Genomic DNA, 65021 nt, shown 5'->3' with positions numbered 1-65021 from the left:
ACACACACACACACACACACACACAGAGAGAGAGAGAGAGAGAGAGAGAGAGAGAGAGAGAGAGAGAGAGAGAGCACCATTGCAACGGGCAACACACACTGTTTTTAAGAACCAGCAAACACTATGGTAATGTTGAAGAGAGATAAACCCTTCTGGCTGAGAAGAAATGAGTTGTCCCCCTCCACACTTACCCCAGTGCCTGTTGGTGTCTTGAGGGTGTGAGGTGAGAAACCCTGTGTTTTAGGGGCCCCGGAGCTCATGTGCTGTGTCAGGTCATTTAGAGAAGGCCACTTAAGACTTTCCTGAGAAAGCTTTCCGAGCTTCTGGAATCTCTGGAAGTGCACACCACTTCCTGTATAATGTCCACCTAGTGGGGTGACGGCAAAAAGATAGACTGCACATTTCATAGTCTGAAGGATCAGCTTTCAAATCCCAGGCTTCCATATTTGGAAAACCAAGCTTCCCTTGGTCTTCATATTTGTCTGCAAGAGGAAGAGAATATTTTCAACATTGCAACAGAACTATGAGAATTAGAGTTTTATAAGGGGAAAAAAGGTATTCCCATTCCTTGATTTTCTACCAACTGCAATAGGACATAGGTTGGGCACCATTATTTTTTAAATAGAAATTGCCTGTGACTCAGAATTTTCACTCCTAATTAAATTCCTCCCCCAGCCCCAAACAGGTGTTCAAAAACACCACTGAAGAAGAATGTTCACAGTAGCACTGTTTGTAGTAACCAAAAGAGGAGACAATCCAGATACCCAACAAGTTGAAGAATATATAACAAAATATGATCTAATCTTATAATGGAATACTACTCAGCTGTGACAAAGAGTTCAGGAAATATGGACATAACCATGACATGAATGAAATGAAAACTGCTTAGTGAATATTGAAGGCCCAAAAGATCCCATGTGTCTGGAATAATTGGACCCACAGAAGAGGAGGCTGGTGAGAGGTGGTGGTGGAGGAGTGGCTGGGAGGGGAGAGGAACTGAGACCTTCAGCTTCATGGAGGAGTGTGTTTCCAGGGGGTCATGGAACTGTGCTGAAGTAGAGGTCAGTGAGCACAAGTGTACAGATACACTGAACTGTACATGGGTGAAATGGTGATTTTCACCATATTTCACATACTTGACAACAAAAATACACAAGGAATTAGAGTCAAGAAGATTCTATGATGCAATGCGAGCAGAACTCTTCCTCTGCTTGGGCACAGAGCAGTAAGGAGAAGTGTTTCCTCATACCAGTTCTGAGCAGCAACCTGCACTCCCAAGGCCGGGAACACACAGCCTGTGTATGCCCTTGACTACCTGTAGGGTCTCCACAGTATTAGACAAAGACCCTTTCTTTCTCTATGGGCAGGGGCACAGTGAATGCATAAACATGGGCAGGAAGGCAGGCCGCTTGAAAGCTTCCAAAAGGCTCTTTCTGACAAGTGAAAAATGTTGGTGACTTGAAGTCACAGGGCCAGGCTTTTAACAACCCTGCGCGTATTTATTTAACCCAGTAAATACGTTTATTAGCAAGGCCGCCTTTGTAGAGCAGGTAATGCATTTCCCATATGGTTCTGCTTTTTAGACCCGGCCACGACGGCTCACACCTAGCTCCCCTTCCGCCTCTGAGGTTAAGACCTTGGTGTGTTACCACTTCACTGCCTTGGCCCCTGTGTGTGTATAATTACAGTCTTTCCCAGAGAGGAGGAAATCCCCGGGCCTTGGCCTTAACTAGCCCCGGCATTGCACTACCAAAGGGCACGTCTCGGAGGGGGGAAGAGAGAGCTAATAAAGCCTTCATGTTATTAACTTTTTCCTTCTGAAAAGAATCCTGAAAAATACCATCGCTCCACATTAAAGGCTGTGTGTGAGAGCCGCCACCGCCTAATGAGTCGCTTGGACCCTGGGCCACATGCAAGAGCTTTGGAGGCCCCTTTTAACTAACCTTGATGTTGTGCCAGCCCTGGGGGAGTGTGGGCAAGGCCTGAGGGAGGTTACAACCACCCCCCACTCGGAGTTAAGGTTTGCACCTGACAGAGGGGAACTGGCCCAGGTTGGTAGGGCACCTCCCAGGATGATATAGAGGTAGATAGATAGTCACAGAACTCATGCAGAGACATATGCCAAGCACCAAGTGTCTTCTTGGTATATGAGGAGCCAGAGTAGGGGCCTGGGATTCCCACAGCTGAAGCTTCAAAGTGAACTGAGGTGTAGCCTCCCTCAGCCTGAAGCAGGCTGATTCAGACTTTGCCCCCCACTGAATATGAGATCACCTGGGGTGTAGCTTTCCGACTTAGATGGCTATATTGTTATGTCAACTACCCCTGCTCTTCTCTGCTACCTGCTGAGAGACCCTTGAGACATTCCAGAGACACATCCTATCCTGCACGTTGCCGGTGCCTTGGCTCCAGGCACCAAGAATTGATTGGCAGGGGATGGGCCTCCCCCCTTTATAAGCACAGACTCTCAGTAAACTTTGGGGCCTTGATCAGAGAAAAATTTGTCTTGGCCTCATTCGTTTCTCACCGTCTAGTCTCTTTCAGCCCCAGCCTGCCTTTCAGGAGTACCCGGTTCATGTAAGTCGCCGGCGGCTTACAGTTACACTGAGGTATAAGCAAAGATACAGTAAATAGAGCCTCCCGTGCTCGATTCAACTCCCGAGCATCCTGCCCATAGGCCAATGGAAGCATTTCTCTAGCTATGATGTGTTGATGTTTTAGGAAAGGCTGTAATTTCTTCCACTGGCATTCTGGAAGTCCTGTGGTTATGATAATATGTTGTGGTGCAGTAGACAGACACCTGCCAGCCCATAAGAGATGACACCTAGGTTTTGTACCAAAGAAAGGTCTTGAGGGTGTCCTTGTCTTAGGTTGGGTGGCCCTCTGTGCTCATGCGCCCTGGGAATTAGCAAGAGGACCCTCGGGGATAAGCAGGGCTCAGAAAGCAACTTCCTTTGACCCCTCTCTTCAACCCTGCTCAGAAAGGGACCAAGGGCCAAGTTCCAAGTTTAGAGGAGGAAGTATTCTTTACAGAACCTAAATCTGGTTTCCTGGTACAGTGATGTGATCCTTCCTCCTCTGTCTTCTGTTAGATGATTATACAGGAAGCATGTGGGAACCCACAGAGATCTCATCAGCCCGGTTCTCTGTAAACTCATATCTCCCCTCATCTGTGCAGGCAAAACTTCAGGGTCTTTTTGCCCTCCCAACCTTTCATAGCAAACCCATGCCTTCTCCAGAGGTCCCTATTGTAGAACTCTGTTTATAGTTGTGCATACTGGGCACCAACAATTCCTGGGTGAAGGTGAGAGCGTTTGAATAGACTGGGAAGTGAATGAATCCGCAACTCATTGGAAAGCCGAAGTATATACAGTCCAATGAGTATAGGCACGAGAAGAGCAAGCCTCAGGGAGGATGGGATGACTGTTATTCAGTTCACCTTTGCTGTATCTGAAGCACATTGGCATGCTTTGTCTTATTTGCCTCTCACTGTGGGGAGGGGCAAGCACTGTGAACCACAAGTGGGTAAAATGAGACTCCTACAGAATCTGCCAATGCCAGGCATGGCGGAGGCAGAGCTAAGCTGGGGTTGTCATGAACTTGTTGGTTAATAGCTTTGTCCCTAGACTCCAGACACTTGTCCCAAAGGTAAGAGATTCAAGCTCTGCTCTTCCGGCTCTGACCTATCAAATGCATCTATGCAGTACTGCTTGGGGCTGCTCTTGGCATTCCTCAGCAGATAAGCTGACTCTGCTAGCTGGCTGTTTGTAGTCAAGATACTTAACTGCATTCATTCATTCATTCATTCATTCAGCAAATACTGATTGGGTGGCTGAATGCTGCAATGAGCAAGACACACAAAGGATCCCTTACAATGTTGTGTGCTCCCAAAAACATGTGGCTTAGTACAGTGGATGGACTTCTGCCTGTCCATTCTCTGGGGGCTTTGGGGAGAAAGCCATGCTGTGTTCTTCCCAGAGAGCAGCAGAGGAAGCCAAATCCATCCCTGAGCAGTTTCAGCCCCTGGAGAATGCAAGATAGGCATGGGAAACTTTCCTGTGTGCCCCTCAGCTTGCATTTCCTGGGTCAGGGCTGGTTGGCTGTTGTCACGCTTGGGCTGGTGATAATGGACGCCACAGCAAAGTGCTTCTAGCAGCAGGTGCTTGTCTAGGTGAATGATTTTCCTGGTGACATTGTTGTTTCCCGGACCAGGCACCCACTGTGTGTTGTTTATTTACAGCGTAGCTAAAGGAAGTGCCACTTGCTTCACTCAGACACGGGGTGGGGAGGATTGAGAAGTCACAGTAATTATTTGGTTAAAATGTCCATATCAACCTCTGAATAGTGCTGGCCATATGGTAGGCAGAAGGAAAAAAATTGTACCTAATTTTATGTTTGTTACTTTTGGGGGTGGAGGGCTCAGATTCCAAGCCTGTTAGGAACATGTCTTTGCCTGCAAAAGACCCACAGGTCTGCCAAGGCCCGTCATAGTTTCCAGGAGGTACTTTACTGGTTAAGAGAGAGGATATAAAAGCTTGGTGGTCATGGTCTGAACTTACTCCCACTCCCGAAAAAACCTCCAATCTTCATTAGGCTGGACCAGCCGCTGCCTCCTTCTGGAAGCCTTTTCAGACATTTTAAGGGGAGAAATAGGCCAGTGGTGAAGGCTTCCAGGCTTCAGGTCTCTGAGGCAGCAGCTGTGCGTGTATTTGTCTATCAACGACTGCACGCTGGGACCCTTGAAGTTGGAGAGAAGAGATGAATTTGTGGGTATAGCAGACTAGAAAGGGCACACAATATATTCTTAGAAAGAAAACAAACAAACAAACTGCCAAAGACAGGTGCTAAGAAAGACTCTTTCCCCCCAGGAAGTTTGCTGTTGCCAAGATCTGACCACTTCCGGAGTAAGAGAAGACCACTCTTTGGAATCATTAAGGGTCTTCGGGTCAGCTTTCAGATGATCTCGGGTGAGGGTGTGTAGCCTTGTGTCATGTCTCACAAGACAACCTAGAGACCCCACAGCATGCTAAATGCTGAGGTGGAGGTGGGTGTTTGGCTTTTGGATACTGGAGAGGAGACCCACTCAGGATTTGGGGTGTGCTAGGCAAGGGCTCTGCCACTGAATATCTGCCCAGATAGCCACCTGCTGGGAAACAGTGTGTCCTGGCTGGCATATGTGAGCTGCTTTGAAAGCTAGTGTGAATTCCTTGTAGGAAAAGATGGAGAAGGCCACCCTGTGCATAAGGAATAGACTACACAAACACAAACTTGGCAGTTAGGAACCTAAGAGGACTGAGGGATGATAAGAAGACATGGATGGAGAACTGGGAGGAAAGAGATAAGTAGGAGGGGCCCCACAGGAGCGGCTCTGCTGTTGGGGATCTTATCTGGTACAGGACATATAATAACATGTGTGCTTCCAAAACCCAAGGGCCACTTCCATTGTCAATCTGATGTGGTAAGTAGGGCAGTCTCTTCTGTTGACCACAAAGATGGGAACATTAGTGAGTGGTGGGCAGATGCAATCGTCTCCACACGTGACAGAAGCTGACACAGCTGGCTGAGTGAGGCTTGCTCTGCACTGCTTCTCCTGTGCGGTCTGCAGCCAGCCAGCCAGCCACAGAGGCTCTTCAGCGGCCCTCCTCCTCCATAGAAACTGTCTGTCTTTATTCGAGCCGGCAAGTCTAGGGTATTCGTGTGTGTGTGTGTGTGTGTGTGTGTGTGTGTGTGCGCGTGTGTGCTGGAAAGCCCTGCTTTTGTCCAGCACAGGCTGCTCACAGCTTTCAGCAGAGGATTACTTAGAAAAACAAGTTAATGACTGTCCTTGGGTTAGCTTGGCTTGCTGAGAGAAGCAGGCCTGCTCAGGGTTCATTTTACTAGACTCTAATCAGGGTGGGAGCAAATTCCAATCCAGAAGGAGAGGGGGGGGGGAACAGAGAGAGAGAGAGAGAGAGAGAGAGAGAGAGAGAGAGAGAGAGAGAGAGAGAGAGAGAGTGTTTTTATTCTGTCCAAGCAGCATTAGAAGCATCATGTGGACGCTTAAGAAGTTAGAGGCAGTGAGGAGGTCTTCTGAGCAGTGCTGGGCTGCAGACCTACCTAGGCACAGGAGGACTGTGCTGTCTGCTATGTTGTGTGTGTGTGTGTGGGGGGGTGTCAGATGATCTGCCCTACCCTTTAGGACACAGTTGGGAGTAAAAATGAAAACATGGAAAGGGAGATGGGGGTAGTATGGGGGAGGGGAAAGGGGCAAAGGAGACAGAACAAAGGTGCCCACTCTCCTCAGTCAGCACCCAGAGCATCAGCATCCCTTGAGCTTGAAGGTGTCTATGCTTATTTATCTATTCACTCAGTAAACACTGATGTCTTAAATCCACGAGAGTCCACAGGGGGCATCAAATGGAACAAAGCCTCTAGGCAAAACGTGAGCTCTCAAGGATATCAGCTGCTATGACATATATCCATATATATAATAGATAACCATATATATGTAAAGAAATATATCCTTAGGTTAGAAAAGCCTCAGGATCTGGAGGAGACTGAGTCAGCTGGTATTCTAAGGACTCTGAAGTAACACAGCTAGATTGGGAGGGACAGAGGGGGAGAGGTGGAAAGATGTCTACAGGGAAGGTAAAGGGACTGGGCTGCCTATGCCATTATTTATGTACTCTGTGTGTGTGTGTGTGTGTGTGTGTGGTCTTTGTGTATATGTGTGTATATGGGCATGGGTGCCTGTGGAATCAGTAGAAGCCACAGAACAACCACAAACATCCTCAGATACACTGTCTGCTTTTTTCATCAATTTCAAAGGAAATTGTGATTATTTATTTGTGTGTGTATATGCATACAGGTATGTGGGGAAGTCAGGGGACAACTACTTATAGGAGTTGGCCCTCTTTCTACCATGTAGGGACTGGGAATTGAACTCATGTCATCAGGCTTGGAGGCAAGCACCTTTGCCCACTGTACCACCTCAACGCTCCCCCACCACACCTCTTTTTGAGACAGTCTCTTATTGGCCATTGAGTAGTATAGACTGGATGAGCAGCAAGCTTCAGGGATTCACTTGTCTCTGCTTCCCAGGTGACTGCAGGGACAAACCACCACACCTATCATTTAATGCGGGCACTGGGGGATCAAACTGGAGACTTGAACTCAGGTCCCCATGTTTTCAAGGCAAACAGTTTATTGAATGAACTCTCTCTCCAGTCCCATTTGTATACTTTTGACAGGCCAGTTGTAGAACTAGCTTAGAGTGTGGTATCATTAACATAAATCGCACTATAGATATTTAACAGAAAATAAGTTTGGATGGAGCAAGGACCCATGATACCACGGTCCAGTCACTGCAACAGAGACATTCAAAACATGCTGAACTTCACTCATGGTCCTTCAAACCTTTTGGGTTGTTCTTATGTTATAAGAACACTTACCACAAATGCACCACAGAAACAAATTTTAGAAGTTGACACGCTAATGGACACCTGTAATCCCAAGACTCAAAAACCCAAGGCAGGAGGATTTTGAGTTTAAGGACATAGCAAATCCAGGCCAGCCTCAGCTACAGAGTGACCCTGTCTCAAAAAGCCAAAAGCAAAACTCTCCATCACTTTCGGTGTTCAATCCTGTATTGTTAAATATAAATGCATGTTATACAGTGGATCTACACATGTTATTTAGGCAGCATGTTTGGAAGGTCAGACCATTAATCACTTCCTTTTTCTCTGACCCTCTGTCCAGGAAAGCCACCATCACACCATTTGTACGTAAGCATGCTACTTTTTTTTTTTTTTTTTTTTTTTTTTTTTTTTTTGCCCAAGCTAGCCTCAAACTGGATACTTGGCCAAGGATGACTTTGAACTTCTGATCCGCCTGCCTCTACTTCCCAGGTTCTGGAATAACAGGTGTATGTTTCCATGCCTAATTTATTGCAGTGTTGTGGATCAAACCCAGGGCTTTGACTATGCTGGGCAAGCCCTCTATCTACATTTCCAGCTTGTACAAATGTTTCAGATCCCTCCCAGATGTGGCAATCCACAGTTTGCCCTTCGCTGGATGGCTTATCTCAGTTAATATAATATCTTCCTGGTTCAACCATGTCTTTGAGTTTTTCAGGATTTCCTCTATTTTTATGGCTGAAGAATCTCCATACACACACACACACACACACACACACACACTACATTTTCTCTAATCATTCACTCAGTAATGAAAATTTAGGTTGTTTCCACATTTGTGCTATTATAAACAGTATCTCAATGAACATAGGAGTGCATATATCTCTTTGGGATTCTGATTTCAATTATTTTGGATAGAGACCAAGAGGTGGGATTAATTTGTAAGTAGCATCTACACTGTTCCCCACAGCTGCTATGCCATTTGCATTCCTAGCAAGTGTGCACAAGAATTTCAGTACCACCACATCTCCAACACGTGTTTGTTTGGTTTTTTAATCTATTAAAATAATAGCCAACCTAATAAGTGTGAGTTGATCTCTCATTGGGGGTTGGATATTTACTTCCCTGGCACCCAGGGATACTAAGCCTCTTTTCGAGTACCTGTTGGCTATTCCTATGTCTTCTTTGGAAATGTTAGACAGCTTGTCTTTTGTAAGTAAGAACTCAAGTGACAGAGTGGGTACCGAAGCCCAACCCAGCTGGTCCTTGCCCTAGCTCTCATCTTCATAAGGAAGGGCCATGGAGCCAGGAGAGGAGCTGAGTGAGCCAGGACCTCTCAGGAGCAGTCGGAAGTGTGGCCTGGAAGGCCCTGCGGGGGAGTTTGCCAAGGGACAGAGCAGGAAGTGGGGATTTCCAGTTTCCACTGGAAAGGAAGAGTTTAACTCAAGGATGGACTGGGGCAGTCCCCTGAGTCCTAAACTTCCTCCCTAACCCCGCAGGAACCCCTGGCTCTGCAACCGGAAGTTCCTGAGGGAGGAAAGTCAGGAATTGTCTGCCAAGAGTTGTGGACAGGAAGTGAAAAGACACAGGTACGGTTAACAATCATGTAAACATATGATGTTATGCTGTCCTTGGTCAGTCTTGAGTCTCTCTCTCTCTCTCCCTCTCTCCCTCTCTCCCTCTCTCCTGGAACTTGGTGTGTAGACCAGGCTGCCCTGGAACACATAGAGATCCACCTGCTTCTGCTTCCTCAGTTCTGGGATGATGTGAGCCATCACCCCAGGCCTCAACCTTCAGTTCTGAAAGAGTCACTAACTGGGAGGCACTTAGCACTGATTGAATTCTGGGGTCCTACAAGACCCCCATGCCATCTGGTCTTGATGCTTGAATTATACCAGCTCTTTCTCTTGCTGCTTGTGTGAGATTTGGCTGCTTAGCAACCCTAAGCCTCAGTTGCTTCCTTCATTCCAAAGCAACCTGGCATGGATTATGACACAGTTTCCTAGATTCTTGCCTTAGTCAATATTTTTTTGCTAAGTCAGTATTCTGTGTAAGCTCTGCTAGAGCTACAGAGTCTGAGGAGTTCATGAGATGATAGATAACAGGCCTTTAACCAGTCACATTTCCCAGAGCCTTAGACATGACTGAGCCTGCTGCAGGCTACAGACTCCTGCGATGCAGCTGCAAGTCAGAGAAGGCTCTGGAAGAAATTGTTAGCACTACTACCAGGTGTTCTCTGATTTTGGTCTCTGGGTCAGCAGAACAAGTCAAAAAGACAAGGGTTCAAGTTCTCTGTTTCCTGGGAGAGGCCTGGGGTGACTCCCAGCCTTCCCTGAGTCTCAGGGTCATTATTACAGTATGGACGTAATAATGACCACCCCGTGGAAAGTGAGGGAGATCTTGTATATATAAAGTCGGTGCAACAGAGCTGGAGTGTAAGTACTACTCAACATCAATCCCCATACCAAAGTGACAGCTAAAAGCAGGGAAAACCATACACACATCTAAGAAAATTCCTTTAGGGAAAGAGAGAGAGAGAGAGAGAGAGAGAGAGAGAGAAGAGAGAAGAGACAGGAGCATTGGAGAGGAAGAAAGGAATTAGTGCTGTCAGCGGCAGGTCAGTTTGTCTTAAAACCTTTCAAATTGTGGAAAGGGCTGAGAAATGTGTTTCCTGGGGCGGGGAGGGAGTGGGCTGAGGGGGTTGCGCACCTCTGGGATTGCCTGTGCAGGCAACTGCTCAGTGTGTGGAGCATTCCAGAGGTGTGGGCCTAATGCCAGGGAAGCCTCAAAGAGAGGTGAGCCTGTGGCCACCAAGCAGGCAGGGTGAGGCCAGAAAAGGACAGATGGGAAGTACACAGGCCCAGATATAGGCTGCAGAGTGGGTGAGCCCTGGGCCATTCTGCTAAGTGAGAGAAGCCAGGTTCCCAGAACACAGAGTGAGGGATCCCCTTGATAGGAAATTTCAGAAAAGGAGAATTCAGGACAAGAAGTAGATGAGTGCTTGTCCGGGGGTGGGGATAGAGAGGCCTTCTAGTAAATATTCAGGCCCTTTGGGGCTGACAAGGTGGGAAGTTTCACTACAGGGAGGGCTGTGTGTGTTTCCAGCTGTAGCAAAACTCACTGGATGCAGCAAATGATGTGTGAATCATGTCTCGACAGATACAACTTCATGCATTTGCCAGAGTGGTTTGTGTGACTTTACAGATATGCTAAAACCTACTGAACATAATTGACACATGAATCATATTCTAATAAGATATTTTACACACACACACACACACACACACACAGAGCAAGAGACCCTTTGTGCAAGAGCAGCTTGCAAGAAGCAGCTCCAAGAAATTCCCCTGGTGCAATATACTTATTGCAAAATGGAGACAGGCCCAGAAGGCAGTGTGACCTGCTTTCTTTCTTTTTGCTGCCACTTGGGGCCAGGGAAATGTGGTGTGAGTTGCTGAGATTCATGCTTATAGGCACTGTGTGTAAATCCTGTACCAGACAAACTCCACTAACACAAACACCTGTACTAAGTCATCCTTGATTGATCTCAGCCGCAAGGACCCAGCTTCATTACTTTCAGTACACACACACACACAAAGAAACAATAACAACAAAATATTCAGCATAGTATGCAAAACCAATGGCAAATACCTCGTGTAAAACAATATGTTGGAGACAGACCTGTAGGTTATCGTGAAGTTGGAAACTAAGGCACGCTATGTTAGCTAAGTGGCAACTTTCCTGAGTTCAAATGTTAGATGTCTTCATTGATTAACATTAAATTAATGTGCAGAACTTTTTGTTTGCTCATTTGGTTTTTGAAATAGATTTTGACTTAGCACAGGCTGCTCAACTCACAACATAGCTGAGGTTGGTCTAGAACCCCTAATCCTCCTACTTCTATCTTCTAAACAATTAGGATTACAAGATGTAAACCACTGCATCTTGTGGTGCTTAGAATTGTTGTGTAAGCATTCTTTCTCTCCTTTTCTCTTTGTCTCTTTCTCTGTGGCTCTGTCTGTGTCTGTCTGTGTCTGCGCACATGCATGCATGTTTGTGTGTCTGTGTATGTCTGTGTGTGTATCTGTGTTTATGTCTCCTTTTGTACACACATATATATGTGCAGCTGCAAGAGGCCAGTCTGTCAGTGTTGAATGCCTTCCTCTATTGCACTTCACCTGGATTTTGAGACCCAGTTTCTCACTGAATGGAATGGGAAATATAGATGGCCAGAGAGCTCTGATCATCCACCTGTCTGTCTCTGTGCCACTACACCTGCCTTTTCCCTAGGTGCTGAGGATTAAAACTCAGGTTCTTCTGCTTGTGTGCTAAATAAGCCTTTAACTACTTCAGCTCTCTCCTCACGCCTGTGCTCATAATTGGAAGAGAACTAAATTTACCTATCACTGAGTCTTTATAATGATCAGAGCCACTATTCTCACTCTGTGCTCTAAAGATGAGAGAAGTTAATGGCCTGGAGGTCATGGGGCCAGCAGTGGGTGGGGCCCAACTGGAGCCCTGGTCTGCACAAGTTCCAAGCCTACCCTTCATCCCAAAGCTGCCCAGGCCAGGATACTATTTGCTCGTGGTCTGATTTTGTTCAGAAATGGCTGAGTCCCAGGCATCCGAGTTTACTGAAATGTTCTGAGAGTTATTGGGAGAAATGAAGCTTTGAACTTGCCTAATATAACACGGGCTGGTTCTCAGGATCATAAACATGTTTCTGAACCTAATTAAAGAGCCCTATGAAAAGAACAGGGGCCCGACTGAGACATGACGGTCGGTCTAAAAACTCCCCGTGAGCCAGGACGGGAGCTTTGCTGTTCCCAGACAAGGGAGGACTGGCCCTCTCTGGGGGCAGGGAGTTAAGAGCTTTCCAGAGAAGAAAAAGCTCTTTTACAGTCCTGGCTGGGGACCTGGGCCGAACTGGGGAGGGAATGTAGGAGGCGTAATTGGGGCTTGTAAAACATTTCCAGACAAAATCACTTAATGTGTTTGGAGAATAAAAAGCAACAGTCCACATAATCCTTCCATTTGGACAGTTTGCTAGAAAGTCATGAGAGCTGGATGGAGGATGTAGAAAGATGGCCAGCTAGGGTGCACAGTGGTGGATGCTCCGGGCACTCTCTACTCTGGGCACAGGATTGTGGAGAAGCAGAATATTGGCTTTGAATCTCTGTGCTATCCCTTGCTCAGTGTGTGACCTTGGACAAGTGATTTATCCTGCTCAACCTGTTTCCTCATATGGCAAATGAGGATAAAATTGTATTCATAGTGGGCTGGGGAGATGGCTCAGACAATAAAGAGCTTGTCTTGGGAGCTTGAGGGCCTAAATTCAACACCCCAAACCCATCTTTAATATAAGAATTGAGTGGTGGTGTATAGTTGTAATCCTAGCACTGTGAGCCCAAACAGAAGGATCAAGAGACTTGCTGGTCAGTCAGCCTAGCCTAGCTGGTGACTTCCAGGTCTGTGAGAGATCATGTCTCAAAAGTAAAGAGAGGCAGTGTCTAGGGTTGTCTTCTTGTCTTCACATGCACGTGCACAAAAGTGCAGGTGCACCCACACACATGAGCATACACACTCACACAGTTGTACCTAGTTCGTGGCTATGTTGGGAGAGTTAAGCACTCTGTCTTGGACTGGGGAAAGGAATGCTCATGGAGATGTTTGCTCCTTTAATTCAGCTCTGTGGACATGAGCTGGTCCCAGGAAGAGCACTGTTGCATTGCCTTTGGACTAGGTCACCCTGGGAAGCATTCCAGAGTTCTCAGAAAGTCTTTATGGATTCTTTCTCTATTTTACTCTATTTTTCCTGGCTTCCTTCCTTCTAGAGTAGTTACCCCAGTCCATCCAACAGCCCCCTTACAATGCACTTTTGGACCTTATTCCTGTCTTCTTCCCCACATCCTGGTAATGTTCCGCTTCTTTTAAGAGAACATTCAAGCTTCTGGGTCCTCTAGACCCTGCTTATATTTCTGAGCGGCATCTAACCCTGTGCTTGTCGTTCAAGGCAAAGGCTTCCCCTTTCTTTTCCTTCTGAAAAAAAGGTGAGTATTTGTACTTCCCGACTCCCTACTGCTAAGCCAGACAAGTAGCAGCTGTGGTCAAGGGGTCAAGGACCGAGATGAACACGTTTCCCCCTCTGAGCAACTGGGGTATGGTCTCCATCTGATCTTCACTAACTTCTACAGTGAGTATATTCAGTGCTACAGGCCATATGGTCTTGGCTATAGTTTCTAAACTCTGCATTCGGCATGTGAAAGTAATCAAAGATAATGTGCAATTCAATGCACACAGCTGTATTGCAATAAAGTTTTATTTAAAGATTACATTGAGCTCACAGGCTATAGTTTATAGACCACTATTCTGGACCAAGCTTGCCAATGATACTTAATGTAGTGCTGGAAATATTCTCTAATATCCATGCTATCCAGCATGGTAGCCACTAGTCACAGTATCTAGAGAATAACCCCTACATAGATAGTACATATTATATTGGATACAAAGTTCTTAATAGTGGCTGAGCCATTAGCCAGAATCCTGGAGTGAAGAAAATATGAAAAGTCACACTGGACTTTTAGCCTAATTCTTGATGTTCTAAGCAACTGGGATGTTGAGAATGTTTGTATTGCATCTTCTCCTAGCCTTTCCTGACTCACCTTAAAACATACACATCACACTTATTTCATTTGCTCTCATTCAAGCATTCATGAAATCCAGGTTTCTAGCCCTTGGCCCACACTACCTACTGTTCCCAGAATGCCCTCTGTTCTCCCAAATGCTGCCTTGGTGTTTAAAGTTCACCTCACATTTGACGATTTCTTTGATTTTTTTTTTCCACCAACTCTCCGTATCATCTTCACACACTGACCTCCACCTTCCTCAGGGTACTACTATCGTGGTATTATCATTTATGTCTTGTCTTTTCTACTAGATCATGCGTTCTTGGGGGAGACTCCTTCTACCACCCTTTCTTTCATGTCTTTGTAGGAATTTCAGTAAATGCACAATAAACTGAGAGCATGAGGCCTAGGTACAAGTGCTATGTTGGGCCTTAGCTGCTCAAGACGGAGAACAATTTACCTTCTTGCTCTGGTCTATGTTTCTCCAGGGGAAAAGCGCTCCCAGTTCAGCCTCTGTACTCACCGAGTGCTGCAGAATGGTCACTCAGACACTCCTCCAGCAGCAGCTGCTGAGGGCTGTATGGACCCCGCCCACCAGGCAGACTTTACCTCCATGTTGGGAGGTTGAGGATGACCTCTGAGATCCTTACTAATCCTGAAGTTTTCTTCAATTCTGCTCCCTTCCCCTGTTGGAGACCGCTAGTCATATAAATTGAGAGAAGGCAGAACTTTTCCCTATCAGTTATGAAAAGAAAGGCTTGGCTTTATAAGCAGTCTGACGCATAGAAGTTTCTGACTCATTTAAGGTAAGTTTGTGAATTTCAGATAGTTCTTGAAAAGGGGGACAATGGGCCCAAATTTCAGTAACCCAAAGGCTGGACTTTACTAAGTATCTTCTCATCAAAGGCATCCTTCTTAATTTCAATTTCTAGTCTAACAAAAAGACCAAAAGTAGCACTGCTGTGGATTTTTCCTGAGCTGCTGTGTTATAATCTTCTGTGGGCACTGAGCTGCAGAGTCCAAAAGGGTCCCTGTCTTCCCACCTTGCTGCCTTTTTCATCCCTTGCCATTCCCTTCTACTCCAGTCTGAGCATCTTGTCTCCCATGAACAGCAATGAGAAACTGCACCCATGGGGGGACTTAGATAACACCTTGCTTGGATAAGTAAAGAGTCCAACAGTATAAATAGCAAATTGAAATTCTTTCATTGCGAGGGTTCAGACTGTGAAATTCCTTATTGGATAGCTGACCTGAAATATCTGTAACTATCATGCAAACAAATCTACTAACAATGGAAAGAATTCCTACACAAACTACAAATACGTAGTCATATTAAACATGGGCAAAGTAAGGTAAAGCATATACATGTGTACATTATAGGTTGGCATACTTGAAAAGTATTGTGATTAAATATATTTTGTATCTTATATGAAGGTATATGCTTTTACAACAAGATAAAAATTATGTCCATCAGAAATTTGTGAAAGTGGTTTTGAAAATACAAAAGGCTAGAAAGGATTGAAGTGGGGTCCAATAGGAAGACTGATTAGTGAGTTACAGTGTACTGTAGCCATCAAAAACTGTTAAGATTATCGTCTTTAGACAAAAAGTATTCATGATTGAGGTTCATGATTGATGATAGAATTCAAATTGCATAAGTTGTACTACATCCAGTAATTGAATTTATAAAAGTATTGTACCTATATGAATCAAGACCAGAAATACAAAGGTCAAAAGATAATCACACATTAGAATAAAGCAGAAAACATCATTCATATGTGTGTGTATCTGTATATGTGTATGTTTGTATATGTTTTTATATGTATTATTTCCTGCGATTACTGATCGATGAACCAAAAATGTTTTATTGTTTCCACCATATTCATTGACTTAAATTATTTTGACATAAAATATGCTCTGTATTATTAGGGCTTAATAAAGACAAATGAAAGATAAAAATATAGAGAGCCAAATAGAACAAACAAATATTTATCTGCTACCTATCAGATCTGAGTATTTTAATATAGGCTTGGTTCATATACTAAAAATTATGGCATTATAGATACAGCTAAAGCCCCTAGGGTTAAAAAATAGGGATCTATTTGTTTAATAATTTAATATTTTACTATAGCATCTTTTTATATTAATAACTTTCACAAAGAGAAAGGAAATACGTTTTAAATAAGTTTGGTGTCTCTGCTTAGATCATGGATCAGAAAGTAGATGCTGTGTCTCTCAGTATAGACATTTGGTGAATATCTTAAGTTACCTGACCTTTGATTTTCTTGTATATTAAATAAGGTGGAAGAGATTCAATGCATCTTAGAAGGTAACCACATAAATCAATGGTGTCTTAGAGGCCAGTGGAAGAATTTCAAAGAAAAATAGGGGTCAGCCAAGTTTTGTTATAAGTATGATAAAAGAGCTTAACAGTAAACCAGAGTCACAGCCTGGGAGAGAGAGAGAGACAGAGAGAGAGAGAGAGAGAGAGAGAGAGAGAGAGAGTTCCCCATGTCAGTTGCTTTATTGCTGTTTCATTTCAAAACACCCAATGAAAGGAGCAGGGTTCATTTGGCTCACAGCTCTAGGGAAAGTTCATCATAGTTGGAAAGCCTCAACAGCAGGACCTGGGGCAGCTCCTCCTAGTGTATATTTGTGAGAAAGCAGAGAGGTGGATGCTGGGACCCAACCCACCTTCTTTATATTTGGCCTTGGACTTTATCCCATGGAATGGTGCAAACTACATTTCGAGTAGGTCTTCTCACCTCAAACTAGTCTATGACCTTCCTACGGGTGTGCGCCAGAGGCTTGTCTCTTAGGTGTTTCTAGATCCTGTAGCGTTGACAATCAATATTTGCCATCACATTCTCTCATCTCAGAGCACAAGGGATGGAGACGTGTACTACTGAGAGCTAGAGTCTTGACTTACCTGTGCTGGTATTTCCAAGCTTGCCTACCTGTGTGTGTCTGACACCAGTAGTCTTTTCCCAGGTCTTCTGATCTCTATACTTGCTTCACAAATTCTCACGACTCAGCACATGAGCCAGCAGAGACCCCCAAACCCTTCATTGGTTGTCTGTACTTCCTGCCTTCCCAAACCAGACAGATGGCTCTCTGATTTTTTTTCCTGGAGGAAGCTCCATCAATGACTGTCCAGTCACTGGGAAGGAGATGCGAGGAGGGACCCAAATCTGATAGGCATGGTCTCCAGATTGCTCACAGGAGTAGCCATGCTTCTCCATCAGCAGAAAGGGGAAAGGCCCTAAGTGAGTTATCTGAAACTAACCCTCAGATGCCTCACAAGAACATGTTTAGAGAAGGGAAGAAGAAAAGCATGAAGTTTCTTTCAGAAAATATCAGTGGTGTCCTTAGGGTCAGGGCAATATGCCCTCTTAGTCCACTGACAAGTTCCCCCTCTACCTTCCTGAGGCTGAGGCCCTAGGTGTGATCTCCATCACTCTTCTCTGGGAATAGGTCAGGCTCCAACATTCAGAAAACCCACAAAATGAGGTAGAGACCTTCCTGTTACAGAGAATAGCCAGAATGTTCCCTTGGGTAAAGTTCTGAGGGTCAATTAATGAGTTCTGAAATGGGAGAGATTACTGTGTTGTCAAGGACTGGTGGCTCTTTCCTGGAACAGTTATCATTTGCTGTATAAATGGCCACCCCAACCTCAGTGACAGAAAGCAACATAATTACTGGGTTTGCTTCAGTGTTTCTAAGCTGTCTGGTGCTCCTGGAGGAAGTTGATTTGCTAGAGCAACTTTACTAGGATAAACCCCTAGAATCCTTAGAAGACCTTTGTCTGCCCATGAAGTTCTAGGAAATATCATCTTAGGTATCTCTGGGGACTTATAGTACCATCCTAGTTAAGGCTGGAATCACAATTTTCTACCTGGGAGGACTTAGAAATAAAAAGCATGTTAATTTTTTAACCTAACAAAATCTGGCCTTTTGACCTTGTCTTTCCTCTCACATTTTATTGTAGTTAGAAAAAAAAAATCTGATGGCTCTTTTAGTGTACTGCTTGGAACTTTCTCAGTTGGCTTGAGACCATCAAGTACCTTCTTCTGCTCTGTTATTGCAGACTACAGGGCTGCCAAACTTTCAGCCACCATAACACAAAGGGCCCTTTTACATGAAGACTCCTATAACATATTCATGATTTCCCTGAATGCCTCATTGATAGTCTTCTCAAGTCCCTTAAGATTTTCACTAATATTCTCTGGGAGGCTTTTAAGGCTGACTAGCCCCGAAGCCAATGACATATGTTTTAGAATTTTATTATGATAGCACTTGACTTCTAGGTACAAATACGTATTTCCATGTAACAACCTTAAAATTTAGTGGCTTAATGCAACAACCAGGGCTGGGGAAATGGTTCAGTTGATAAAGTGCTTGCCACTCAAGCATAAGGATCTGAGTTTGGATCTCAGAAGCTATGCTAGAAAGCCAGGCATGATGGCTAAAATCTTACACCAGAGCTGGCAGGCATAGGCGGGTCATGGGCTAGAATGTAGGATCTTGTCTCAAAAAATAAGGTGGCTGAGACCTAAGGAATAACACATGAGGGTGTCCTGTGGCTTTTACATACATATATACATACACACATATGTATCATCACATACATGTGTACTCACATAAACACACACATACACAGAGTAGGGACAGCCCTTTGTTATTCTCATCTGTCTGTGTTTTAGATAGAACTCAGATAGTTCAACTCATCATCTCTGGGGCTACCCTGAAGCTGGAGCTCCCACGTCAAGAAGGTTCATCCCCATGCTGAATTTGGTTGCTTCCACTACCCTATGAACCTTTCCATGTAGTAGTATGCTGGACTTGTACGGTGCATGAAGGTTGCCAATAGAGAAAAAGCAGCCTAAGAGAAAACAGAGCTCATTAGCAAGGGTTACTGCAATAAGCAGACAAGCACATCCCCTGTTCACCGAGCCAGCGCTCAGTCTACCCTACACACTCACTGGGAGGATGTGAGGATGGCCATGCTTGCTCTATGTGAGGATGAATGCCTCAGCTCCCCTTGCCCCCCTTTGTACTCCCACCTCCCATTCATCACTTTGTCCTGTTTCCCTCCTACTCAATTCCTTTGCTTGGAGCTGTGTGTCACCCACTAGTTCCAGCTTTCCTCATGACTCATTGTTCCTTCCACAAGGCAGAAAAATGCAGGTGCTTCATAGCAGACTAATAGCTTATAGCTGGGCTGCCTGGCCTTCACTCCAAGATCCCCCTACATACTAGGTGTGTGTGGTTCCAAATGATTTACTTTGGTCTTTCCACTAACCTAGTCTTTTCACTTACAAAATAGTTTATCGTCATAATAATATCTACTACAGAGTGAATTTTGATGCCCTCCAAAATGCATATGTCCAAAGCTAATCCCCAAGATGATGGTGTAAGGAGATGGGGTCTTTGTGAACTCAGCAGATATCAAGGGCTCTGACCCTTGGGATAGAATTATTGAAGGTTAAAGACTCCGCTTCTGTCAAGGGAAGACACACGGAATGTACTATTGAGACGAGTCATTTTTTGAAAGTTTCAGGCCTGCCTGGATTATAGAATGATACCCTGTCTCAAATACAAAACAACAAAAACAAAACAGAAAAAAGAAATATAGAAATGTAGTTGGGTAAAATTCTAAGGTGGTCTGCCAAATAAATCCCTATTCCCACGGTCTACAGAAACTTGGACAAGGAGCTGAACCAGTTTGAATCTTGTGCTTAAGTTAAAAAGCACAGCTGAAGGGAGAACACCTTGGTAGGACCAAGAATCTTGTGAGTCCTTTAAATTAGGGGATAAAGATCAGAGAAGAAAAGGGCAGAGATCTGACGTGTGACAGAGGATAAGCAGAGAGCAATGAGACATTGGTGATACGGGTGATGTGGATGGTGGAAGCTGTGTAGATACAATTGTTTTAAGGAGCCGAGGAGAGTTGTTAGCCAGCATTAATAAAGAAATGAAGATCTTGGCCTTATGCCCACAAAGACCAGAGTTGTGAGCTGAAAGTGAATTCCTAGCTGCAGGTGACCATGCAAGGTGAATCAGGTGAAAAAGCCCAGGTTGTGCTGTGCCTGGCTTCCTATCTAAAGACCACACCCTCCTCCCTCCACACACATGAGGAAAAGTGGGGGTGGGAGTGGGGAGATCGTAAGGGAAGGCAGTTGAGCATATCCCACCCAGAGGCAGAGTAGAGCACGCATGCTCACCTGTTCACTCTGGTGCTTACACCCAGCTCTGTCTCTCCATTTTTATACAGATTCCCCACTTGATCCCACAAGTCCCATTTTCATGTCTGAATGCAAAAGGCACTTACTTTATCTCTCAGTACTCCACACACCCCCTGCCCTCCATAGTCCTTAACAGTCCCAAGACTTCAGAATCCAAAGTGTCCTCTGAGGCTCGTGACACACTCTTAGCTCTGAGACCCTATGAACTGAAAACAAACACGTTGCATACTTCAGATATTGAATGGCCCCAAACAAACAGTCTCATTCCGTGAGAGAGGAACCAGAGAGGACCAAGGAAAGATCAGTCCAGAGCAACACCAATTCCCAGCAGGGTAAACATCAGATCCTGCGGCTTCTTGTCTAACATATAGGGCTTGTGATGGAATAACCTGAGAACCAGTGGCTTTGAACAATTCCATCCTTCAGACCCGGTCACACACACCAGACTGTTCCCTTGAACCCTTTCCTCCTCTTTCTCTCTCTGTGTCTTTTCACATTTCCCCTTTTAAGGATAGTCATTGAATAAAGGGGCCACCTGGATGGATAATGTAGGACATTCACAGACTAGAAACCTTATCAATCTCTTCGAACACCCTTTTTCAAGTAAGCTTACAACCACAGGATCCAGGTATTTGGATGTGAAAATATCTTTTTTCCTGTTCTGGACACCCAGCCTTCTGCTTTGTGTATGGTAAGCCCTAGCCCCCATGTTTTTGACACTGTACTACCTTGGTCTCAGGCTGACTTGGAACTTGAGACCTTCCTTCCCTAGCTTCCTTAGTGATGGAAATATAACTAAAAAGAGATTACCCCCACCCCCTTAACACTTTTTTCTGGTGAAGAGGAAACTGCAGGATGAATAGGCCAATGTAGGTTTTTCAAATTTATGTCCAATAGATTTCTGACTATCATATCCGTTCTGCCTGGTCACCTCACAGCACTTAGCATAACATTTGGTAGAAACTAGTGCTGAATAAACACTCGTTAATTAATTGAAATTCTAAATTAGTCAAGACTAAACTTGTGCTATGCTCAGAAAAAGATTGAACACTGAAGGAAAAATGATCACTTCTGTGAGTTCTTTCAGTCTGTCTAAAGAGGCATGAGTTGATGAATGTTTCCGTTCTTGATTAAAATGATTAAGGGTCCTTATGAAACTGTAGCCTTGGAAGCTTTCCAAAGAGAGGCTTCCTCAAAAGGATTAGAAAGGAAGAAACAGAAGAGGCAACTTTCCCTTGCCTAGTGTAGTTGCAAGCAAACTCACTGAGTTAAAGTCCATCTCTGTAACTTGCCAGTCAAATGGCCCTAGAAAGTCATGTCAGCTTTTTGGTGGTGAATACAATCATATGTTTATCTTGTTTTATTTTCAAAGACAAAGAGATGACAGTAACAATAGTGCCACATGAGTGGAAAAGGCTCTTCCAATTGTTTTGTAGATATTAAATTATTCATACCTCAAAACTATGAGGGAGGTATTATTGTTGACCCCATTTCCTAGAGCTGAGACCAAGTATCATTGTATAGTATTAAGGTTTGAACTCAAGATCTGTGGCTCCAGACATACCTTCTTAGCCTCTGCACTCTATTAATTATATTGCTTAGGACTTCCCTAGGGTAATAAGACACAGTAAGTGATAGAGAATAGGGACTTACAAAGAGGAATTAGGTTTGCTGCAACTGCTGACACTAAATGTTGTCCATGTAGACTGTGTAAGGCATTGGATTTGACTTTAGCAAAGCCAGGAAGAAAAGACATGGAGCAAGAACAAGATCATGCTAGAACAAGTAAGGAATACAATGGGACCAGCCTGATCCTCACAGCCTCCTTCCTTATGATGAGAGTTACCTGCAGTATCACTTCACTCTGGAACCACATCTGTATCCAGCCTAGGTTGAAGAAAGCGAAGAAAGAAATGAAGATACCACTGTAGCATCCAGGGAAGGGACTCCTGGGAAATGCAGTCAAGCTCAGCTGGGTGGCCACAGTGTAGTCTTTCCATGACCTGAAGTAGGCAGAAGAATCATGAGACTATTAGTTATATGTTGGGTCTTGATAAAGGTTGGGTCTTCACTTTCCTTCTGTGCTTATTGGATGAGTGGTAGATGAGTGTGCACATCTGGAAATGTGATATCAATAAGTTTTGGAAGATCAGCTCAGCAGGAAATCTAGGCTCCTCATAATTTCTCCCCATTTCCCCCTCCCCTCAACATCCCCCCTCCCAATACTTCAAGTATGTAGAGGATACTTTGAGACAAGCCTTGTAGAAACACATCCTCCTTCACCCCCATAGGATTGCCATTACCTTGCCCCCTTCTAGCCAGAAATCAAAAGATACCTCCGCTGGGTAAGGGCTGCCACAGACCAGTAAAACTGGGGATTAGATGGTCAGGAGGTTAATCCTTGCCTGTTCCTCCTCTCGGAGGGCAGTAGAAAATGATGATTGGAGCTTGCATGATCTGCTGATTAGCATTTCCATGCAATTAGGACCTGACAACATCCTGGTTGCTCCTATCTGATTAAAAAAAAATGTTGGAGATTAGTCTTCAAAGGGCTGAGTTACATCCTGGGGAATCAACTATAGTGCAAAGGGGCAGCTGAGAGATGGAGGGACTTAATGCAGTGGAATGGGAAGAGTGGCTATGGCGGTGTGCTGGTTGTTGTCAGCCTGATACAAACCTAGCTCTAATTGAGAAGAGGGAAGGTCAGCTGAGAAAATGCCTCCATACTACTGGCCTGTAAATAAGTGGATGGGACTTTTTTTGACTGACGGTTGATGTACAGCCCAGTATGAGTGATACTGCCCCTGGGTAGGTGGTCCTGGCTTGTATAATACACAACCCATGTGGAGCAAGCTGGTAGGCATTGTTCTTTTTTTTTTTTTTTTATATTTTTATTACATATTTTCCTCAATTACATTTCCAATACTATCCCAAAAGTCCCCCATAGCGCCCCCCACTTCCCTACCCACCCATTCCCATTCTTTTGGCCCTGGCATTCCCCTATATTGGGGCATATAAAGTTTGCAAGTCCAATGGGCCTCTCTTTCCATTGATGGCTGACTAGGCCATCTTTCGATACATATGCAGCTAGAGACAAGAGCTCCGGGGTTCTAGTTAGTACATCATGTTGTTCCAACAATAGGGTTGCAGATCCCTTTAGCTCCTTGGGTACTTACTCTAGCTTCTCCATTGGGAGCCCTGTGATACATCCAATAGCTGACTGTGAACATCCACTCCTGTGTTTGCTAGGCCCCAGCATCGTCTCACAAGAGACAGCTATATTTGGGTCCTTTCAGCAAAATCTTGCTAGTGTATGCAATGGTGTCAGCGTTTAGAAGTTGATTATGGGATGGATCCCTGGATACGGCAGTCTCTAAATGGTCCATCCTTTCATCACCGCTACGAACTTTGTCTCTGTAACTCCTTCCCTGGGTGTTTTGTTCCCAATTCTGAGAAGGTGCACAGTGTCCACACTTTGGTCTTCATTCTTCTTGAGTTTCATGCGTTTAGCAAATTGTATCTTAAATCTTGGGTATCCTAAGTTTTGGGCTAATATCCACTTATCAGTGAATACATATTGTGTGAGTTCTTTTGTGATTGTGTTACTTCACTCAAGATGATGCCCTCCAGGTCCATCCATTTGGCTAGGAATTTCATAAATTCATTCTTTTTAATAGCTGAGTAGTACTCCATTGTGTAAATGTACCATAATTTCTGTATCCATTCCTCTGTTGAGGGACATCTGGGTTCTTTCCAGCTTCTGGCTATTATAAATAGGGCTGCTATGAACATAGTGGAACATGTGTCCTTTTTACCGGTTGGGACATCTTCTGGATATATGCCCAGGAGAGGTATTGCTGGATCCTCCGGTAGTACTATGTCCAATTTTCTGAGGAACCGCCAGACTGATTTCCAGAGTGGTTGTACAAGCTTGCAATCCCACCAACAATGGAGGAGTGTTCCTCTTTCTCCACATCCTCACCAGCAACTGCTGTCACCTGAATTTTTGATCTTAGCCATTCTGACTGGTGTGAGGTGGAATCTCAGGGTTGTTTTGATTTGCATTTCCCTGATGATTAAGGATGTTGAACATTTTTTCAGGTGTTTCTCTGCCATTCGGTATTCCTCAGGCGAGAATTCTTTGTTCAGTTCTGAGCCCCATTTTTTAATGGGGTTATTTGACTTTCTGGAGTCCACCTTCTTGAGTTCTTTATATATATTGGATATTAGTCCCTTATCTGATTTAGGATAGGTGAAGATCCTTTCCCAATCTGTTGGTGGTTTTTTTGTCTTATTGATGGTGTCTTTAGCCTTGCAGAAGCTTTGTAGTTGGCATTGTTCTTAAATGGCTTCTGCTTCCGTTCCTGTCTCCAAGTTTGAGTTCTTGGCTTGACTTACTTCAGTAATAGAGTAATAGAGTGGGACTTCAGAGTTGTAAGCTAACCCTGGGAATTGTAAACCCTTTCCTCCCCAAGTTGCTTTTGGCCATGATGCGTTATCACTGCAATAGAGACCCTAACTCAGACAGGTAAGGATGAAGGACCTTGAAACTGAGAGCCAGGTAGTTGTGAGTTTGAGACTGAGTAAAGTGGAGAGGAGCAGCAAGCATCCTGTGTGAGAGGCCCAGAACTCAGGCTGCCTTAGGAAGAATGGGTATAGTGTGAAGGTGGATCAGGTCAGCAAAGAAATACATGCACATAAGAACATCCTCGGGCTGGTGAGATGGCTCAGTGGATAAGAGCACCCGACTGCTCTTCCGAAGGTCCGAAGTTCAAATCCCAGCAACCACATGGTGGCTCACAACCACCCGTAATGAGATCTGATGCCCTCTTCTGGTGCGGCTGAAGACAGCTACAGTGTACTTACAATAAATAAATAAATCTTAAAAATAAATAAATAAATAAATAAATAAATAAAGAACATCCTCACTCCTGCAGAATAAGAAAGGGGACAGAATCCCATGTAAGTGAGTATGGTTTCTTATATATTGCACCACTTACATACTTCAAGCACACTGGAAACACCCCTCAGGTGTCTTTCTCTATCATTCTGTTCCATGTAGGCTCATGCATTTGGATACTCAGAGGTGGCACTATGCAAAGTGTGGTCTTGCTGGAGCAAACACATAACTGGGGTTGGGATTTGATTTTACATCCTCACCTCATGTCCAGTGTACTCTCTTCCTCAGGGTTGTGGTTGAAGATGTGGTCTCTCAGCTTCCTAATCCTGTTGCCCTCCCAGCCTGCTGCCATGCTTCCCCACCATGTTAGACTCTAACCCTCTGGAACTGTAAACCCAAATAAACGCTTCCATTTACAACAGTGGTTCTCAACCTGGGGGTCTCGCCCCCGCCCCCCAGTATCCTGCATATCAGATGTTTACATTAAGATTCATAATGGTAACAAAATTATAATTAAAAAGTAGCAATGAAAATAACTTCATGGTTGGGGTTATCACAACACGAGGAACTGTTATTAAAGGGTCACAGCATTCGGAGGGTTGAGACTACATAAATTACCTCAATCATGGTATTTTATCACAGCCAAGGAAAGTAGCTAACAGTCATCTCAGAAGTGCTAAAGTTGTTTCAGAGCAGTTGGGTGACTCTAAACCTCTGTTCTAGCAGAAGCTGAGATTTTTTAACCCCGGCCTGTCCAGTCGCAAAGCCCTTACTCTCTTTCACCTAAAAGGACTGTAGAATGGCTGGAATTTTAAACTTTGGAGCCTTTGAATGTTGTTTTTAGCTTTGAACATCTATGAGATTTTGGAGAATTTGGTATTAAACAAAATGTTTTCAAATGTTTAACTGAGTTTCTTAGGATCTTTGAGAGACTGGGATGTTTCTTTAGAAATGAAGCAATGCTTGGGGGCTGACTCATTATAGCTTTTCCTCTTGGAGGTTTTCAATCTCAGATTCAAAGCAAAATGTTAACAATAAACCGGCTTTCTAGAAATCAATCTCGGTTGCCCTTTTTGTTGCTTTTAATTGAGCCACTTTGCAATTACTCTGTGTTTTTGGCACTGCCCTCTTATTTCCCTCACAGGATGATTCTGATCCTTCTTTTGAGGGGGAGAAAAGGTTTTCAACAGGTGCTTTTAGCCAAAATCACAATGAGCCAAGAAGGAAACAGCTCATGATTAGCAGAGCTCCCTGAAGCAAATATGAGGGTGGATGGCTGGGGGGGGGGGGAATTTGTCCTTTTGTGGAGACCCACCTCAGGGTGCCAGGAGAAAATGCCAGAAATGCTTCCCCAGGGGTCTCAGTAGTACCTGGCTTTTCTATTTGTGATCTCTATTTCTTCTGTATTGCTTCCTCACTTATGCAATTTAACATTCAAGTATGAGTAAGTTATATGTTTTCTTGTCTTTGACAAAAAGTATACCCATTGAAATGTAGTTTTTGCATTTAGACATATGGACCTTGGTGTGTTGTGGTCTTGAGTCCTTAGGTGACATCCATTCATCCCACAAATGCTTATTTAATATAATTTGCCCCAAGTCCATTTGCTGGTGCTCAAGATCCAGCAACGATTAACTCTCATCTGCTCTCAGGTCCACTTGAGCACACATTTGGATCAGAGGTCTCCTTCCTCACTCTTGCCACACAGATCTCCAGAACTTTAGAGCTCATGGAGGGGTCTTGATGGAGGCCTTCTCTCAGCCAACTGATGCTCTATTTGAACTTCCAACCAGGCACACAGGAGGTATATCCCGATTGTGATGAAAAGCAACTGGAGGTTCAAAGTAGCAGAAGTCTTTGCCCAAGGTCACAGAGCCACCAGGTGGTAACACTTTTCAACTGGGCCAGGTTTTCTTGAAGCCCTTTCTGTGTCTCATCTTCTAGAGTCTCTGCTCAGGGTGGCAGATATGGACCTGCTCAAATTTCCTAGCTTTCTTTCCTTGTCAAGTAGCCAGTTTGGGGATCAGAAATGCCCCCTCTACTCCCCACCTCTCACCTCCCGTCACCTCCACTCCACTCCCTCCCCACTCCTACCCCGCTCACCCCAATCCTCACCCCTAAGCTTCCCTCATTCCCCATCTCCCATCTCCTTTCACCCTCTATCTGCTACTCCTTCCCCATCTCCACCCACTTCCACCCTCACCCTCACCCCAGAAAAGAAGATGATACCTAATAGTATGTGCTTGGGTGAAGTTAGTAGAACAAGGACTCTCCTATCTCTGCCTCCTGCCTAGCTCCTGTCCCACCCACTCCAGGGGGACCATGGTTCCCAAGCAGCTCTAATGAGAGGTGACATGGGAGAAACAGAATCTGTTAGCAAAACACCCAGCATGTCACCAAGAGCTGGTCCTTCTTAGCAGAAAGAGCTCTGTTTGCTTGCTTTTGAGATAAGATCCCACTGTAGTCCAGGCTGGCCCGGATCATACTGAGTGACTCAGATTGGCCTGGAGCTCATGGCAATCATCCAGCCTCAGAACTCCAAGTGTTAGGACACAATTGCCACCCAAGCTGGCTGTAAAAATGACCGTAAAGTCACTTCACCTGGTCCTGGCAGAAGGCTGACTTTTTGGTTTTCTTGTCCTACTCAGCATGGAAAGCATTTGATGCTCTGAGGGTATGACCACACAAGTCCACCACAGACAGCATGGCTGGGAGACAGAGACAAGACAGGACTAGGAATGTGGGAGAGGGCTTAGAAGGGGACTCATCAGTGGTGAACAGATCAGTCAAATAGGACCTGGGAGGAGGAATCAGGAAAGGTTGGAGTTTGGGGAGCACCGTTAGTTGTGCTCTCTTTCTGGTATGACAACCGCCTCTTCCATCCCTAGCCTACATCCTCTGGGTGTGTGCTGCCCTGAGCTGACAGAGAAAGTACTCTGACACAGCCTCTGACAAAGAAGCCTTGACTGTTGGCAGGCAAGATTTTCTGAAGCAGCTTCCATAGCAACCAGAGGCAATGCTGAGAAGCAGCTGAAAGGCCCTGGTTGCTTAGCAAAGGATGACTGCTTGGGAGGTGCCACCTGCCCTGAGGGGGATAAGGAGGCTGAGAATGTTACCCATTGTTCGCTTCTCATGAATGAAGAGGGGACCTTAAGGTCCTAGGCCTGCAGCCTGCCTCTTTTCCTTTTTGCATATCCCTGATTCTGTCTCACTCAGGGTGGCCACTTCATTGAACATTCTTTCTAGATCCAGCTCGCCCTGGTCTTGCTTGAGCAGTGATCTCCTTTCCTTGTCTTGGACCAAGGTCAGAGCAACCCATAGGCTCAATCTCCATGAGGAGAAGGGACCCTTCCAAGGAGCTCAATGCTGTTTGTGTGTCAGGGCCTGCAAGGGTCCTTGGTATTGGGTCTAAGGAAAGATGGAGGAGCACACAGTCTTCAGGGTGATCACACATCCTTTTCAGAGAGATTCCACACATTGGGAGTGGGAGAGCATTGCTTCAAGGGATCCATGGGCACCCCGAGTTAGGCCCAGGACAGGACTCTAGTTCCTAGGGACTAGGATGTTCTTTGTGATCTATAGACTATGTCTTTTTTGAGCTGTCTCTTTACTTGATGGCTGGAATCTGGAAAGGACATTATTGTGATGGTGTAGACAAGTGTGCCTGCCAGATGTTGATAAACCCAGGAGGTGGCAGTCAGAGAGCCCAGCCAATGACCCACCAAGAAGTATTCAGAGGCAGTGGCTCCAGTAGTTTCTCCTCCATCCCTTATCCTGCATACCTGGTTCTTAATGAGACATGTAGGGGATAACCTTGGGTGGGATGCCGAGGTCGCTTTGGTTGTGCGTTTTCTAAACTGCCTACCCTGGCTTCTCCCTCTCCATTTCATTCTTTCCTACATAACCTATTTAAATCCAGTGCTGGGAAGGTACAAGGATGGAGAGAGATGCTGGAAAAGTTACCTCACTTATGAGAGATTAGAACTATGTGTGACCCCTCCTGCATCCCTGGTAGCTCGAATAAGGAAAAACTTGGGAAATGCTGAGGAGTAGGAAGGTGAGGGAACAGAACACACAGGTGGAGGTGGGCAGAGGTGCAGTAGTCAGAGCTGGGTGTCAATGGGAACAACAGCTAGAACACCTAACATTCAAGTACTTCCCTGGGCCCAGAGGGAAGGGACACGGAATGCTGGCTTCATAGAAAGGAGGATTCGATGCTTGCAATACTCTATTTATTAAATCAGAGGAAACTCCAAGCCATGAGTAATTGCCAGGCCACAAGCAGGTTCTAGAAAACCACAGCTACCATTGGACATTCTTGTGTAGGGTACTTCTGAGCTGGGCTGGTATCTGCCTCTCCAGTCCACATGGCCCATTCTTCACTAGCATCCAGGTCCTGCTGAGGGTACAGGCAAAGTGTTTCTCCCTCAGGGCATCTTGCAGAGTTGGACAGCATTGAAGTACCTCAGGCTCCTCACAGGCAGGCTGCAGGACATCCTCCACCACTGCACACACTACTTTCATTTGCTCTTTAAAAAAAAAAAAAAGAAAGAAAAGAAAGAAAACCACTGGGAGTGAATTTAGTGGTTGTGAAATTTAAAGAGGCAAGTGCAGAGCTGGGAGGCATTTCCTTAAGCACAAAGTAATGAAGTGTCCCGCCGGCCCTAGTGGCAGAGGAAAAACCCTTCTCCAGTCCCCACGGCGAGACCCTCCCTAAGGAGCCCCTTACAGAGAGGCTGAAGGAGGCCTTTCACACAGATACTACCCATCAGTGAGGAGTACACAGCTCAGTCTGTTCATCTGTAATACAGTCTTCAGGCATCCCCTGCACATTAGCTCTTCATGTTCTTGTAGATCCAGAGAATCCACCCTAGGCAAAGGCCAGGCCTGATGCTCATAATGTGTCAATGAGTAAAAGGCATTTGTGTCTTTTGGGTGAACATCATTTTGCGGTTCTGGGAAGTACATGCAAATTGGTAGCAGTTCTGCAAATGCAGCACAAGTAGCATTGCCTGGGAAGGGGCAGGTGGCTTCTAAGAAGTTGGTAGCCTTGAAGAATATGGAGACACAGGGGCCAGGTACACATGGGAAGAGCAAAGAGGTCTTTGTTGAATGCAGAGGGTATTGTAGAAGGTAGAATGCTAAAGAGGAGACCTTTCCCTGTGAGACATGGAATTCTATCACAGACAGCCCTTAGGCCATGCTTAGAACTCTGGACTTTGCCTTTTAGAAGACAAGGGTATTGACAGATGCTCATTTTTTTTTTTTTTTTTTTGTTAGCTAGAAGAGAATCTCTCAGTGCCAAATGTATGCATTTCAGCTCCCCTTGTTGGTTACATCCTTGGGAGCCTAATATTGGAGGGTTCTTCACCAAGAGTTGGACTTTCTTGAGGCGTTGCTGTTCTTGAACATCACCCGAACTTCCTGGTACCTTTAGATGACCACTCGAGAGCAGTTCCAAGGCTCAGGACTCCATGGGGAAGCAGCTCCCGGCTCACAGCCCTTTCCCTGCAGGGTGTTGCCAGAACATCTGCTCAGGCCGGAGAGCAAGACCTCTCATTTCCACTTGTCATTCTTCTCTCTGTTGCTTCTCTTTAAAATAATAATTGTTGTTTTTCAAGGGAGACGTTATGGCCCGTGGAGCTGCGGAAATGTTGGCAGGCCTGAGTCATTAGGGCTGAGCCCTCATGCCCCCATGTCCCTGGAGACCTTAGCCCATCAGCCACAGGTGGTGACAGCCCCAGGCCTGATGTTCCAACCTCTTGGCCTGCAGAATCCTTTGTGTGTGTGTGTGTGTGTGTGTGTGTGTGTGTGTGTGTGTGTGTTTTAGACCTTCCTTTTTTTAGGGAAGAGGACCAACATCTGTCCCATATCACGTGTGTGAGATCCTCCAGACAACAGGGCCCACAGAGTTCAAGCCAGAGGTGGATAAGGAAAGAACTCGTCCTCCCTCTTTACTCTACCCAGCCACTCCTATCTGCAGTGGCCTCACCAATGAGCCATGGTAGATACTGTGCCTACTGTGTGTAACCACAGATGCCTGTAGCCTGAGGTTGGAAAAGTCTATTTGCTTTAAAATATACAAAGAGAATGTTTTTTTTCCATTAAAAGTATTGAACTAGAGGTCTGCAAAACGTCAAAAAGTCAATTAGAACTCAGCTAGTGCAGATCAGATAAATTAGTAATTTTTAAAGGTTGTTGATTTGCACAACTTCCTCTTCTCACCACTTTCCTGCCTTCTGTCTCTCCATCCTCCCTGCTTTCCCACTTATCCTTCCTCCCTCACTGCCTTTTTAGTGTGTGTGTGTGTGGGGGGGGGGGGGGGTTCTTGCAAATTGCATAGCTAGCTGCACACACATGTGTATGGAAGTCACAGATCAATATTGAAGTCACAGATCAATATTGAATTTCTTCCTAAGATGCTCTTCACCTTATATTTTGCGACAGGATCTCTCACTGAATGTGGAACTCACTGACTCAGTTATACTGAACTGGCCAGTGAGATGCAAGCATCTGTCTTTCTGCCTCCCCTGTGAGAATTACCAACGTGGGATGCTGCCCATGCCTGGGGATCCAAACTTGGGTCCTCATACTTACACCACAAGCACTTTACTGATTGAGTCATCTTCCCAAACTATCTCTCTTTCTCTCTTGTTTGTTTGTTTGTTTGTTTTTCCTCATTGAAATCAGGGTCTCACTATATAGTTTGGTCTGACTGATTCTCCTGCCTTAGCTTCCCAAAGACAGAGGTTACATGTGTGTTACCACAGTAGCTCCAGATGGTTCCTTATGAAATAAACTAGTTTCTCATGACAGAGGTAAAGTTCAAAAGTATTCGTAGCCATGCCTAAGGAACACTTGGTATGTGTGAGAGAGCTGGGTCCTACTGGATGGCTCAGAATGCATACAGACCTCATAAAGCTGCAGTTATCTCCACCATCAGCACCCATATTCAGATCTGCCAACAGATCATCATCACACCACCATTGCCACCCTTCCTAGCTGCACTCGTCTTCTTCTGGGACTTCCAACATTATTGTACCTCCTGCCAGCACTAGTACCATTACTAGTCCTACTGTTGCCATGGAAACAATAGCATCACCCTAACACTGTTATATATTCACAGGTTACTATTACTTCCTCATTAGCAAATATCTTCTCTACCGAGGAACTTATCTGACCCTGATCATACCTGGTGAAGTATCATACCACTGGGTGATTTGAACCATCTGAGATCTGTCATTTAGCATTTATGGACCAGGGAAGTGTGTAGGTGGTTTGTAAAGCTCAGCCACATCTGGCTGAGAATCCAGTTCCATTCTAGTACAGGGAATGGGGGTAATGGAGAGAAGCTCTTGGCTCCTTGTTGAGCTCTACTCTCTCTATAGCCAGACACCTCTGCAGTCTAGAGCTCTAGAAAGATCAAAGGCCCAGTACTCTTGTAGACAGGGTCAGAGAATAGAGAACTTGACCATATACAATTATGGACTTCTGTGGGAGGTATCCTTAATATGATTCAATGTCACTGTGTCTTATCCTCCCAGCTCACTTCAACAAAGCCCTCAGCCACATATTAAGTTTCTGTTTAAGGCAGCAAAGGGTGTTCAGACACAGAAAGAAGCTCCTAAAATCACTCAGTGGATCCACTGGAGATGGCATTAAAGCCTAAGTGTTTACTTTGCTAAGCTGGGTCTTGGGCAATGGTTATAATCCATCACGCTCCACACAGGGTCACATTCGATCTAGTCCTAGGAGGCCATGTACAGAAGGGCAAGTTTGCCTCCCTGGGGCCCTAGAAAAGGTCATCAGAACCAGCCTCCTTCATTCTGTTTTCCTGGCTAGCAATTATTTTAACTAAATAAGTGGCCATGGGATGAAACTCTGGCAAATAAGTATAAGACCTTGGCCAAGGCTTCTGGAAAAGGCTTTCGGAAAGGATTTTTCACCCCTAAGAGGGGACATGAGGAAGGGGCAGACTTCTTTCTTGTCTCTTGAAATTGTTGCATTATGCTGAGATCTTTGGATCCATTGCAGCCATCTTGTGACCATGAGGAAGAAAGATCTAGAAATAAAAGTATCTTGTTAAGAACAGAAAGAAGGGACCCAGGTCCTTAATGGTCCAGTCTTTAAACTGCGTGACTTGCTAATCCTGTCCTCCTTCTGGCTTATTAGTGAGATAAGTTTAGTTATGTGCTAAAAATAACTTTTAGTTTTGTGGGGTTATTTTTGAATTGTTTAGGCCATCTTTAGCTGAGTCTTTTACTCAACGCTGAGAACAATCAAAGTGATTCAATAATAGAGATTCCGTTTATTCTGGGTCTTTGTCGAGGTTATTCCCATCAACAACAACAAAATGAATTATTTCCTTAACCAGCTGGTGAACTTGTCCCTAAAAATCAGCATAATTGTTGCTTCCTATTGGATCCTTTCCCTGAATGTTACTGTGTAAAAAGTGATCATCTCTCTCAGTACAGGTTCACAGCCCCTGGCTTGCATTTGTGTGGACTGTGTTACTGGAACTTTTTTGGAGTGTCTCACTTGTGGTACCACATATTACCAGGGAAACTGGATTCTTTCTTTGGATCTTAGTCTCATTGATAAAAGATTTTAAAAACAGACCCAGAGGGATGCACAAAAACAACTTGAAAAGAAAAATGCTAGGCCAGGCAAACTGTAAATAACAGTGGCTTACCCAGAGATGGCAGGGTTAATATAGCTACAAGGGCTGTGGCTACATAAAAGATTCCACCCAGGGTCAAGTTTCTGGGAAAGTATATGATCTCATTAAAGGGACTATTATTCCTTCCATCCTTTAGTATGGGTGAGGTGTGGTCTTTTGCTAAGCAGTTGACTGGTCTAACTGTATTTACTCCTTATGTCCTGGTATCTTTGAATATTAGGTCTTCACCCAAGACCAGAGGTAGAACATTGATTCTATTCTTTAACCAAGGGGAAGTGACTTTGCTTCAATAGGCTTCATTAAGGCTCAGATCCCTCCACATTTACATATGGCAATTTAAATCCTATGAAAAGGTGAAGATAGTGTTTACATTTCTAAGGTCACCAGGGAAATGCGATGTAGGGTCCAAAGACCCAAAAATGGAAAACTACAGCAAAACATTGTTCTAGATGGTTCAGGACAATGTCTCCCCTCCTATCTCTTTCTGTAGCTGTTAGCATGGATACCTGTATCGGACTGAATTGAATCAAGTGGCTCAAGGGATAGGAAGCTCGATGATTATAAAGCAAGAAACAGCACTAAGACCTAAGGTGATCAAGTCGCTAACAGTTACTCCTTTTTAATGGCCTATGTTCAATTAAACAGTTACTTAGCCATTAGTTGCTTGTGTTCAAGGTATTTTATCGCAGTAATAGAAACTCCAATTAAGATATCCTCCAGAAAACCAATTTTAACAATAAGATCATGTTTTCTCCTCTATACAACAGTTATCTCTTACTTTTCCTGAAGGTACAATATACCTGAAAGGGGACACCATAGATATTCCCAAGAAGACAACACATGGAAGCCCAGCTCTCCACTGGCTCTCATAGCACTTGGTCCAGTATGTTTGTCTTGATTAGAGTTTTATTGCTGTGAAGAGACACCATGATCCTGACAACTCTTTTAAAGGACATTTAATTGGGGGTAGCTCTCAGTTTCAGAGGTTTAGTCCATTTCGTCATGGCTGGAAGCCTGGCAGCTATGGCTGACACGGTACTGGAGAAAAACCTGAGAGTTCTACATCTTGATTGGCAGGCAGCAGGAGGAGACTGTGTGTCACACTGGGCATAACATGAGCATAGAAGACTTCAAAGACTACTTCCACAGTGACACACATTCTCCAACAAGGCCACACCTACTCCAACAAGGCCACACTTCCTAATAGTGATACTTCCTATGACCAATCATTCAAACACCTGAGTCTATGGGGGTCAAACCTATTCAAACCACCACAATACTTAAATATCTCACAATACAGAAATGATTATATTTTTCCAACTGCTCCAAATCACCTTATCACCTTGAGACCCTGGGAGGCCAAGAGTGGAAAAATGTATAACTTACTACGTGTCTTTGTAGGACTCATATTGTCCATCAGAATGGCTGTGCTCAGGTCTGTCTGCTTTGTGGAACCATGTAGTATCATTCTGACACTTGGGCCTCTGCCATCCCCTTGCAGAATCTGAGGGGCAATCAGCTTCCCTTATCCTAGGTTCAACCAATTCTCAGATATAGAAAGTGATTCAAGGAGCTGCCTGGGATAGGTCACACCTGCAGCCCCAGAACTTGGGATATTGAGGCAGGAGGACAGATGTGAGTTTAGTTTGAAGCCAGGCTGGGCTACATAGTAAGCTGGAGAATGGGGTGGGCTACACAGTGAAACCATGTCTTAAAAAAAAAGGAAGCGAAGGGAAAGTGACAGGGAGGTTCCACACACAAAACAAGCAACTAAAGCCCACAGTGACCCTTCCTTCCATCATGCTTTCTCTATGGCCCACAACCCCGCTGCCTTTCTTACCCACCCTGTCTCCAGCCAGGACCAGACAACTAGGGTTAGCTACTATGTCCCCAAAGCCACTGACTTCATCCACACAAGTTAAACTTAAACCTGCTGCCTGCCCTGCCCAGTTCTTTCAGAAGCCTGAGCAAATCCTTTCCTGTGTTTTCTCTTCTTCACTTGGCTTCTTGGCCATCCTCCTGTCTCTCCATAGCACCCATGACAGGGCTTGGAATCTCCTCTTGGAAATTTTGAGTTTCAAGGGATATTTCAAAGGTGATCATGTCCTAGAGCAGTGGTTCCCAACCTTCCTGATGCTGTGACCCTTAAATACATTTCCTCATGTGGTGGTGGTCCCCACCCATAAACTTATTTCCATTGCTACTTCATAACTGTAATTCTGCTACTGTTATGAATCCTAATGTAAATATCTGTGTTTTCTCATTGTTTTAGGTAACCACTGTGAAAGGGTTATTTGGCACCTCCCCCCTTGGGAGGGACCCGCAGGTTGAGAAATGCTGTCCTAGAGTGTTGTGCCCCACCACATCTGAATAAAAATAAAATGTGCCATCACCTAGGGCTTGTAAAGCTGCAAGGCCAGGGTGAGGCAAGAGCTGTGAGAAATGACTTTTCTCTCCAAGCTTGAAACATCTCTGTCACCTAGCTTGTTGGGAACCATAAGCAAGGAAAAAGAACAGCTTTCAATCTTTGTAGCAACCCAGCCCAGCAATGTGGCAGACTAAACCAAGGGTCCCAGACCAAAGAGCCACATCATTGTGGGATGCTGGTTGTAAATTTGGTCCTGTCAGAGGCTGGATAGCCTAGATACACTGTGGAGGGCAGTAGAGAATCCCAAGGCCTTGAGAATGGTAACGGTCATGCATACCTACTTTGTAAGTCTAGTCTTCCCTCTAGGAACCAGAGGCTGTGCCTGGGACTCACTTCCTTGGGAGGTTTTAATTAATTAATTAATTAATTAATTTGGTTTTTTGAGACGGGGTTTCTCTGTGTAGTCCTGGCTGCCCTGGAACTAACTCTGTAGACCAGGCTGGCCTCGAACTCAGAAATTCGCCTGAGTCTGCCTAACCAAGTGCTAGAATTAAAGACGTGCTCCACCACGCCTGGCTTGTGAGGTTTAATTTATAAAGGCCTTTAAGTCCTATTTAAAAAAAAAAGGAGAATGTTTGGTACATTCATTCCCATCTCTGGAGGAGCTGATAGCAGCTGTCCTTTCCAAAGTCTACAATGAATTCTCTGTGCATAGATGCCTGGGAGTTGATGCTGCATTGAGACTCTGAGAAGTTCTGCTCTAGTGATTGGAGAGATGGATGGGGCAGTGAAGAAGGCTGGCAGCAAGGGTGGGTCATATTTGTAGGGGTGGTGGAGATACAGGAATGTGGTCTTGCTCCTGCTGTTTTCTCTCCTGTTCCCGGGACAGAGCCATCCTAGTGCCTGGAAAACAAGGTGGAGCTGGAACTGGAGGAACTTAAGCAACAGACTTTTAAACAAAAACCTGAAGCTGACTCATCTTCCCCTGGGGTCCTGTTGTCATCATCAGCCCTGTAGTGATTAGACCTGAATTCTGCTGGCCCTCTAGAATCCCTAGTTCAACTGAAAAGTATGCAGTGCCTCTGTAAATGGCTTTCCTGGCTTTCCAACGTTCCTGTCTTAGAGTATCTATTGCTGTGATAGCATTCCATGACCATAAGCAACTGGGGAGGGAAGAAGGGTTTAGCATGCACTCCATAATTCAGGGAAGTCACAGCAAGAACCTGAAGGTAGGCACTGATGTAGAAGACTGCTGCCTATTGGCTTGCTCCTCATAGCTTGCTCAACCTGCTTTCTTATACTCCCCAGGGATCACCTGCCCAGGAGTGGCACCACTTAGTCCACAGTGAGGTAGACTCTCCCACATCAATTATTAATGAAGACAATACCCTACAGGTATACCTATGGACTAATCATATGAAGGCATTTTCTCAACTAAGATTCCTTCTTCCAAAGGTATCTAGGTTTATGTCAAGTGAAAAAAGCCAACCAGTCCAGTCCTTCTCCAGTTGCCAGTCTTGGGTGGTTCTGGGTCCCTGACTTGTTCCTGGAAAGCCCAGACTCAGTAGGTCCCAGAAATCAGTCTGGTCATGTCTGCTCCCCGGAGATTTAGCTGAGGTCCCCCTCCTGGAGTCAGTAGCAGGGACAAGCTCCAGGCTCTGCCCCATTTGGGAGAGCATCCTTGGAGGGGAAGAAACAAACTGCAATGAAAACAAAACACTTCCAAAGGGGAGTTTCCTGACAGAACTTCCTGGCAGCTCCCAAGACAGTGACCATGGAAACACCAGGCTGTGGAGGTCAAATGACAGTCATCACGTCCTCTTTCTGGAGAGGGATGACAACTGCTGTTATTAGGAGAGATAACTTGAAATGGGCAAGTGTACGCTGATCCCAGTAACTGATGTTCCTGCCTCTCCTGCCAAGAGGAGGCAATAACTGCCTGGCAACTCATCTTGGCCAAAGGGTGCATTTTTTTTTTTTTGAGTTGGAAAAATGATGGATTTGATATAGGTTGTAAGCAGAAGTCTGAGGTCATCTTACATGCTCCCTTCCTTGTCAAACACCATTGATGACCAAGCTCTGTGATTCTACCTTCTTTACAATCCTCCATTAGGCCTTTTTATCATTGACCCAGACCATACCCTCTCCATTACTGCCTTAGTTTTGCCCACACATCTTAATTAACTTCACTACCTTGCTTCTTTTTTCTGTGTCCTCCACACAGACATGAGGGAAATGTGGCAATGCCTTGAAAATGACTGAGATCTTTACCTTCTAGCTAAATCAGGCCAGTACCTCCATATCTCAGGTTCCCCTTTCCCATCATGCTTTATGTCTCAAACTGGACAGCTCTCTTCATATAATGTGTCCCACAATAGGCTTTCCCTGTAACCACTTACTGGATTTCTTTACCAACAGTACTTTATAAAGAACATAAACAAGACTGCATAGACAACAGAAATATATTGACCCAGTGCCAGAGAATACAAGTCCAAGGTCAAGATTTAAGAAAGGATATGGACACTTTTGGCCACGGCACTCATCTTCCAGTAACTCAACAAAATGACAAACCCAAAGGGAAAGAGGAGAGGCACCGGCTATATGTTCTTGAGGCCTTTTAGGAAACATGGCGTTGTTCCTTTGGCCACATACATGCGAATCTACAAGAAGGGTGATATTGTAGACATTAAGGGAATGGGCATTGTTCAAAAAGAGATGCCCCATAAGTGTTACCACGGCAAAACCAGAGGAGTCTACAATGTCACCCAGCATGCCATAGACATCATTGTAAACAAGCAAGTTAAGGGTAAAATTCTGGCCAAAAGGATCAATGTGAGGATTGAGCACATCAAAGAGCAGGGACAGCTTCCTGAAGTGGGTGAAGGAGAACGATCAGAAGAAAAAGGAAGCCAAAGAGAAGGGCACCTGGCTGCAGCTGAAGCACCAGCCTGTGCCACCCAGAGAAGCATACCTTGTGAGGACTAAGCGAAAAGAGCCAGAGTTGCTGGAGCCCATTGCATGTGAATTCATGGCCTAATGTACAAAAGAGAATTAAAGGACCAGGACTTCAAAGTGTTTTCCTTAGGAAAAAGAAAAAAGAAAAAGAAGGGACATGTTCTTCTTGAAGACTTTAGGGTCAAACTGTCCCATGTCATTATCTTAGCTTCTGGTGGATGTTGACAGATTTTGGTTCCTTGTCTGTAGGAGAATGCCTGTGGACACTGCCTATATCTCCTCTTGTATATGTGGTGTATGTGTATGTATATGTGTATGTATGTACATGCACACACACACACACACAAAACACACACACATGTTCAAGTTTTGATTAAAAACACCAGTTCTATTTGATTTGGACCCATTTTAATGACCTCTTTTTATCTGGATTCTATCACCAAATTAGTTCATATTGTGTTCTTGAAGTGGGGAGAGGGGATATAATTAACACCCATAACACTTTCTAGTAAAGATTCCTTGGGACAGCTTGAAGGACAGTGGATGAAGGCTCACATTGCCAAGCCTGATGACATACATATAACCCTCTAGTCTCACATGGCAGAAGAATAGAACTGACTCTGCAAACTGTCCTGACTTCCACGTGTGCACTGTGGCATGAATGTACCAATCTTCCCTTGAGTTTTAAAATATAGAAAAACCTAGTATGGTTATTTGACCTCTCTACTGTCCCCCTGATGTCCTAGGAAGATAAGACTACCTCCTCTTTTGCTCATTCTGGATCAGTATAAAAGACCACAGAGGACCTGATGCTGGGCTTTCAGCTTATGCCATATTTGTTTGTCTTAATAGGCTATGAGTTCCTTTAGAACAGAAAAGACAATTTGTCTGCATCCCCAGATCCAGAACAATGTCAAATAAACAGTAGGGACTTAGCATTTGTTGCCGGAGCTGTGAAGTGCTGAATGCATGGGCTCTTAGTAACTAAGTGTGTTGACTAATGGTTCTCTCACCTGATTCCCTCTAGGGTCCCAATTTGTTTCCAGAGTGGCTGACTGCTCTTCTATCCCCCACCATTCCCAATTTGGGCTGAGACATCTGTGTGAATACAAGACTCAGAGTGTGATTCCCCAGAGTGAATGGATATGCTTAGTGTTTGCTTGCAGGATAAATGCATGACAATATAAACAACTTTTATACACATCCACAGGCATACAGACTAACAACGCTGGCTTCTACAGTTGTAGAGACCCAGTTCTACAGCCTGCTGCCTTTCAACCAGAGAAGCAGGAAACCCAGTGATATGATCCAGTCTGAAGTCTGAGTCTGAAGACATAGGAACTGGTGGAAAGAGATATAGGAACACTGGTAGTAGACCTGAAGTCCAAAGGCCCAGAAGATCTGACATCTGAAGACAAGAGAAGATGGGTGTCCCACCTCAAAAATCTTTTTCCTGTTTTATTTGTCTACTCGGGTCCTTGGTGGATTGGACGGTGTTCACCCACATTAGCTGGGGCAGACCACCTTTATTCTATCTGACAAAACAAATGCTAGACTCATCTGCGTTCCTAGATGTAAATGTTTCTCCAGTTACCAGTCTTCCTTAGCCCAGTTACATTGCCCCATTAGGCATTGTAAAGCTGTTAATAGATAAAATGTTTATAAGCAGGGATGCAGTGGCTTGAATAGGTACAGCCCCATAGATTTATGTGTTTGAATGCTTGGCCCTAGGGAGTGGCACTGTTAGAGGTGTGACCTTATTAGAGGAAGTGTATCACTCTATAGTACAGGCTCTGAGGTCTTAAACGCTCAAGCTATGCCCAGTGTGAAACACATTCAGTCTCATCCTGGTTGCCTTCTCATTAAGAAGTAGAACTCTGGCTCCTCCTGCACCATGTCTGCCTCCGTGCTGCCATGGTTTCTACGATGATGATAATGGACTAAACCTCTGCAACTGTAGGGCAGCCCCAATTAAATGATTTTCTTTATAAAAGTTGCCTTGGTCACGGTGTCTGTTCACAGCAATGGAAACCCTAGCTAAGACAATGGGCTCTATTAAAAATAGTTAATAATTGGCTAATCAGAGCTATCTAATCCAACAGAACAAGCCAAAATAATTTCTAGCAATTAATGAGGAATGTGACAATGTTGTTTTCTTTATTTCGATATTAAGATACAGAATTGAATATAGAGTGTGTCAGACAGAACTTCAGAATGGCCTCGCATGAACTTTAACCTGCTGTTACTGCTCTGATTACACCATGACACTATGTGGTGTGGTCTGAAAGTGAACTGACCTCCACATGGCGTCGTATTCTTGGACCCCAGCTGGGGATAAAAGTTGAGAAGGGTGAGTTATGTAACCTTTAGGAAGTGGGGCTTGGCTGGAGGAAGTCAGTTACTGGGAAAGTGGGCTTCAAGGGTGGGTAGCCTGGCCCTACTTCCTGTCCACTCTCTGCCTCCTGATTCAGTATGACCAGCAACCTGAGGTTCCTGCTGCCATGCCTTCCCTGCCATAATACTTTGTCTTAAACTGTGAGTCAAAAAAAAATAACTGCTTCCTTTCTCATGTTGTTTCTTGTCATGTATTTGCTCATGAGAAAAGTACCTAACACGTAAGAGAGATTGTCTACGTGGGCCTAAATAATCACCCAAACCAATTAGAATCTAAATATTCACTCTAGCTGGTAATAGAGTCAGGGGCTTCAGAGCAGAAGGAGAACTTGATCCAACTGTGCTGGATTGAAGGGGATGAACTCTAAGGCAGAGAAGCTTCTATGACATAAGAGACATTGGATGGATACAGAGACCCTGGCTGTACAGCTTACAGAAACAGAACAGCTCTGAGACAACAGCCCAAGCTACCTGGAAGGACATTTCCCTGACTTCTAGACTGTAAAATCTAGGCAGACAACCTAGGTGGGCCTTCCTGGATTCAGAAGTCTGAGATAATAAATGGAGATTGTTTAAGTCACCCAATACTTGAAAAATTATTCTGCAATACTAGAAATACAAAGGATGATGAGTATTAAAAATTAACTTGAAATCAAGAAGAAAATGCCAACATATTAATAGTGGCTGCCTTTGGTGATGCATTCTGTATGGGTTTTACAGTTTGTGTTCTCTCATCCTACAATGAGGGGAAAAAAAGTGTCTTGGCTTTCTTTCTTATTAAGATCTAGATATTTTCAAGACTGGGGCTGCTCAATCTTTTTGACTTGGACAGTAGATATTTAGGGCCCAAATTCAGCTTTCCAAGCCAACATGGAGTACTATGCCCAGGTTGTAGGATTGGAAGTAGCGATTCCATGTGACTGAGTAACTTGATCAGAAATTCCCACATCTAGTCTTCAGGAGCCTCCCAACCACACTCGTGCCAGTTTGCTCTCTGCCAAATCTTGTGCCTCTCCTTTTTGATCACACAAACTTCTTTTCCAGGCTCCTGAAGGCTTTTTCCTTGAAGCCTTGTCGGATCCCATCTAAATGACCTTCCAGGAATCTTCCCCATGATTTTTTTTTTCTATTCCTTGCCACACGTGGTAGATGGGAGAAGCCACCAAATGTTTCTCTTTATTTTCAGATTCTGGTCCATAGCATTACTAATGTCATTATGTCCAACAGGGAGCTGGGACAAATTAGCTGTGTCCTCCATATGCCCAAATATTGGGTATCTTTAGAGTCATGGAAGAGCCAGCTGTGCGGAGCAAGGCCTGGACGCCCTGAGAGACCCTGTGCATCCTTGCAGAGGCTCAGCACCTCTCCCTGACTCACCATAACTCTATGCCTGTGTTTATAACAGATTTCAAACAATTCTCATGCTGTCGACAACTGCCTGCAAAAAGGCAGCTGTCCAGCCCCTCCTTCCTGAACTGACATCCCTGTTTAGAGAGGGACATCCGGGTTTTTCTTTTTTTTTCCCTCTCCCCTTTAAAGTGTGATTTGAAAACACCATAGAGCTCCCCCAGCTCAGGGCCAAAGCAGGCCTTTTATCATCAGAGGTCCTGCAAGAACCATTTGGAGAGTCTACTTCCTGTCCAAAGAGGAAGTGGCTAGGTCTTGACCTCAGACATACTCTCATTTCCAATCATTTTCCAGCCTGGAATGCAGTGATTCAGTTTCCATTTATAAAGTGAAATTAGTGCCCGGTTGAATACTCTGCCTGGGGGAGGGGGAGGGAGGAGGAAATGAGAGCTCCTTGCAAACAATTCTCCCCTGTTTAGCTTGGAGCTGACTCTGTTGGGGAAGGATTTCCTTATGTTCAAGGTGTTAGAAGCCTCTCTCAGGAAGGACTCTGCCTCATTCTTTTTTACAGTTAAAAAAAATAATAATAATTGCTGCTGCTGCCATGTGACTCAGTAGAGGCTTGGCTATAATAGGCTCCAGTGTTTCTACAGCACTTTATGCTTCTCAAAGAGCTGTCACACACATTATCTCAGAAATCCTCAAAACACCTCTAGGAGGGAAGCAGGCAAGGCATTATTGTCCTCGTTTAACTTTCAGAGGGAAAGAAGCGTGTTAATGCTGAGCTCGTCTATGAACGTGGTGCTTGCTGTCTTATGTTTCTTTAGATCCCCACCTCCGACTCCCTCCCCACTCTACCCTACCACTCCAACCCGCCCACATCCCCTGTTAAAGACACAGTGGTGATAACAGGAGACAAGGGTTCTGTTCTTTGTTAGACCAATGTCTCCCTATGTGGCCTCCTGGATTTTGACTTATTCACCTGCAGCATAAGGCAATGGAACAGAGTCTTTGGGAGGATATAGGTGACATTTATGAAAAGATACAGTGGCTTGTTTGGAAATAGTCATCTTCTAGCATAAATTCTTGATCCTAGAAGTGTCTCCATGGAAACCTGGAGGAGTTCTTAGAGAGCTGGGCAACAGGCCATGGGGACCTACTCATTCCTGAGGCTCATGCCCAAGGGATTCATTGTCAAATGTAGCTGTGATAGTTTTTGTCAACTTGATATAAACAGGAGTCACCTGAGGCAGTGGATAGACTCTGGGATACTGTACAGTATCTAGCAGACGAGGCAGAGCATATGTTATGCAGGGCCATTGACATGGTAGCTGCAATTGGGAACATGGTTGGTCCCTGTAGAGATGGGCTCAGGGAGATGCTATAGGGAGAATGGGCCTTATGCAATTTCTGTATCAGGCTATAGGATGATTCTAAGATAGAAAAGGCATTGCAGTTTGATGCTGCAGCACACGCAAAACCTAGCCTCAGTAAAGAACACAACATAGAAGGAAACAGCATAAAGTGGCATCTGTAGTACCATGGAGGGACAGAGCATGGGTATACTTAAGACCTTATAGTATTTTCCTACAGACAAGATGGCGTTCTAGGATTTCTACATCTGGAAGTCTGTGGCAGATGTGTAGGAAGGAAGAGTGTTGAGACAGGAAGCCCAGCATGAAGTATTAAGGGATGATACTTGGCAGTGAAACAGAAGGGATACATTCATGATGCTAAGAATGCAAACTCAGCAGGTAATAGGTACCTTACCATCTGCTTCTTCTCTGTCTCCCCTGTAGTTGGACTGTATAATGCCCTGGAGTTTATGCAGTTTCTCTCTCAATCCTCTCCATCTATCATGGAGCTCAGGAGTTTAAAACATCTAATAGATGTTTGGTCTGGAAGCAATATATAGCGATTAACCAAAGACAAAGGCAATGAGTAGGAGGTTTAAGCTTGGAAGAGACACAGTGTTTGGACATCCATAGCCATGGTTCAGCTTCATGTTTCTAGCATTGTCAGGAGCATTTACCCTCAATGAATACTCCCTTTGTTTGGTGGTTTGAATGAAAATGGTCCCCACAGGTTCAGAAGGAGTGGTGCAATTAAGAAGGGTAGCCTTGTTGGAGGAAGTATATCACTGGGGTGGGCTTTGAGGTTTCAAAAGCTCAAGCCAGGCCCAGTGGCTCACTCTCTCTTCCTGCTGCCTTCAGATCCACATGTAGAACTCTCAGCTCCTTTCCAGCACCATGTTTGTCTGCATGCCCCTATTCTTCACACCATGATGACAATGACCTAAACTTCTGAACTGTAAGCCAGCCCCAATTAAACATTTTCCTTTATAAGGGTTGCCACGGCCATGGTGTCTCTTCATAGCAGTAGAAACTCTAACTCAGACAAGTAGTTAAGTTGTAAAGATGCATGGGCTATGGTGGGGAGCCCTGAAAACCAGTTAAGGGGGTATGAAGATGGGATGCCAGACTCCCTTTGGGATGCTTCACCTCTTTCCCTCCCACGGGTGGGAGCTGGGATAGACAGCTGCTCACCATGACTGGAGCAGCCTGTGCTTTACCATACACATCCTTATCTATAATTCATGTCTAGGACTGGTCATTTCTTACTGATTATTTTTACCTTTAAATTATAAATAGAAGGAGTCAAAGAGATGATTTATTATTATTATTATTATTATTTTGTAAATTGCTTGCCACACATGCTTGGGGACCTGAGTTCATTCTCCAGAATGTGTGTAAAAAGGCAGGAGTGGTGGTGCATACTTGCACTTTCAGGGCAAGGGAGGAAGAAGTGGGAGGATCCTTGTAGTGTATTGGTCACCCAGCCTAACCTTATTGGTATACTCCAGGTCCCAGAAAAAGGTTCTCTGTGCCCTCCTAAAACAGGACTAAGCCATTTGTGTGTCTGTAATCCCAGCACTTCAGGGACAAAGGCAGAAGCAAATGCAGGCAGATCTCTGTGAATTTGAGGCCAGCCTGATCTATGTAGCAAGCTCCAGGCAAGCAAAGGCTGCATAGTGAGACTGTCTAAATTACAAATGGGATAGTTGGAGAGATGGCTCAGCAGTTAAAAATACTGGTTGCTGCAAAGGGGACCTGGGTTTGGGTCCCAGTATCCACATGGAAGTTCACAACTATTTGTAATTCTTCTTCCAAGAGATCCTATGCCCCTTTCTTACTTCCATAGTCATCACACACGTGGTACAACAGATGTACATTCAGGCAAAACCCTCACATAAAATAATCTACAAAAATGCTTCTAAAAGTGAATAGCTCTTGAGACATGACATCCAAGATTTCCTGCTGGCCACCACACACATGTGAATGTAAACCTGTGCGATGCTCTTGACCACGTGCACACTGTAACTACAATCACGTCCCAGTCTGTTAGTGAGAGTTAGAACATCTTCTAAAATCATGGAAAATCTAAAGGACAGATGCGTTCCATTTTGTCCACCCCACTCAAAAAAAAAATCCTAGAAAATAAACATCCCTGCTTATCTGTGACTATTTGTGCAACTGGATGCCTTTGCAGAAAGATCCTGCAAGGATACACAGAGGCTCTAAGCTGTCTGTGAGTCACCCGTGCCTGTGCGTGGGCTTCGGTGTATTCACTAGACCTCTAAATATATACATGTATTTCGGGAATGGGACATCTGGTTCATAGAGTAGATCCATTTTCAACATTGTTAGATATTGGCAACTTTGTCCTCCAAAGTGGTTGTGTGTATTTGCAGCAATCTAATTGAGTTCTCCTTGCTCCACGTCTTCACCAACACTTGATGTTATCAGAGCTTTAAAATTCTTGCCAGATGCACAGATGTAAAAGGAGACATTCTTTGGTTTTCTGTTTAAGAACTGCCAGTGGAGGGGCTGGGGGCATGGCTCAGTGGCAAAGTACTTGATGTATAAGTGTGAGTCTCTGCATTCAAATCTCCCAAACTCACATGAAGCTGCATGTAGTAGCATGTGTCTGTAGCCTCAGTGTTCCTGTTGGGAGGCTGGAGGCAGAGACAGGAGAGCCCCCTGGAAGCTCGAACCAGCTAGCCTGCCATATGTGGTAGTGAACAAAAAAAAAATGTCCCTGCCCCAAACAAGATGAAAGGTGAGTACGGACATCCCAGGTTGTTCTTTGACTCCCATACATGTACCATGGCATGCATGCCCTGCACACACACACACACACACACACACACACACACACACACACTCACACACACACACACACTCACATACACACCCCACTTGATTGAGTCCCTCTTCTGTGCACAGTACACACATACCACACCAAGATGCCTAATAGAAAATCAATTATTAGCCTTTCAGTTATGCTTGGTGGTATACATACTCACAATACTCACATACTCAGGAGGCAAAGGCAGGAGAAAATGGCTCCAAGGCCAGCCCGAGCTATGCAGCAAAATTATGCCAAAAAGAAAAAAGGAAAAGGAAAAAAAAAAGACAAAAAACCCTAATTAACTAACTAAAAATAAATAAATAATATGATTACATGCTTTCACAAATTATTTCATAATACAATAGCCTAAAAGAGAGAAATTTACTATTTATTTATATAGAGATGGGGGTCTCACTATGTATAGCCCTAGATATCCCGTCACTCATCTTGTAGACCAGGCTGCCCTTAAACTTACAGAAATCCATCTACCTCTGCCTGCAAAATGGAGGATTAAGGCAGGTGCCACCATATCCAGCCTAAATTGTTGTTTCTATTAGACATCTATCTTTCTTGTTGGTTCATTTGATTAGCAAAATATTGAACTGAGGGACTAAGTGGATTATCTCTGGCTTCCTTAACGGGGCAGCATCTGATGATTATTTTATCACTGTTCATATTTAACACCCCTTCCTTTCTCTCATATCTTCTGTGAGAGAGCAAATGACTTGCAGAGTGTGTGTGTGTGTGCTCTTGTTGGAAATCCACACCAACCAAGACCAATAGACAACATCAGCTGGCCTTCCCTGTTGTCACAACACAGCAGGAAGCACAAGGGTGGGCTGCAGTTCCTGGTTGGCAATGTTGGACAGGCCAGGCAGGACCAGGCTGCTGTGTGTCCTGCTTGTGCCTGATCCTGAGAAATCTTCTGCTTCTTCCCCAGCTGCTGTCCTTATGCAAACTCCTGGCATCCTCTACCCAAATCTCTTTGGTTTAACTTATCCAGAGTCTCAGTGGCTCATAGCAGGAGCGCTCACTCACACAGAAGGTTGGATATGTTTCTCCCCACAGAGGATGAGATCCTCAACTGTATGACAGGTAGACAGACCAAGGTCTCACGTAGGTGGGAACAAGGACATGACCTCAGGTCTCTCTATAATTGTTCCCACCACTAATTTTTTTTTCCAGAAAATTGCCAAGGCTCCCTAAAGGCTTCTAATCCATATCCTTTGACCTCCTGATTCTGGGTCCTGTTACCAACTCCAGGAAGCTTCAGAGCCTTCTCTCCTCTGTCAACCTCACTGAGCCTGGATGCCCATCTAGTCTGGACAAAACCGGAGCTCTCCTGCCAGGTTGCCCTGCTACTACCAAAGGCATCAGAAGACGGTTGCAAATTTCTGCTCAGCACTCTTGTGTTTCTGCCCTGTCCCTCTGGCTCCACGCTCTTCCCAGGCACACTGGCTTCCCAGGCGTTTATCAGGGTCTGTGTATGTTTTTCTTGTGTGGGATTTGAAATGATTTCTTTAAACAAGGTCTGAACTAAGATTGATTTCCTCTATTTAGAGTGTTTTGTTTTGTAATATGGTTCTTTTAACAATCTAAATTGTGGGAACTAGGGAGAAAAGAGAGAGAGAGAGAGAGAGAATTTTCTGACTCCGTATAAATATAAATTACTTTATCTGCCTTTGAAGACTTCCATGTCTTTTCCTTGAAAGGGTTAGAGCCAAATTCTTTGGGGGTCCCTTTCTTGTCAGAACTGTTATGAAGAGAATGATAGTCATCCTAAGACTTGCATGTAGGGCTGGGAATGAGGCAATCTGGTTTCTTTGTGGCACTGTCTATTTTTCTTTCAAAGTACAGCTGTATCCATTCATCAAAACTTCACAACATAAAGTTTCCTTTAATTTGATCTTCATGGTAGCTACAGAGGTGAAGAGGCAAACGAAAGCCCTCCAGGCACCAGAGGAGGTTTGGCTTCCTGGTCAACTCAGTCGCCACTCACCAAGTAGCTCAATCATTTGTAAGTATATTTAAAACTATTTCTGCATACCTACTATGTGTCAGGTTCGAAGCCTATATAAGCTACTGTGAAATGATCTATTAAACCTTCCTTGCGCACTAAAGGAACCACCCTGCTCTGGTAAGTTCTGCTTATACTTGAAGGCCTCCCACGATGGGAACTTGTCATCTGTGATGACATTAGATTCCACAGAGGATGGCTCACACTGCTTGCATCCCCCTTTACACAAGGCTGATCCCATCTAGTGTTTGTCACTATGCAACCCAGCACATATACAAGCATGTCCCCACCCCAGCCCCTCTGCTCTGATGGGAACAGTCTGTGCTTGTGTGTGAGTTGGGACATGTTTTCAGAATGAGCTCCAGTTTGGTGTATCCTTTGGGACTATGATCATAAAGATGACCTGAAAAGGCAGCATGGGTAAGGACCCGGTCATCCTTTATCCTGTGTCTAAAAATGTAATCAACACGGCATTTAGCTGACAGTCATGTTGTTCCTACTGACCTACATGGGACTCAAACAGACAAAAAGCTTCTATTCCTCCCTGCACTGCTCCCCCTGTCTCTCAGACTGGATGGGTGGGCAGATGCTCACGTACAGAGCTGTTCTTGAATTTTCTTAGGCGAGGCTTTCTCCCATCCTTTTCAAAGGGCTGTGGACTCTGACTTCGTGGTTATAAAATGGTGGGTTTCTCTTCAATGTGCATCACACTCATATTGGACCATCTAACAGTTCTTTGTTCAAGTATCAAAATTCTTGTAGATGCTGAGCCCAGGAAAGGCCCTGACTGGCTTCCTTTGATTCATCAAAAAAAATAATCCATGCAGCTGTGTGCCTTTCTCCAGCATGTCTATAATGAGATGTGGCCCATCTTGTCAAATAGTTAGCTCTAGTGTACACTTATTTCTTCTACCAAATCTTCCTGATACCCAAGCCCAGCGAGCCCAGGAAGAAAAAAAGAAAAATTTAAAACAACTTATTAGGTGGTTGCTTTCAGGGCACAGTGCTCTCCTTGCTTTCTTCCCAGGTACTTGCCAAGCATCTGTTTCCTTACTCACTGGTTCCAAATAGGGTGAGAATGACACTTCCTGGACTATGGTTGCGTGAGATCAGGGGACAAGAGGGTCATGGAAGGATGAAGAAAAGTGGGTTACAGCCAGAGATTGGAACAGGCCCCCCTCTCCTCCCACCCTCCATCCCTCCCTCCCTCCCTCCCTTCCTTTCTTTCTCCCTCTCCCCCTCCTTTCCTCCCTCCCTCCCTCCCTCCCTCCCTCCCTTCTTTTTTTATAATATGGATTCTGGAGAATCTTCTTGCTGGAAAGATAAGTACTTAAGTGGCTGAGCCTTCTCCCAAGCCTTTCCTTTCTCTTTATTGTATAAGTTTTACAAAATAACCATTGCGTGAGGCCAGACAAGCTGTGAAGCTGCCAGCCTCAGTCTTCAGTTTATATTTGTAGTAGCATTGACGCCCTATGGGTTGGGTAATCATATAACTTCACCCTTTAGACGGTTCCTCATCAACATGCTGGAACACACAGGCCTTCTAAGTTATACCTAGTTTTCCTGGAAGGCACCAAAGGTTATTCTGGAGTAGGCAGGGAACCTGTGTCACTTCATCTCTGGGGTAGGGTATGAGAGTGGCGAGTTGGGACAAATGTTTTGCAGTTGCTAAAGCTCCAGCCACAACGTGGTTGGAACTCTTTCTTGACACTAGACAACTGTGTAGTTGAAGACCAAGTCATTTCCATTGACTCTGGGTATTTATACATGCATCTCCTTGACACTGTTTTTGGGCCACTTTGTGTTATCAAGTAAGTCCTCCCTGTGGGAGGTGTCTCCTTTAAAACTTGGTCGCCTCTTTATTTGGGGGTTGAAAACTAGAGCTAGAATTCTCTAAAGGCACAGACTCAAATCCTTCAATAAAATCCTGTAGAACTTATGAAGGGAAGGCTTGGGAAGTGCCCCTGAGGGCAGGACTCCACAGCTCACTTCATCTGCTTCACTCCTGTTACTAACAGGCAATCCTGGCTTGAAAGAAAAGAGAGCCATTCAGTGAAGGTTACCATGTTTCCATTCCTGTCTGTTGACTTTCAGGAACATTCAGTGTGGAGCATTTCGTAGGAAATGAAGCAACAGCAAGAAAACCGAATGGCCTTTTACTATATGCAGCCTCAAGTTAAAAATTCCAAGAAGTCCTGAAGTTATGTACAGACTTTCAAAGCAGCTGTTCAAAATCCCATCTCCATCATCAAGGGCAGGGCTGGGTTAAAGACCATTCTTTCCATATGGAATCCTAGTGAAGACAAGAAGAGTCAATACTTCCTGAGCAAGAACAAGGGCAGAGAAGCTTTTTGGGGTATTGCAGAGATAACCAGTATGCCCTTGGGTCACCCCTGTGATGGTGATCTGTCTGATGGTGCCTCAGTTCAGAACTAGGGTACCTGTGTAGCACCATCTAGGCTGTGGGTTCCATTCCTGGTGTTTCCCTCCTTCTGGCTTAGTTGCTTCCTAGTATGTATGTATGTGATCCTCATGCAGAGTTAACCCTCAGCCAGATGATTATACTAACACTTTAACACAGGGTTTCTACCCAGGTTATCATGGGTGCTGTACTTTGAATCACAGGATGTTTAGCTTTGGCTTCTACATACCAGACGCCATAGTTATACATAGCCAGAATGGTTAGTTTTGTCAATTTAATACAACCTAGAATCACCTGGAAAGGGAAATTGTCTATATCAAGTTAACTAGCGGGCATGTCTGTGGGGAATAGTATCAATGAAATCGATTGGTATGGGAAGGCCTATCCCACCCTGGGGAGTACCACTCCCTAGAAAAGGGGTCCTGAACTGTAATGTGTAAAGGGTCCTGATGACAAGTACCATCATGCCTGCATTCATTCTCTTTCTGCTCTCACCTAGGGATGTATTAGCTGTTTGAAGTACATTCTGCCTTGACTCCCCTGATATGATGGGCTATAACCATTATGAGCTAAAACATACCTTTTCTCCCTTGAGTTTGCTTTTGTCAGGATATTTTATCATAGCATTAGAAAATGAAACTAGAATTCTACCCCAATTTACAAGATAACAAGATCTCCCCACACAAGATTAGTAGGCCTCTTAAGATTTACTTATTTATTTTATGTATATGAGTACATGGTAGCTGTCTTCAGACATACCAGAAAAGGGCATCAGATTGCATTACAGATGGTTGTGAGCCACCATGTGGTTGCTGGAAATTGAACTCTGGACCTCTAGAAGAGCAGACAGTGTTCTTAACTTCTGAGCCATCTCTCTAACCCCCTCAGTAGGTCTCTAGATCCATAATTCCTACCCCCACTTAGTGCTAGTACAAATCTCTGCCCTAGAATTACCCAGAATTCCTAAGACAATACCTGGTATCATAATGCAATAGAAGAAAATAGATTTTGAACTAGACTGATGTGAATTTAGACCCAGCCTACTAGTTACTACCATGCTGGCTGTGTTTATCTTCCTTGCTGGAGTCACAAAGGAAGAGGTCTATGTGAGCCATGTCTGACTGAGAGAAGACCCTCTGCTCATGCTCTTTGTTCTCCTTGATCACACACGGTCATGAAATCCCACCTCCCACTGGCACTGGACAGGAGTGCCATGCCACTGTGCCTAGGTCTGAAGTGGACCCAAATATAAAATATTTAGAATCTTAATGTTTGGTTTAAGTTATTGGGTATTGCTCATTGTTCAAAAGAAAGAAAGTGTTTCTACTGGGTGTTCATGTGTTTAAATATACCTTTAACCTCTTAGCACACAATCTCTTTATAGAGAGATTCTTGCCCCATATCACACTCTGTTTCCCATCTGAGCTAAGTTTATTCCTCATATAAATCAGTTCATGTCTTGCCCATTTTTTGAAGAGAAATAAATCCCACAGAGGGGAAGTGAGTTCATTACAGCTTTACCACAAGTTGGTGACTTACTTGGCACAGAGCCCAGTGGCTGGCTCCTGAGACGGTCTCTGGCTCTTAGTGCTACAGAAACTGGTGGTGGATATGATGGTGTGTGTGGGTTAGCTGTGGTGGTGGTGGTGGTGGCGGTGGTAAAGTTGTGGGATGGAACAGACAGAGAGATGATTCATTTCTTAAAGCTTCTGTGTCTAACAACACGGAATGGATGGTTCAGAGAGCAGAGTTTCTAGTCTCCAAATTCTGGAGGCCAGGAGAATTGAGAAGTCCCAGATCAAGTTGTGAAGAGAGTGGTTCCCATGGGGCCTCCCTGCCACCTCTCACAGAGCATAGTGGGTTGGAAAGCAGTAGAAGACCCATCACTTTAGAGACCCTATCTTCACGTACAGTCACATTCTGAGGTACGGATTGGACAAAGTTAGGGATTTATAGGTATTTCCTAGAGGGAAGGGGAGGGGGGAGCACAGAGCTAAAAAGGGAGAATGCTGAATAAAATGGGGAATGCAACCCTAACTTGCAGAGACTATGTTCTAATGCATCATTTTAGTGAGGAGATTTTCCTCTAAACACAGTGTAGATGAACTCTCCTTTCCTTACAAGTATAGAGGTGGGAGCCATCATCTCCCAGGCTTGCCCGTGCCTACCAGCATCTGTCCACATCTGCCCTCTCCTCTTTCTTCAGTATAGGCACATGTCTCACATGGTGGAGACAAACACAACATGATCATTCCCAGAGGCCATCGCAGTGAAAGAGGCAAAGGTGACTTCTGTATGTCTGTGTCCTTCCACCTGACCCTGGGTCTTAGATGTCACCCGGGTATGAGGACTTTAAGTCTCTGGAGAGGAAGCATGACTGACAAACACAGAGGTCACAGAGCCATAACCAATGGCTCATGTGTTCCCTGCTGGTGCCCCTTGCTGAGTCCTCTTAGCCTGACATCCCCACCCCATACAGTTTGTTCCCTCTGCTCCCTTACCGGACAAGTGGTTATCTGCAGAAACCCAAATCTGCTGCAGCTGAAGTTTGCATCTGACATGTCTGCCTAGAGTTGACATCTGAATGCCCAGATCCCCTGTGTTAAGAGTTCCAGGACAGAAGTGAGTCCTAAATCTGGACTTGTTGCCAGAGTCTTGAGGTCTCTCAGATAACAGAGATGCACATCTGGAAGATGCTGACAGATATCGCCCTGGAGGGGAGGCCCAGGCTGGTGAGAACAAACTGTGGAGAACAACCCCAGGAGGAGAGTGGCTGGAGTTAGGAGACTCAGGGAGGTCGGAAAGTCGTGGAAAGTGGCCTTTATGACAGAGTACAGTGAAGCCAATGCTTAAAACAGTGGGCACCAAATCTTTTGCTGTGGTGGAGGCTGGAGGTCTTGGAACAGCTTAGCCTCTGTGGCATCATTTGCCTCATGGAGTTCCTGCCTACTTCCTTTAAGAACACTGGCCATAGTAGACTTAGGGTTCAGCCAATGACAGGCAAGGCTACTTAACTAACAAGTTTTGCCACAACCCTAGTTCCAAATAAGGCCAATTTCAACAGGTCTAGAATGGACACAAATCTTCCACTGTTCAACTCAGAACAGAATCTGAGGGAAGCCATGTACTTACAGGTGACTTTAGTTCTTATAACCAGTACAACAGGACCATCACATTCTCTAATCCTTAGAGTGAATGAATGTAATGGAGCTCTTTGGGTGACAGTTGTCCTACAGGTGTCAGACCCACTATTCAAGAAAATCCCATAATGTCAAGTCCAACAGGTCAGGAGATGAGGGGCTGGAGTAGATGTCTGACACCTAGAGTCATGTTCAAAGCCAGTGACAAAATGTGGCCAAGCTCTAGAGGGCTACAAACCACCTCCTGTTCCTCTTGACCAACTTACTGTTGTGGAAGTCCCTTTGACATATCCTGGAACTTTTGGATCTAAGAGTCTGATAGGTTGAACCTTTGGGCCTCATGTCTGAAGTGAAAGGCATGAGAGAGATGCTAACTTCATCTGCAAATGACTGTGACTCTTAGTTCTTATTGTCAATTTAACACAACCTAGAATTACCTAGAAAGAGCCTTAATGAGGGATTACCTAGATCAAGATTGTCTTAATGAAGCTGATTGATGTGAGAAGGCTCAGTCCACTCTCGAGGGCATCATTCCCTAGGCAGGAAGTCTGGATTTTATAGACATGGAGAAATTGAAATGACTACAGGAAAGCAAGTGAGCATGTATGTGTTTGTCTCTCTCTGCTCTTGGCTATGGATGTGATGTGACTAGATCCTGCCACTATAAGTTACCTACGAGGGTGGTCTATGACCTGGTATTGTAAGCTAGAATAAACCCTGTACTCTCCTGTAACTATCTTTTGGGGGATCACCTGAGCTCCCAAATAAGAACACAGAGGCTTTTATATTTATTTTAAACTTTGAGCACTACAGCTGGAAAGATTACCAAATATTCTAACCCAATAATACTGGTCTGCTCTATATTCTGCCTCGTGTCCATCTTAGTCTCATCCTGACACCTGCTTCTTCTTCCGTGTCCAGTTGGTGACTCCTCTCCAGTTCCCACCTGAGACCTTCTCTTTCATCCCGAAAGTTCCATCTTAACTCTTCAGCCCAACTATTGACCGTTCAACTCTTTATTTGACCAATCAGTAAGTGATGGAGAACAATCTTTTGACCAATCAGAAAGTGATGGAGAACACCGTTCACAAAATACTAAGGCAGGGTATGTTTCATAATAATGACAATACCAAAGTACAGGCCTGTGATCAGATTTCTGCCAGTACAGGAATCAGCATTTGAATAATACAAGGATAATCTTTACACGGTGCGTAAAACATCATCCCAATATTCCCCTAAGTTGCTTTTTGTCAAGAGTATTCTATCAAAGCAGTCCAGGTGAAAGCAGGACATCCAAGTCTGCCTGCACTGCCTTATTAGGGGTCAGGAGTGGGGATGCAGTGGCTAGAATGCAGCCCTGGGACCAGTCTCTTGAAGGATGAATTGGAAACAAATGACCATCACAGCTGACATCAAATGAGATGAAATCATGAAAGGTCATGTGTTAAGCATGAAGTCTTGTTTTGAGCCTTAAACAAGTGCTCATGGAGATCTGTATATAAGTTTCCTTGACACACAGGAATGAGTGGAGCCTAGAAGGTTCTAGAGAAGAACAAGCTCAATTTCATGAGCCAGCTGTGCATGAGGGCAGTTGGTCAGCTGCTGGACTGTCAGGCTGCGTTTCCAGAGATTTTACATCTAGAATAAGGAGCAGGACACCACAGTCTAACTCTAGTCAGTGACAGTGTGTCTACTCCTGGGACATTGTTTTCAGTGGTCCAGAGGAGTCAGTCATGAGAAGACTGGAAGCAGAAGAAGCGGAAAGAATGCAAGCTCTCTCCTCTGGTGAGGTTTTGATAGGAGCAAGGGTCTCATTCTAGAATTGAGGAGAGAGCAAGACGAGATCTGACTACCAATCTGTCGGGTCAAGAGAGAGTTCTGTGTGCTGGCGAGTTGTTTCTTAAAGATGTGACTTTCACAGGGGCCAGAGACTCCTGACACAAATAAGAACCACAATAGCGGGTGCTATCATGTGTTAACCTTACCTGTATCCTTTCCCTAGCTAACTTGATTTGCACAAGTCTACTAGTTAGATACAACTATCAACCTTAATTGACAGATGGGGAAACTGAGGCACGGGGGATATTAACTTGCTCACAGGTTTGCTAGGATTTTGACTCAAGCACCGTGGCTCCTGAGATCTGCTGGGTTGGGACTCTTCTGAGATGCTCCCAGTCCAGAGTCCCTCAGGCTTTAGGGAGTTCCCTGCTGGGACCATTTGGTAGTAATTTACTTCCTGTGGCCTTTAGGTCGCACAGCTAGACAAGACACTGCTGACTGCTTTTCCCCAGCTGTGCAGGCTGGGCGCAGAGCCAGGCTACTCTTCCGACTTCAGTGGCAGGTGCCGGCCGCTGTGGTTTGGCAGCAGGGCAGCAGCTGGGAGGTGCCCCCAAGGCAGACCTGTGGCAGGACAGTGCGTCTGCAGAATCCAAGCTTCAGATCCCTCCAAAACAGATGTGTGGAGGGAAGGGGAAGGTTGGGGGCGGGGGGGACAAGATGGCCACATGGAAGCAAGAGCTGCATGCAGATGTGGCTCAGAGTCAAGGTTGTTAGCTGCCTTCTACCTCAAACCTTCCCAGCAGATTCAGCTCAGCCAGTACTTGCTGGACATCTCAGGATCCAAGCAGACACACTGGTTCAGGAACAGCCCAGGCTCTTATTTCCCAGACAGTCAAATGACCATCCTAACTTAGGGCTTCTCAAAGATGTTCACTGGGCAACAAGCCAGGAGCAAGTGGGGAAGGTCACATTTGGATCTCATTACTGTTCTAAAGGCTGAAGGGGTCAGTTTCATGGCACTAGTGCGTCTCCCCATGTCTAAGTCAGGGTTTCTATTCCTGAATAAACATCATGACCAAGAAGTAAGTTGGGGAGGAAAGGGTTTATTCAGCTTACACTTCCACACTGCTGTTCATCACCAAAGGAAGTCAGGACTGGAACTCAAGCAGGTCAGGAAGCAGGAGCTGATGCAGAGGCCATGGAGGGATGTTCTTTACTGGCTTGTTTCCCCTGGCTTGCTCAGCCTGCTCTCTTATAGAACCGAAGACTACCAGCCCAGGGATGGCACCAGCCACAATGGACCCTCCCATCCTTGATCACTAATTGAGGAAATGCCTTATAGCTGGGTCTCATGGAGGTCTTTCTTCAAGGGAGGCTCCTTTCTCTAGGATAACTCCAGCCTGTGTCAAGTTGACACAGACCCAGCCAGTACACTTCCCTACAGAAGCTTCACTTTACACCGCAGATGTGATCCCCCCCCCCCCCATGAGTACTCCTGCATCCCTCAAGCTGAGTCTATGTTCTACAGATGGGAAAACCTATGCCCATAGGGTCTTGTCTATAGGGAATCCTCCTCTGGCCTGTCTATTCTTCTACCTTTTTGGTTTGTGGCAGCATTTTGTAATCCTCTGTGATGGGCTCCTGTGTAAGACAGAGGCTCCCAGCTCTTTATTTGTATGCCAGCTGCAGGCCTGCTTCTCATCTGAACCCTTGCTGTGTGGCCTCTGATCCAGGATGATTGGTTGTATCCCCAAAGACAGGGTGTTTCCTCTCGTGTCTTTCTCTGCTGAGGTGCAGATATGGGAATGGACAAGGAAGATGGTGAGGACTTGGAGAGTTACACACAGAGTGGAAGATCAACCCCAGCGCTTGACTGTCATTCAAGGAAGTAGATTGTGAGGATGATCACCTCTAAAGTAGAGTTTGGGGGATGAAACTGGGAGGTCCGGGGGGGTCCACAGCACCCTATATCTGGCTCGAATTTCTCTGCATTTCCTTCTAGTTTAGAGCTTTTCCTCTGGCCCTTCATCCAGCAGGCACTACCTACTTCTGACTCTTTCTGCCCCATCTGTAGCTGAACAGCATCCCCCTTTGGATGCGTTCCTTTCCTTTCCTGCAACATCTTTCGTTCATTTTTTTCTCTTTATCTGCCCATTCTAAATGTCTCTCGATGCAGGCAACTTTAAACCTGCAGCCTCCATATTGCTTTATAAAGCTCTCAACCCACAGACACTCTTCATGCCACTGTTTTGAGACACATATTTGAGGGGTACTCTCACCACTAGCATGTGACCTCCCTGAAATCCAGAATTAATTAATTAATTAATTAATTAATCCCTGCATCCTTGTGATGTGGCAAGTATGTGTGCTGTGTTGTGCATTTTAAGTGACTGCAGGGCATCTGGTCTCCTCCTCACAGTTACGCAGCTAAAACTTAACCCACTGAGCCATCTCCTTAGCCCCACCCCTTCCACTTTTACCATCAGGAGATCCGGAGGAAGAAAAGTTTGCACCATAGACTCAATTTGTGGTAAGTACCTTTTCCTTGGATGTGAAAGGACAGGCGACTCAGAGTATTGAGTTTCCAAGGCTAAACTTAGAGAGCAAGCTAATGGCCCCAAGATGTTCACAGTCCCCACCTTTCATTTGAACCTTACCGCTATTTGTTTATTATTTTGCAAAGCCTTTCGTTGCATTTACCATGAGCCTGACATTGTGCCCTATAAATATTTGTTCATTTAATCTTCATGGAAGTGGGTAGAGGCCCAGTGAGGTTAGATCACATGGCCAAGGTCACGCCGTCAGAGTGGTGGAACCGCCACTCTGGCTGGGGCCGTCTGGCACCAGAGTATTTGATGTCAACCACTAAAGCTCTATGTGGTTCCTCCTCCCCCAAACTGTCTTTTCACTTGGCCACAGAGAAAGCCCTCTCTTCCCAATCATGTAAAGGACTGAACAAGCCTCTGAGTGACTTCAAATGCTTCGCTGGTGGGGTGCAGAGGAGAGTTCCTGCTCTCACATGTGGAGTCTGCTCTGCTTTTTCCCCTTTTGATGGAGGAACACACCTATTGTGATGACAACCGCAAAGGCAGCTGGGGAAGCTTTCAGAGACCAGACTCCTCTCTCTTTGTGTCTAACCCCAACTCGGAAACAAACCAAAGAGAGTTGCAGATTCCTGACAAATTGGAGTCTGTGCATTTCAAATATTTCAGACCAGCTTGGGAACAAATGCATGATCTTATTCTTCTTTCTCGTGCATGATTTATTTTTAAAAGCATGCATCTGGCTGAGTCTCCCCCCTCCTATTCCCAAGAAGGCACTGGGAAATTACTAAAGCAACTGCACAAATGTTGGATGGCAGTTTTTTTCTCTAGACACAAGGTGGGTCCTAGGGGGTCTCAACAGAACCTTAGCTTCTTGCCGTGCTACGGCATGCTCGGATGGTCCATCACCTCATGGGTTCCCCACATGTGGATGAAAAAAAAAAAGACAAGCACCTGTGGTGCACATCCCTCCCTGAGGAGCCATCTAATCACCTGTGATCATTCCTATCTGCTCAAAGAGCCTCTCATTGACCAGAAGAATCCACTGGCTCGTTGTCAGAGATATCACTGAACAGTTGTTGTGTGCCAGATCCCAGGCTAGACGAGACATGAGAACACTATACAGTAAGCACGATTGTCCCTCTGATTCTTCAAAACTAGAGATGGGGTACGGGGGGGTGGTGGTGTCTAAGTATGCCTCATAGGCAAGGTTGTGCAGCACACTGGCGTGGAAAGGAAAACAGCCAGGCATAAGCATAGCGTCCACCTCCTCAGTTCGATTTACCTTGCTCCCAGCACACAGACATTTTTCCCCATTATTCTGAATGCTGCTCTTCCCACTGAACCCGGACAAACTCTGCAGGAGCCAATGAGCAGCCGATATCTGTGGGTTGATCACATGAGAAGAATATTTGTAGTTGGGGAACAGGTGCCGATGACGTTTAGGGGGGGAGCCTAAATCAACCAGAAGCACAAAGTGTGACATTCAAATAGGCTCCTGAGCTTATACACCCTTTCCCTAAGGACATTTGCCATGGGGTGACCCCAAATGGGTAGCTGATTTTAATCCCATAGCTTCCTAGGGTTACTGGTCCTTCCACCTAAGGAGCTGTAGCTGAAACGTTTGTGGGTATCGCAAGACAGGATAGCACTGCTTTTCTTGGTCCTCGTCTCTCTGTTTCAGTGTCACCCAGTTTCCTTGGCTCATGTCATTACAATGCTCTCTGACAGCTCCCTCCTGTCCCCAGGCTTCCGCCCTAGGCACCGGTGTCCCCTCGGGCTGTCAGATGACCTCTCTGAGAAATGAATCTAAGTGTGCCTCATGCATTTTGACAGTGCCTCACGGCTTTCAGGGTCAAGTTCAGAGTCATTAGCATGGAGTGATTTGTTTTCCTAAACTCCACATGCCTTAGAGCATCTCTAGTCTATCCCCAAGGTTTCTCGGTCCCGTGATGAACACCCCCCCACCCTGCTGTTTACAGGTCCCATGATGAATGCCTCCCCCCCACCCCCTACTGCTTACACGTACTGTGCTCCTGAATACTTCCTCATCTTCGTGTATGTTCCTCTCCTTTCCAGAAGAGCCAAGACCAGCTCATCACATGGTAGGGTACCCATCCTTATTGCTATCTATACCTCAAAGGGCTCCTCTCCCCAGTGTCCCCTGACAGAAGTCTTTATCTTCCCCTCTCTCTCCCCTGCATTCCAAACAGTCAAATTAAACTGTCATAGCATATGTCACTGTATGTACATTGATGGCTCAATGTGACTAGTCTGTTGGCTAGTGTGAGTCCTCACAGGTTCCACATAGCTCAGCTGTTTGTTGATAGATGTGTAAGTGGCCAACATTCAAACAGAGGAGTGAAGCAGAGGATAAGCCAGTCTTCATTGGAGAAAGGCTGCAACAATAGCAGCAGTTAGGAACAGCTATGGAATATTTTTTATATACTCTTATTTGGTCATTGCAATGACCCTAGTAGTTAAACATTATGCCCATTTTGTAGACAGGTAAACTGAGGCTTGAAGAGTTTGAATTAATTGTTTGGATTGCTTCTAGTAAGTTAAAGACCTGGGAGAAGATTCAGGCTAAACTATTTCAAAGACCTAGCCTTGTAACAACTTTGTCCTCAGTTGCTGGCCTGTCTAGCCCAGCTCTGTTCCACATTCCCTGTCTGTGGGCTGAATTGGGTCAGACTGAAAAAAGATAGGAGTCTCTTTAGGACAGAGTGGGCCCTTGCATACTAGAAAAGGCTTAACAGCATCTCTCCTAGACCTGGGCTCATCCAACCTCGACAGGTTGGACACACACCCATGTGCAGAGATGGAGCGGTGCGTCAGGACCATCAGCTCCCCCCAGCAATCTGCTGGAACCTCACCTGCTCAGGGTTTTATGAGGTTGGGACACCCCAGGTACCTCACCTCAGAAACACACCCCATTCCAAGAACACTTCCCTAACTAGAATAGCATACTTGCAAAGTTAATTCTCTTCGAAAATGCAGCAGCATCAGGCTCGCACCGTATCACCGGGTCTGACCCTTAACACTAAGTTCTGGAAACACATCTGGTAACCTTGACTTAGAAAGGCAAGTGATGTGTACGGCTACTCACACTGGGCTCATGCTCCCAACCCATTGCTTAGTTGCCAAGAGAAGTTGGGTTGAAATTTTAAATCACTGTTAGTAACAGGGTGGACTGGGATTCTTGGCTTGGGGTTCAGATATGAGCTTATCAGGAGGGAAAATATATCCACAGGAGCAGTGGTTATTGGTGATTTTGGAGTCCTCCACAATAAACGCTCTTAACTACTGAGCCATCTCTCCAATCCCATTTCTTCCTTGATAGAGTATGTGTTTAAAACATTTGCCCATCTTTATTGTGTGGCTTAAATTCAAATTCTCACCTGAGTTCTTAATATACTCTAGACAATATTCTTTTTAAATACATAATTTGCTAACGTTTCTCTCCACTTGGTGGTTTGGGTTTTCATTCTCTTAAGTGGGATCTTTCTGTTTTTAGTTCTTTATGTTGAAATAATTGCAAGTTCACAGGAACCAGTAGACAGTGCAAGGAGTTCTGGAGAATGTATCATATCCAGATTTCCTTGGTACCTGAAAATGACGAGCTACAGCCTGATATGCAATTAGGAAAGGGACTATGTGTAGATTCTGATGCCTCCTGTCAACTGTGCAGATGTGTGAGTGCCCACCACTGCAGTGGAGAACCAGAACTGGAAAAATATGGATACAATCTATGAAAGCTAGCTTCCCTCCGACTCACGATGATGCCACGTTTTCAATCCACTCTGCCAATTTCTGGGTTTGATTTGATATCTTTAGATCTCCTTTTTACTGCTGGGTCTCAACTAAGGATGTGATGGAGCTCGAGAAGAATGTGTGGGGAAAAGAAGGGGACTCAGGTTTCATCTTGAACGGGTTCTTCCAAATTCTGAGTTCGTGACAAAGTCCCCTGCCTGCAAGAGTCTTCCCAAAGCAGAGTCATCCCAGAAAAGAGGATATTTGCATGAGCTGGAGGGTAATGTAAGGATGGCGAAAAGCACACTCAACATAGCCTGTGCAAGTGAGGATTGGTCCAGGCACATGGGCACTGCTGGCTGCTCTACAGCTCATTTCTTGGGACCACAGGCTGCAGGGCCTGGACTCTGCCCTCTGCATTCAGCACCCAAGTGGAGAAAGCACTCGCACAGATGCCCTCTCCCCATGCCTGCGTACTTGTTCCTCCTCCACTGAGGAGCACAGAAAAATTTTGTGAGCGCTCCCATACATAGACAGCCTTGACAAGGACACAGAAAACAAACCTCCTCCCTCCTAGCTCCATCTCAATGTCCTCCCTATCTTACGGATGTTCTCAGGGCTTCTCACTTTTCTCTCTTCAAACCACTTTCCATGGGGCTGGAGAGATGGCTCAGTGGTCAGGAATACAGCAGCACTTCCAGAAAACATGGGGCTCAATTCCTAGCACCCAGATGGCAGCTCACAACTATCTGTGACCCCAATTCTAGGGGCATCCGACACCCTCACACAGACATAGCAAATGTATTAAAACAAAACAAAACACTGCCCAGCAATAGCTTCATTTCAGAGCCTTTCTGGTTAGAGACAGTGACTTGCCCAAAGGTGTCTATCCCTTAAGGGGGTCACTAAAGTCTCCAAGAGGATAAAGTGTAGCTTAGAACTCATACAGTCTGAAAAGCAACTTCTGCTTTGGAAGGCACACCTCCTGTCCTTAAACCTAATGCTAAGTGCTAATTTTGTATGAGGCATTTCCTGTCATAGACAGGAAATGCAGGCCAAGAGTGGGGATGACACCCACCAGAAGGGTATGCACAAAGGCCAGAGTTGGAGATTTGGGATCTTACTTGATATTTATTAAGTTCTCACCTTTTTTTGGGGGGAGGGGGTTAGAGACAAGGTTTCTTTGTATAGCCCTGGCTGTTCTGGAACTCACTCTGTAGACCAGGCTGGCCTCGAACTCAGAAATCTGCCTGTCTCTGCCTCCTGAGTGCTGGGATTAAAGGTGTGCGCCACCATGCCTGGCTTAGTACTCACCTTTTGTGAGACATTCTGCTTATAGGTCTGTAGGAATGCTCCCATTTCACAGATAAGAAAACTGAAGCACAAGGAAGCTTAGTAGCTGCCCATGCACAGAACATAGGTGCACAGGGCAGCCAGGAGACTGAGTGCCCTTGGCTTACCGAAACCACCCACCTGCTCATGGCTCTTTTACTCTTCCCTTGTTATGGAGCTCCAGAATTCCTCTGAATAAAAATGGTGGCCTTTGATCTGCTGTGTTTCATTCCCTTCAGGGATGCCATATCAGTCAGTGATGGTTCCATGGTGTGAGCAGCCTGGCAAGATGCTCTCCCAAGGCCCCTCTCCAAGTTTTCTGCCTCCACAAGGGTGGGGGGTGGGGAGGGGGGGAAGGGCATCGTAGCCTGGCCCCTCTCCAAAGCCCACGTCCTCTCAAGGTCTCCAGACCAGAGCCTTTCCCTGTTTAGCCAGGACAGACTTGAGGGGTGGCCCAGCGCAGGCCTGACAATGGTCTAAAATTACCCAGCTGAAGGCTGTGTGCCCTCCACCCTTCCTGCATTCCTCCTTGAAGCCAGACGGTCCAGGGGCCTTTGTGGATCCTGGTGATTTATGTCTAAGGTTGTGCTCCCAGCCATTTGGCTGCCTAGGGGACAGAGGTGTGGCAGCCTCCAAGGACCCACGGTCTGTCTGTCTAAGAGCCCCCACCCCATCTTGGAGGCTTTCCCCCACCCCCTACCCAGCAGAGCTTCTTCATCTGAGCAACAAGGCACTCACTGCACCTCTGTGTTCCCTCTCCTTGGTCCACCGCTTGGCTCACTCCCATTTATCCTACAAGGTTCAGTCTGATACCACCTCTTCCAGGAAGCCTTCTTGCATGGCTTCCTCTTGCATCAGTTCCAGCTGAATGCTGCCCCTTACCATATCATTGGTCACACTGCCCACCAGCAGTCTACTCATGAATCTCTCCTCTAGAA

General features: G+C 45.1%; 1 long non-coding RNA gene and 1 other non-coding gene across 2 annotated transcripts; both read left to right on the top strand.

The window, feature by feature from the left end:
* The first annotated feature begins 4874 nt into the window (after positions 1-4874).
* On the top strand, positions 4875-52300 carry LOC115032760. The gene is made up of 4 exons (XR_003838359.1): positions 4875-4964; positions 8891-8980; positions 49016-49114; positions 51209-52300. It is a non-coding gene; the product is annotated as an uncharacterized LOC115032760 (long non-coding RNA).
* Positions 22646-22780, top strand: LOC115032817. Its single transcript, XR_003838480.1, has one exon. It is a non-coding gene; the product is annotated as a U8 small nucleolar RNA (small nucleolar RNA).
* Positions 52301-65021: the final 12721 nt, after the last annotated feature.

This window comes from Mus caroli, chromosome 12, assembly GCF_900094665.2.
Source record: "Mus caroli chromosome 12, CAROLI_EIJ_v1.1, whole genome shotgun sequence".
In the NCBI taxonomy this organism is placed as follows: domain Eukaryota; kingdom Metazoa; phylum Chordata; class Mammalia; order Rodentia; family Muridae; genus Mus; species Mus caroli.
Note: the sequence above shows the minus strand (reverse complement) of the source record. Positions and strands in the feature narration are given on the sequence as shown.